Raw genomic sequence first — 72,089 nt, 5'->3', positions numbered from 1 at the left:
TTTCTATCCCCTGTTCAACACTCCTCTCCCCCAAGCCCAAGTGAGTTGTTAAAATTATTATCCTTTCCCTCAATCTGGTTTCTTTGCTTTAGTCTGGAGATGAAATAATTCCTTTATTTCTCAAGGTAAAAAGAAAGAAAGAAGGGAAAAAATAAATGAAAAAGAAGAGAAAAGAAAAGAATGCAGGATATTTTGAGGAGACAGGATGAATTTAAATGATTGGAATAGCTTGAACTGGGTGTAGTCAGGAAAATAACCCCTTGCTGTTATGTCACTGAAATATTTACCATTGTCACTTGCTTTGATAATTACTGTGGGTCTTTGAGGATTTTAAATTAGTTTTGCCAATTGTGCCTGTTCATGTTCTCTGCTCATTTAGATCTAAACATTTATCAGCGAGTTAAATAATAAATTTTGCTTGATTTGAAAAATTGGACTGTTGTTCTTTCCATCAGTCACTTGGTGAATTAAATCAGATTCCAAATGCTACTTAATAGCAACTAAGCCTACTGAGTATTGACTTTAATTAATTTTCTGCCTCTGCCTCTGACAAGCAATCAACAATTAAACCAAATTTAACCTCTTTTGGGGTGTTAGCTGCTTGAAATGCAATCTCCTTCCTTGGTATATCTTCAAATCTCCATTAATATAATAGCTTAAACCCATTCCTTGTTCTTACAGTGAAAACTCTGTGTAGGTGGCGATTTTTTTTTTTTAATTGAGTTCTCCATCTTGAATGCATCAAGTTGCTGAAATTCTTGATCAAAAACGCAGGCATTTTAGAAACATTAGTTAAGTCCTATCTCCTAACAAAACAATACTCTTAATTTTCTGATAGTCTTCAAGGCATGTCTACCAAACCATTTACTCCATTCCTGAGAAGCTTCAGTTTCTGAAATGAGCTTTCACTTCTTCCTGATAAAATAACAGCTTTGTTGGACACGCCACCAGATACTTATACGTTAGCCTTCAACCGGATTGTCTTACATCCCAGAAGAAGTGTGTATGGGAACAAATAAATGGGGGTGACTCCAAGGGTCATGGGAAATTTCCCTGGCATACAAAGCAATGTGAGATATGTCTAAGGAAAATATTTAGTTTCATAATTTGGGAATAGGATTTCATTTAGCACTTTTGGAACATGTGTTTAGATCAGTAGGCAGTAAGCTCAGGAAAATAGTACTGAAGTGCACTGAGCTTTCTGTCATTTCACCGTTAGCTCTGATGACATACAAACAGTGACAGACCACTGAAGCAACATGGCCCTTAGAAACATACCCACCCCATTTCCTAGGTATTGCATGTAAATGTGTCTTGGGGTTGTTTTTGTTGTTTTTGTTGTGTTATGCCCAGAATTCATCACATTGTTACCTTAATTCTCCATTTCCATTTCGGCTGAAAGGGAGCTTTGAGGCTGTTTTTTCCAATCTACCATCTGGTGCCAAGTTTGTGTACCCCCTTTGTGTTTTCCAGTCTCCCCAGCAAGTAGCAGATGTTAAAGGAAACACATTCAATGAGCTATAAAGTTCTCTGTTATTTGCTTACCTTGGACTTGCCAATTATCAGTAAGTCAGGCAAAAGGGGGCCCAGATTGAGGCTAACTAGAAATGTATGGCTTTGGTATTCAGAGAACCCTTTTCCAATCTCTGTAGGTTTCTATCCCCTCCAGTTTTTTGGCCCTCACAGAGGTTCATTTCTGCAGTTCCCACCAAGCCATTTGCCAAAAGCAAACAAAACAAGACAAGGTTTGAACCTCATAGGATCACCCTGACCCAAGGTGCTGGCCAACTGGTGGGCACAGAGCAGACTCTGCCACCCCAGCCCAGCAGAATAATACAAACGCTGGCCACCACTGTCTATTTCACTCGAACAGGTTATAATCTGAAAAGTGATTTACTGTGATTTTGGAAATGATCTGATTCTGTTGGGACACATGTCTCTTTTAGGACCACATTAGCACTATTTAAAATACTAGTCATTGTATTTGTATAGGAGGCAGAATTGTAGAGCAGTGTGAAGTCAGAACTGTGGATGTGAGTTCGAATGCTGCATCCATCACTTGCTGGCTGCATTGCATGACAGTGCTTGCCTAGAGTAAGTGTGAAGTGAATATTAGCTACTATTGTTAATAGTTTTGGATAAACTCTGTGGAGGTCATCTTTAACCAGTGCCAGGCCAGTGGTGATATACTAAGCCCAGGCAGAACTCTTGACATTTTCTGTACTTACTTTAGATGCTGCAGACATTTCAAGGAATTGTCACCCTACATCACCTAAACTTTAGGCAAGTTTACTGTGCTTCACTCGCAAAAGTGGATGACAAAGAATTCTATCTTAAAAAAGAGATCTGAGAAGGGATATTCCACAACTCCCTCTTGTGACAAGTAGATGCCGCCACCAGGAAATTGCCTTGCATCTTACTTAAATCTTTTGTGTTGCTGTTTGGACCTATTTCCTTACTCTTTTCTTGGTTAAGAGGAAACCCCCTGCTCACTAGATTTTGGAAATTGTAAGTAGGTGGGGAAAAAGAGGGAGGAAATGAGAATGCCCAACTCTTGGTAGGAGATCATTATTCTGGACCCAGTTTTGTCCTAACCAGCAAGATGAGCCTGGGAAAGTCACTGGTTTTCTCACCTGTAGATGATTTTTCAGGTTTATTTCACCTTCAGTCAGCTATGACTCTCAAAAATATCTTGAGAGGTGAATCCTGCTTTGAAATCACCTTTTGGTATAACACAAAGAAGTTGTCTACTACTGGGTCTGGTTTATAGTCAGAATGCAATATATTTCGCTCCCGTTTCTTCCTTGTTTCCCCCTTTGTGTACCCCTTAGGATTAAGGGGAATCCCATTATTGAAGAATGTTTCTGCAATGACAGTTTATTGTAATTCTTAGATCACTCACATATTGTGACTTAATTAAGAACCTTTTAACAATAAACATTGGAAAAGAAATAGGGCTTGTTCATTAAAGTTAATGGACTAAAAGGAAATAACGGTATCAACTGCCCTTTGCCTTCTTGGTCAGGGTGCTCTTCATATAGGATTGTTGATGGTGTTAAAGACTCTTTTTATTCCAGGACTGCCCTATGGTTAGTCCCAGACACCCATTTTGAGTTGTTTTGCTTATTCTTATGGCAGAAATTAAGGAGTCTGGTTTTAAAATACATTTAAACCCAAGAGCTACCCTACACCCACTTATAGGGGGACTCTATTTTCACTTTTTGTGCACTTACTTTTTAACTATCGGAGCAAAACTAGTTTCTCCCAAGTCATTTATTTTACTGATTACATTAAGTGTGTGTGTGTGTGTGTGTGTGTGTGTGTGAAGGGAACAGGAAGAATAGAGCTTTCACCTTTAACGAACTCCATTATTTTCTGCAATATGAGATGTCAAAAATATTTCTCCAGCCAGATTTTGCTGACTGGTACTAAATTATATCTGATTCACTCTCGCCATTTAAACCCCGAACATGAGTATATCCAGGAGTGGAAACATAATATTTTGCAAAAAAGAATGCCTCCTGTGGAGAGCATAACACATGCCTTACCTTTCCAAGGCAAATAAGAGCAACCAAGTTTAATTAATTACAAACAGAACTCGAAAAATACTCTGTATGAGTGGTTCTCAAGCTTGGCTGCACCTTGGAAGTACCTGAAGAGTTTGTAAAATACTGAGTTCTGGGGCCTGCTTCCTAAGGTTCGGATGGAAGTTGTCTGAGGTGCAACCTGGGTATTAGATTTTTAAAAGCTCTCCAGGTGACTTTAACATGTAGCCAAGCTTGAGGATCCCTGATTTACATTTGTGCATCTCAAAATCCACTTCTCAAAAAATTTCTGTGAAGGGAGAGGCAGCTTTAAATTTAGATCCCTTAATGACAAGTCAGTTGTTTCTGAATTGTGAACATAAATAATTTCCCTCTTTAGATTTCTGCATTACAGAAAATAATTAAAGGTAAGGTATGGGAATTGTGTCTCCTTTAGTAACCCCAGTGGGGATGAAGGGATGTAAATGAAGTAAAGGGATAGAAATTATGCTGTTCTTATGTAACATGCCCAGAGATGTGTAGACCCATGACCATAGTGTGGCTCCAAGGATCATAGGGATACTCTCTCCCATCTTGTTGCCTTTCTGTTTTTAGTAATGTGCTTCCTCATATTTGTCCAAATTAGCCTCTCAAGCTCTAGCCATCACAGCAGGAAAAAGATCCCTTCAGCTCACTGGTTCTCAGCTGGGGACAGTTTTGGCCCTCAGGGCATATTTGGAAATGTCTCAAGGCATTTTTGGTTGTCCCAACTGGGCTAGAGTGAAGGTTGGGGGTACTGGTATCTGGTAGGTAGGGGCCAGAGATGCTGCTAAACATTGCATACTGCCCAAGACAGCTCCACAACGGTGAATTATTTGACCTAAATTGACAATGGCTGAAATGTTGAGAAACCCTACAAAGTTTAGCTATAAACTGGTCGTATGGCTATACACACATACAAGGAAGATAGAAATTGTAGTCTATATTCTGAGGTTATAAGCCCACTTAAAAATCAGGGATTCTATTACTAACAAGGGTAGAATGGACATAGTGGCAGGGCCAACTATTTCTCTGTACCATATTGTCCTGTAACTTCCAACTCTGGCCAGAGAGGTTTGAAAGTTGAAATTCATTCCCTATCCATGATTCATCATTTAGCCATGGTGCAAACTCATACCCTGCACTGATGGGCCAATTTTTGAAGCAAAACCAGCCATTCACATAAATAGAAATGCAATTTTAATGAGGGCTTTTCTGGCTACTGTTCCTGAGAAGCTGGGGTTATATTTTCATGAGTTAATCTCTCATGAATATTCAATAGAAGCCTGCTGGGCATTGACTACAGCAGTAGTGGGTTACAAAAGGAGTTGCCAGTACATAATGTGCACTTTGCATTTTCATTTTCCTTCCCCCTCCCCTTAGATAGCAAAACGAGGTAGAGCAGGCGTGCCGTAGATATTCACCTTCTGTGGTCTCGTCCAGTGCTGAATGTATACAGAAACAATATAATAGAATAAAGCTAACCTTCAAGAACATCCAAGCCACCTCTTTATTTTATGGATGAGAACAGTAGGTCCTGGAGACTGAGCTTCTAGTCCTAGCCCTTCTTCAAAGTAAATGTGTGATTTCAGGCAAGCTCCTTGTCGACTCTCAGCATCAGTGTTCTTATCTCTTAACTGGAAGGCATCCAGCAGACAATGTTTTGGGTCCCTTGTTGCACCAAGTTATGTGGTGCCATGAAGCTCTGATTCTAGGAGGTGATCTAGGAGTTTCACCTAGACTTACAGCATGAGGAGTGAAAGAGACTAGAACCTGCTTTCTGCATCTGAGCTCCCTTGTGGATTTTGTACTTTTGCTTTTGCTCTCAGGTTTATACTGGCTATCAGTTAGCATAATGGGGATATGAATATCCTGAGACGCCAGCCTTTCCATGAAGACAAAGTTGTTAAAAAATGTTAAAACTGGTACATTCCAAAGACGTTTTGGTTCTATTTCAATTCAATTCAATTTCAACTCTAGGACAGTAACACAGATAATGAATAAAGTTGTCTGAACTTTGGAAGAAACATAATGAGATCATGTCTATAAAGCAGTTCTTCTTGAAGGTCCATGTCTTTTTATAATGACTTTATACATAATTCAAATAAACTTTCTGTTTTTTAGTAATGAGGCAAACTATAATATTTGATCTGGGTTTATATCGGGTTTAAAAATTAAAAGAAAAGACATCAAGATAGTATTAGCAGATTGCCATTAAGTTTTTCTCAGATGGGGAAAGTTTCTCCCCAGTGAACTTTTTTCATCTGATTAATATACTTATATACATACAGCAAGCTCTATCTACTGTACAGAAAGCTTCACAAAAATACTCTTCTTGGGGCACCTGGGTGGCTCCGTCGGTTAACCATCTGACTTTGGCTCGGGTCATGATCTCATAGTTCATGAGTTCGGGCCCCACACTGGTCTCTGTGCTGACAGTATGAAGCCTGCCTGGGATTCTCTCTCCCTCTCTCTGCCCCTCCCCCACTTGGCATTCTCTCTCTCCCTCTCTCTGCCCCTCCCCCACTTGCATTCTCTCTCTCTCTCTCTCATCTCTCTCAAAATAAATAAATAAATTTAAAAATACTCTTCTTCAGAAAATTATGGAGTATGGAGACTACTTCGTTTTCTGGAATATTTTTTCTTGGGCTTGATACCTTGTGAACTTTGGAGGCAAACATAGACATATTGGGGGAATGACATCACACCAAATGCTCCCTCTCCTAACTATTCAAAGGGATGAGAAATTTTTATTGAAAGAGGTGAGAAAGAAGGCTCCCACTGCACAGATAGTGGACTGTGCCATCAGAGGATACTGACCAGCTCCACTGTGGCACATGTGGATCAATAGTTTCCTTATAATTTTTATATTCTGTTGTCTCTTCCCAAAATTTTTCTTTGCTTTCAGAGGAAAAGCCATGGGTCAGAGCTAATCTGTCTTGTAGATGAAACTACCTTAAAAAACTTAATATAAGCCCTACCAGTTAACATGTATGGGACATGTTTCGCAGTATAGAATCCAGAATAATGTTGGCCTTAATTGCATCATAATCTCAATGTTGACGTAATGTTTTCCAACATTTCACATTTTATTTCTCACAACACTGCTATATTTGGGTTTTTTTTTTTTTTTCATCCCATAGAGTGTAACCTCTATAAAACCAGTTGACAAAACATAGCATGAACTGGAATGTTTTTTAACAGCTAGATAAAAACATGCCTAGTGCATATCAGAGAGTTTTGGAAAAGTTAGTAAATTTTTAAAGAGATGTCAGTAAATCCAAATATTTTGAAAAGTGAGTTCCTTGGAAGTTGCCATAGCAGCAGGTATTTGAGGCTAGAAATATCTTTGAGATTATATGTTATGTCAGTGTTGAAATTGTCTTATTATAGAAAATGTCACAGATTTTCGGTTCAACATTACTTGGTAACAGTCACCGCAGGTAAGAAAAATCTGAGAAAGTAGTAGGGAATGCAGCCGTTGCTAATACTTCATTTAACTTAGCCTTCCTAGACAATTCAAAAAGAACGAAATACCTTACCTTGTGTATATTTCTTTCATTCAGAATAACTCCGTTTCTTTGATAATGAAATCCAGCACATATCAATAACCAGGTGTAGTTATCTGCCAAAGATGCAGGTGGCATTTCACATAATATGTCCAATTTTAGTTGTGTAAACAGAAGATGATTACTTATTCAACAGGGATCAGACAAAGTAAAAGAGCAAAAATGTGAGGTGTTGCCTCCATGATGACAGCCGGGGAGTCTCCTTCAGGGTTGATTAACTTTACATGGGAATCTGAAATAATTATGACTACACATGCTGGAGAATGAAATGTCCCCATTAGGCAATGATTGCAACCAGCATCAAGAAAAAATTTCAGGGAGGCAATCAGAAATCACCAATTATGCAGAGTATCTGCAAGAGATGATGTTAGCTCATAAAAGTGCTGAAGGGAGTAACTCGATAAGATTTTAAAGGAAGCAGATGGGCCCATTTTGGCTCCTTACACTTGACTTATCCAAACTATATACACAAGTTCAAACAGATTATGACCCAAGGTAACAGCCAACTTGTATTGTTACATTCATTGTTTCCCACACTCCTTTGCAAAATGCTCTTCAACCACATTGATGGTAAACAAAGCAGAGCAATGATTGTTTAAACTGATTCTCTTGTACTTTGGCTGCCCAAGCCCCATGTTTTGTCTCAAAATATGAATTTCTTTTTTTTAATTTTTTAAATGTTTATTTACTTTTCGAGAGAGAGATGGAGAGAAAGAGAGAGAGAGAGAGCCAGCAGGTGAGGGGCAGAGAGATAGAGACATAGAATCTGAAATAGGCTCCAGGCTCTGGGCTGTCAGCACAGAGCCCGATGTGGGGTTCAAACTTGTGAACCATGAAATCATGACCTGAGCCAAAGTCGGATGCCTAATTGACTGAACCACCTAGGCGGCCTCCAAATATGAATTTCCAATTTACATTTCAATGAGGCACAAAGTAACTATTTTTTTTTTTGTTTGCCTACATGTGAGGCATGTTGTTCTACCACAAGGTTGCCACTTTGTCTATCCATCTTAAAGATTTGTCCTGTTGGTCATTCTTAATGAAACAACTTTATAGCCTTCTGCCAGCTGAGAGATTCAAGTTGCAGATTTGACGAAAGTTCCCACAACACTGGAGCAAGAAGGGCCTTCAGCTTTACATAATTCACATTGCCACATTTTAAATGTGAGGTCGCGAAAGTACATAGAATCAAGTATCTTGCCCAAATGACACAACTAATTAGTGGCAAGGTCAAAACCAGAACAGAGATTTCCATTATCTATTGCTGATTAAAAAAGCACCCCACAACTTAAGGATTGAAAACCACAATGATTCATTTCTCTCGAGTTTTTTGTTTTGTTTTGTTTTCAGTTAACCAGAAGGGTTTTCTGCTTGTATGCATGATTGCATTCATGGAATGTTATGTGGGCTGAAAGGAACAAGATGGGTTTACTCACCTGCCTTGTAGTTGGCACAGGCTGTCAGCTGGGGCACTTGGGATCTATGTGGCTTGTCATCATTAAAGGGAGTTGGACCAGTTTCCTTATATGATGATCTCAATCAATATCCAAGAAAGAGAGCAAAAGCAAAAGTTATAAGCCCTCTTAAGACCCAGGCCCAGAACTCGCAGTATCTCTCCTATTCTATTCTGTTGGTCAGAACTAACCATACAGGGATGTCCAGGTGGCTCAGTTGTCTAAGCGTCTGACTCTTGATTTCAGCTCAGGTCATGATCTCACAGTTTGGTGGGTTTGACCCCGGCCTCAGGCTCTGTGCTGGCAGCGTGGAGCCTGCTTGAGATTCTCCCTCTCTCTCTGCCTCTCCCATTCTTGCACTCTCTCTGGCTCTCTCAAAATAAATAAACTTAAAAAATGACAACAACAACAACAACAACAACAACAAAACTCCATAAAACTAAGCATACAGACAGACCAGGGAAAAGAAGGAGAGATGCGTTCACTTCTTAATGGGAGGAGTAGCCAAGTCCCACTGCAAACAATCATGGGAGGCATTGCCATAGCCATCTTTGAAAATGCCTTCCACATCAGGTTGTCAGTTTCAATAGGTAAGGACATTTCTGGGGAAGTTCAGCCCCTCTGCCACTTGCATCACTGCTGCTTTCACGGTGAATGGGTGCCATCCAGTCTCTCTGTAAACACTTGGCCAACATCTAGTCTGTAGAGAAAGAGCTTCCTAATCGTGATTGTTTGGCTTTATATATTAGTAAAAACTTTAAAACCAGCTAGTAAAAATAACTAGGTTCTCTTTTAAAATTAAATTGATTTGAAACCTAATACGCTTTACGAAGTAATAAAACCTTGAGAAAGCCTTTTTCTGCTCTAAAGTAGAATCCTTAAAGTTTTGATTAGTTTCCAACTGAAAGCTGTCAAGTTGAGCAAAAAGCCTGTGTTCACAGTTTATGAGGGATGCCATTTGGTAACCTGAAGGTGGCAGATGTGAAGGCCAACAGTGGAGGATGGTCATGGGGCTGGGGTCCCACGGCCTCCAGCTGCCTTCCTGATGGGCTTTTTGTCAGAGTCTCTCTTCTGAGGAACGTGACTCCATGCAAGTGGCTGTAAGTCTTAGAATAAATATTTCACTATTCATGATAGTTTTGAAAACTTAAAGCTGTGAAGGACACATTGGAATCTCTGTGATTTATGATAAAGCTGAAGGAAACTTGATCATTCCAGGCCTGCCATATGTAGCTGTGTGGAATGTGCAAATGAATCGAACTAGCAAACCCCACAGATTTTGTTTCTTGATTAAAAAAAAAAAAAGTCTTAAGTCAGATCAGCTAACAGGCAATTTGAAACAGGGATTTAGCAAGGCAGCTGTTTTAAATGAAATTCCTTCCAAATGCTTCTCTCTCCCTTCCCCCTTCCATATTTTTCTTGCAAAGACTCAGAGAAGCTTCTCTTCCAAATTTTCTTGGTTCTGCATGTGAGTGATTAAAAAAACAAAACAACAAAACCTGGAATAGTCCCGTAACTTCCCATGTTACTCCTCTATCGGTTTGCCCTTCGAGGATAGCTCATGTGTCTTGCCCATCCTAGCATGCCCACCAAATCTTGTGCCCTGCACATAGTAATCCTTTGTATGATACATATAAAGCACTTAACCGAGAAACATAGAAGATCAATAAAATGTGCAAATGTGCTTTTTTCCTTCTTTAGAGAGAGAGACAGAGTAATCAGGCTCCATGCTCAGCGCGGAGCTCAACATAATGCTTGATCCCACACCCTTGCGATCATGACCTGAGCTGAAATCAAGAGTCTGACACTCAAACAACTAAGCCACCCAGGCACCTTGCAAATGTGTTTTTGGTGTATTACTAAATTTAATTATTCCAAGTATCGAAAGAGAAAGTCAGTGAGGAAACTTTTTTTTTTTTCTTTTGTAAAACGAGCATTAAATGATACAAAGAAGTGAAAGGACCTGCCAAAGTGTATACAATAGGTACACAGCTACCCCAGTTAGAACCCAGGTCTCCTGACTTGTAGCCCTGCCAAAATGTATACAAAAGGTACAGGGCTACCCCAGTTAGAGCCCCAGTCTCCTGACTTGTAGTTCTGTTCGTTTTCTATGATACCACCATGTTGAAATTCCATTATAGGTGTGCAATGAATATTCATTGAATGAATGAATACATCTTCTTGTTCCTGTCTTTGCTACTAGAGCTTACAGCTTAATGAACACAGCATATTTTAGAATCTAAAATTTAGATTAGCACTCCTGTCCTAGAAAGTGATTCTTTGACTCTTGTCTTTAGTAATCCATGAACAAATCAGACTGACCAAAGAGAAAGGAAATGATTCGGGTCATTTGGATGAAGCCTGGTCCACAATGGTAGGTGCTAGGAAGAGGTCAGACTCAGTGAGCTGAATTTTCTGCTTCCTGTGGCATACATACACATTCCCTTGTCTAAAACTCTTGGGCAAAAATTCTAAGTAGTTTACATTTGGGGGAAAATGTATATTCTGAACATTATACATATATGATCATTAAGTGGCAACACATAATAAATGTATTAATGTTTCTGCAGTGAAATGCATATTCTTACTAGAATAAAGTCTGTTAATAACCTCAGGTATGATTTTGACACTCAGTGAACTTTAGAGCCAAACTTACAAAAACATGTACAGTTTCTGAGTTTTCAGTTTTGGAATTCCGGATAAGAGATTATGAACTTGAATTCCAGTGATAAATCTGGTCATGTGTAAGTAGACTTTCTTTGAAAAAGAGAAGACTTTCTTTGAGTGACAACCATTTGTAAAACAAATGATCAAACAAACAAACACACATCACTCTTCGTCTTGTGCCAACAGAAGAGAAAAAGCAAGGGGCGCCTGGGTGGCGCAGTCGGTTAAGCGTCCGACTTCAGCCAGGTCACGATCTCGCGGTCCATGAGTTCGAGCCCCGCGTCGGGCTCTGGGCTGATGGCTCAGAGCCTGGAGCCTGTTTCCAACTCTGTGTCTCCCTCTCTCTCTGCCCCTCCCCCGTTCATGCTCTGTCTCTCTCTGTCCCAAAAATAAATAAACGCTGAAAAAAAAAAATTTAAAAAAAAAATAAAAAAAAAAAGAAGAGAAAAAGCAAGACTTCTTTTCTAGAAGGAAAGGCACCACTCTGCTAAATCTCTATGGTATGCATTTCTCCACTAAACCTCTATTAAAAAATTTCATCTCTTGGGGGGAGAGCATCATATTGAAGCTTTTTAGTGCCCATTTAAGTGAATTTCGTAAATAATAAGTATCTCCAGAAAAATCTACATTTTTTTTTATTGCATGTCAACCCAGTGTCTTACTTGATATATCTCAAGAAAATGAACACAGTCCTCAGCTATGTTTTTCTCCATCTGTGTGCTCAGTAACCAAGGGTCCAATTAATGGCTACTGCTTTCATGGCCCAAAGCTGTCATATCCCCTTAAGAGAAACCCAGCATAAAAGAGCATCAGTGTAAAAGCACAAATGATGTAGATCATTCAGCATCCATCAATTCAACCCTGCAGAAGGGGGTGGGGATGGGATGCTTTCAAATAACTACTCTTCATAAATTCTACCTCTTGAAATCAGAACCCACATTTCCTCTGTGTCATTTTCCAAGTTGAAAGAGAATTGTTTTCTTAAATTGTATTTTATTTTTCTGGAAACATCTGCCTTGCTGGTTTCATCTTGTGTGTAAATGAGCTACAATAGCAACATCCTTGTCACTGATCTGGAGTCAGAGTTACCAGAGAGCCTCTTGACTCTGTGTGGTAGAAGGAATCCTGCAAAATACATGAGTCCTGAACTACTTTAGGTCACCCAGAGATCCTCGCAAATGGATATCATCTCCAGCAACCAAAATGTCTCTGCCTAAATCATATATATAGGAATGTCCCCATGAAATGTGCAGCTTCAGATAAAAGCAGACATTAAAAAACAGTGGTTTCTAAAGAATTGAGCCCCCAATAGTTGCGAAAACCAAATTGAACTGAGGAATGACATTGATAAGAAGTCAACTGTAGCTAAAGAACAAAAGGGCTACTTATGTTTCAAGATATCTTACAGCTCAGACTATGAAAGTTAACAGAGGTGACTGGGCAGCTCAGTCAGTGAAACTTCTGAGTTTGCCTCAGATCATGCATGATCTCACAGTTTGTGGGTTCGAGCCCCTCATCCTGCTCTGTGCTGACAGCATGGAGCCTGGAGCCTGCTTCTAGTCCTGTGTCTCCCTCTCTTTCTGCCCCTCCCCTACTCTCTCTCTCTCTCTCAAAAATAAATAAACATTAAGAGCGAGAGAGAGAGAGAAAGTTAGCAAAATGAGATTAAGTCATGTGGGAAGGGAAGAAGGAAACTACAAGTTATCTATTGCATCGTTAGTTGGAACCAGACTCTGAATTCGTGAGTGTGTGTGTTCCCATTTTATCATTACAATAATCCTATGGAAATAGCCCCCTAGCTCACCCTCTTCCTTACTTCTCTGTACCTCGCAGCCCTTATGACAGGTTTATGAATGGAAACACAATTCCTCACCTACTTGAAACTCTTCAGTGGTTTCCCATCTCACTTTGGAAATACACAAAATTTTTAACATGCCCACAAGGCTTCTGTATGAACTGGCCTGGGTCTACCTGTGCAGGCTCATCAGGTGACACCCACTCCCCAGCTCCCCATGCTCTCCACATATCGGCCTTCTTCCAGGTCCTTGAGCATTCCACTTTCTTTCTTGCCTCCAGGCCTTTGTACACGCTGTCTAAAATGCCCTTATTACAACTTGCTGGCTGATTTCAATTTAAATGTCAAATCTTCCAGGAGATCTCCCTGGTTGCAGACTTGATTTCTCATACTTTCATGTAAAACCTGTACTTTTCTTTGACATAATCCCTTGCTATTTTTAATTATATGGTTATTGCTGTGATTGTGAATTCATACTTTACCCACAAGGTTCTAAGCTCATTTACACATAGAATTGTGTCTGCTTGTTCCTTTCTCAATTCCCAGTGCCTAGAAAAGCTCCTGGAACACATAAACCATTCAATAAATACTTAAATAAAAGAGGCAGATGTCACTTTTATCGTATGTATCTTCTCTTATTGACGATTTGCTGGCTTGTCAAGTGAGTCACTTGCCCTGTGCTACCCCCAACCAGTTTCTCTCAGATGTTAAGTGAGAGAAACTCATTAACATCATTTAATTTATTAAATGATGTTACACATATGACCTGCATGCATAGGTCATATGGGTGAAGAGTTTTTGCTCTTTACTTAGTTCTCTTCTAGGCTCTCTCCCCAGCGAGTTCAGTGGCTTTTCACAAGTCAATAGTGTTTATTACACTTCTTATTTGTAAAATGTGATAATATCTCTTCCACCTCTTGGTAAAATCATATCAGAAGGTGAGGAATATGAGGTTTACCTGGGACATGCTATATAATTTAATTATGTAGTAAATTTTTACTTAATTAAAGTCATGTTCCCATACATGCTCCTAATCTAAATCAAGCTATATTGAAGGGAAAAAGATCTAGTTTTCCAAATACAACTTCAAAATGATAAGAGAACTATAACAAATAAGCCACAGAAATTCTTGGAACTGCATCTTCGCTTTTAGAACACAAAAGACAATACTGCTCAGAATCTGAAATTCTGAAATCTGAAAAGCTGAAGTTCTTATTAGAAGGGGGAATAGTTACACCTGCAGAACAATGTAGGAGAAATAGTCTGTACCAAATAAATTATCATATGCTTTGGTAAATAACAACTTAGAACAAGACAGTTCTAAGTGACAAAAGACAGAGGTCGACACTGAAAAATAATACTGGGCAGTTAATTTGGAAGCAGTCTGGACGCCCTCCCAGATTCAACAAAATACTAGACTAAAATAAAGGTATCCTTCATTTTAAGGTGATAGGAAGGAAGGAGATGGAAACAATTATTAACTCTTTGCCCTTTAAAGACTTGATGTATTTATCTTGGAGTCAGGGGTAGGTTGGGATGCAGATCATTTCTGATTAGATATTTTTCTTCACTGCCTACTCCGTCATGGTTTAGTGCTAATTTGTGTGTGTGTGTGTGTGTGTGTGTGTGTGTGTGTGTGGAGGGAAACAGAGAGACAGAGAGAGAGAATGTCTTAAGAGGAGTGGTCTGATACTTCAAACAAATAATAATGTAGCCGACAGCAGCTGTTCCTGATTTCTTTTAATATTCCATGACAAAAATATTGAGTGTACAGTAATGCAAACAGCCAAACAATGAAACGAAAGCAGGCAGATGCAATCTTTTGCTGTAACTCCTTCCATTTCACTTGAATACACTGAGTGTGTTGAGATGTTGAAATAACTTACTGTTTATGAGAGCATCAGCACAGTTGTGGCACCGATGTGTGTGTGTGTGTGTGTGTGTGTGTGTGTGTGTGTGTGTGTGTGTGTTAAATCCATTTTGGGGGCTGAAGAATGGAAAATCAATATAGTTACTTTTGTTCTATACCTAAAAGATCTTTCTGTCTAGCTAATCTGTCCTTTCTTCTTTCTCTTTTGTGTAACCTTTTGATTCTTTTATGATCTAACTCAGCCAGCCCTTGGGGAACCACTTCAAATGAAGGGTGTGAAGATGAGTTAAAAGATATGTTATCTTAATAGCTGGTACTGGAAGTCCTCTTAGATTAGAAGCTCTTTTGTCAGGAAAAAGCCTCATTGTCCCATCTCGTCCACTATGCTTTTGACATACTGGCTTTCCTCCAGTTTCTTGGATAGGCCACTTTCTTTCCTGCCTCAGGGCCTTGGCATGTGCTCTTAGGGCTAGAAGATGAGATCGTGAGGGCAGTAGGTGGCACAAGAGAGGGAATGGAAGAGATGGATACAATACATCAAAAATGAATTGAGAACTGTGCACTTAAGATTCATACATTGCATTCTATGTGTATGAATTTTCTGGGGCTGCTGTAACAAATTGCCACAAACTCGGAGGCTGAAGACAGCATAAATTTTACTCTGTCACAGTTCTGGAGGCCAGAGGTCTGGAATCATGGTGCCATCAGGGCAGTGCTCCCTCTGAAGGTTCCAGGAGAAGACCTGCACTTCGCCTCTGGCAGCTTCTGTTGGTTCGAGGCATTTCCTGGCTTGCGGTCACATCCCTGCAATCTGTGCTTCGGTGGCCACATTCCTTCTCTGCTCTGTCTCTCCCTCTTCTGTCCCTCCTTCATAAGCACACTCGTCACTGGATTTAGAGCCTGAATAGTCCAAGGTAATTTCCTCCCTCAAAATCTTTAACTCAATCATATCTGCAAAGACCCTTGGTCCAAATAAGGTCACTTTTATAAATTCTAGGGGTTGGAACTTGATAGCTCTGGACAGTCATTATTCCATTAACTTCTTCAAACTGACTCACAAACTGTTTAAGTTGTGTCTAAGGTTTCTTTTAATGAACTTTTTGGTTATTCCTACACTGTAATTTTTATTCATGTGTTTTTACATTCTCCATTTTTTATAATTAAGTTAGCTAATGTATTGAGATTTTCAAACTATCCTAAGAAACAACTCATGAATTTGGTTGCTTTATAATTATTATTATTTTTAATATAAATGCCTTTGTCTTACTTTTATAATTACTATATTCTCTATTCTGTACTTTTTATCCCTGTAATTTATTTATTCTATACCAGAAGTTGGTACCTCTTAATCCCCTTCACATTGGTCTTTCCTGTGCATTTGTCTTATTAATTATTTCTGCTTTCATGTGGTTTATTTGGGTTTTTTTCCCCACTTTTTTTATTTGTATATTTAATTTATGTATTCTTTCTTGTTGGTTGACCTAAGATTTCATTGCCAGGTGATTTCTTCCTTTTTAACCAAATTCATAGTTATAATATGTACTCAAATCTTTGCTCCGAGAGTTTTTTTTAAGAAGAGATCTCTGGGGCGCCTGGGTGGCTCAGTCGGTTAAGCGTCCGACTTCGGCTACGGTCACGATCTCGCGGTCCGTGAGTTTCAGCCCCGCGTGGGGCTCTGTGCTGACAGCTCAGAGCCTGGAGCCTGTTTCAGATTCTGTGTCTCCCTCTCTCTGCCCCTCCCCCGTTCATGCTCTGTCTCTCTCTGTCTCAAAAATAAATAAACGTTAAAAAATTAAAAAAAAAAAATAGGGGCGCCTGGGTGGCTCGGTCGGTTGAGCGTCGGACTTCGGCTCAGGTCACGATCTCGCGGTCCGCGAGTTCGAGCCCCGCGTCGGGCTCTGGGCTGATGGCTCAGAGCCTGGAGCCTGCTTCCGATTCTGTGTTTCCCTCTCTCTCTGCCCCTCCCCCATTCATGCTCTGTCTCTCTGTCCCAAAAATAAATAAACGTTGAAAAAAAAAATTAAAAAAAATTTTTTTTTAAATTAAAAAAAAAAGAAGAGATCTCTAATATAGAAGTAGTATGGTATTTTTGTTTGTTTCCTACTTTGTACATTAGTTTAAGTACTGTTACATAGTTATCAGAGGATATTGCCTCTGTCATTGTTTACTTTTACGAATTTATCCAGTTGTCTTCATGGCCAAATTTTGTGACCATTCCATGAGCATCTGAAAAATACGTTCTGTGTTCGGAGTTGAAAATTAGGTAGAGTTATCTTATTAATTATGTTATTTAGGTCTCTTATATCCTTAATTGTTTTTTAAACTTGATCAAGCATAGAATGATAATAAATCAGATTCTGTTTCTCCTACTGTGATTCTTGTTGTATTTATTTGCAGTTCCTGTACTATTTGCTTTGTAATTATTAATGCTAGGTTATTTGGTATATGGTTATTCATAACTGCTAAATATCATTTTTAATTTAAGTTGCCTATAATTTTATCATTTAATGCACTTCCTCTCAATTCTTTCTAATACTAAGATTGTGACCCCTGCTTTCCTATTTGTTTGTGTTTTCCTCACGTGCATGTTCCTATATCTTAATTGTCAACCTTCCTGAATCATTTGAAGTATCTGTTATATGAAGCATATAATTGAGGTTAGCTTTGTAATTCTAAGAGGAGTCTATTTATCTTTTAATAGGCAAATCTATCCATTAATAAATGTATTAATATGAAATTAATGTTTGATCTTAGGTGTGTGTGTAACATTTTATGTCATCGTCTCTGTTTTCTTTCATACTTTCTATGGTTTTCTCTAAGATCTGTATTTCCCTTACTGTGTAGCTTTATTCTTGACATTTGAAAGGTTTTCATGTTTGTTCTGTATGATTGCCATTATACAGCTTTACACAATGTCCTTAATCCTCCATTCCTTTGGAAAGTCTCTCTTAATTCCTTCCTATGAGCAATGACAGAATAGGTATTGTTCTGTTGCCTATCCCCTTTTCCTGGCACCATCCAATGCATGATCGTATGTCTTTAAATATGCTCCATTCTCTGCTACTTACCTGTGCAGACTTAAATAAACTTGCACATCCACTCTTCATGGATCAAGTGTTGCCCCTGGGAGCTTTCCCATCCCTGGCTCCTTTTTAGGTTGAGTAGGCTTCCTTGACTTTGACGGAAGCCCTGAGGCAAAAAAGCAAAGAGCATGTACTGAGCTGCCCACACGACTGTACTGGAGTCAGAGGTGGGTCCAGGGATATGACTTAAGCACCAAAAGCACCTGCTGCAGCGTCTCCGGAAGGGTGGGTGTTAACTCACGCAGCATCAATTGGGCATTGATATTACGCTTGAGCCTCTATGACACCAGTAAGTGTGGGAAAGGCTGGAAAAGGCCGAGAGGTTCACACTGTCTATCTTTCAGGCTGGGCTTATCTTCCCTTTTGTGTTCTGAGCTACAGCGACTGTTGTTGCTATCCTTGTTCCCATGAGAACACACACAGGCCTGAGACTTGAAATGGAGCGTGCTAGTGCCTGGTGAGCAGTCTGACTTTGGAGACAGACGCTAAAACTAGATGCATACTCAGAAACACAGGTCAAAAAATACTGTATTTGTGATTGTCAAAGTATTGTTAATTACAACCTCATAAATCAGGCTTTAAGAAAAGTTACTTAAAAATGGATTTGTGCCTTTTCCCAGCCTAAAGCAAGACGAAACAGATCAATTTTGTAGACTGCTGAGATATATCTGTTTTTTTTAATTTGCAGTTATTAAACTCAAAGGCCCTTAGGCGTTACATCCTGGATTAAAATCCTGCCTTTACCGCACATTGACCATGTGACTTTCGGCAAATTACTGAAACTTTCTGTGACTCAGTTTCTTACTCTGTTAAATGGAGGTAATAACAGTATCTACTTCAAAGCGTTGACAAGTAGATTAAATAAAATGACATATGTAAAGTGTTTTTAGAACAATCTCTGGTCCATAGTATACCCTGTTACAAGAGTTATCTCTCCTTTTTATTATTATTGCTTTTATACCCACAAGATTGATAGTGCCTCTTTATGTATGTCTATTATGATTTTCTAAAAGTTTCCTTACCATTACTTTTACAATGCCTATCTTACCTACTAAAATGTACACTCCATGAGAACAAAGACACTGTTTATCTAATCCACACCTTACCCAGCTTCCAGTAAATGGAGTAGAGCATAGTATGGCTCAATACTTTTTTGCATGAATGGATGAATGAATCAAAGAATCATCTAATCAATAGTGCTCATTTAGGTCGCTTTGTGTGTCAGTTTTCTGAAGTAAATCACATGTTTTGTTTTTGTTTTTTTTAACGTGTATTTCTTTTTGAAAGACAGAGACAGAACATGAGTGGGGGAGGGACAAAGAGAGGGAAACACAATTTGAAGCAGGCTCCAGGCTCTGAACTGTCAGCACAGAGCTGGATGGGGACTCGAACCCACCAATGGTGAGATCATGACCTGAGTTGAAGCCAAAGCTTAACTGACTGAGCCTCCCAGGCGCTCCTAGTAAATCACATATTTGGGGCTCATTCACTCATTACAGAGAAAAACTAATTTCTGCTCTGAGCTTTGATATTTAAAAAAATTTTTTTAATGTTGATTTATTTTTGAAGGAGAGAGAGACAGAGTGTGAGTGGGGGAGGGGCAGAGAGAGAGGGAGACACAGAATGTGAAGCAGGCTCCAGGCTCTGAGCTGTCAGCACAGAGCCCGATGCAGGGCTCAAACCCACAAACCACGAGATCATGACCTGAGCCGAAGTCGGACGCTCAACCAACTGAGCTATCCAGGCACCCCCGAGCTTTGATATTTTTTAAAACTATACTTATATTTAACCTTCAGTGGAGAGATAACAATCAGACTGATAGATCAATCCATCCCATAACTCTCTTCTCTTCCCTAACTGCCAAGCATGCATCAACTTAGATTATACAGACGCTCCATATTTTTCCTCATTGAATTATCTATACTGCATGACCATTCAGGCAAAATGTTAAAAAGATACTCAGTTCTGTCCACACCCCCATTTTGTTCCTATTCTCTTGGAAAATATTCACTAATAGCTTTGCTGCCATAAGGATACATAGACAGATTGATTTCAAATTTCTCTGATATGAATAATTACTTAATTGGGGTATCTCCCATTCTTTTTTTAAAATTTTTTGCCCTGAAAACCAGAATTGACAAGATTCAAACTGGTTACAGAGACACTGATTCAAACAGTTTTGACTTCAGGGAATTGAGGTGATTTAAAGGTATAAGCACTGTGATGAGGCAGCTTTGGATGAGATGAAATTGTCCTTTTCCAGGGGCTTGAGATCTGGTCCAAGTACATTGAGATGCGGCATTTAACTGACACATTAAAGGTAACAGTCATGGGCTGGGCATGCCTGACAGCAAACTGTGAGGACGGGCAAGAGGGGAGGGATGCTACCATTGATCAAACCCGCCATGCCAGGTGCATCATCTCATTTAATATAACTATCCTCTGAGTTTTGTAATTATACCTCCTCAGATGGAAGGAAACTGAGATTCAGAGAGCTGAAGCGACTTGTTCAGAGTCTACCTAGAAGGAAACAGCTGTTCTTTGATCATCACTCACTGCTGGCATCATTGGCTCATCCCAAGTGTCAGTGGTACAGTGTTGGCTCCACTCCTTACTCTCCCCCTCAATGTGTAGTAACGTGTACCACAGGGAGTGCTTCCTTTGTTGTGTCCACTGCACCTGCAACTTTGCCCACCTGCCCACTCCCAGACATTGGTGTCTCTGCCAAACAGGTCATGTTTACAGGGAGTATCTACATCTTTGTCCTACTCTGGGGCCTACCCATGTGGACAATAATTAATGGCTTATTTTGGTATTTGCATGTTATTGAGTGTATAGACTCGAATATATGAGAGCTATCCTTTCTTAGGTTGGTCTTTTTCTTCCTGAGTTCTCCAAAACTCTGGTTTTACTTTTCAGTCTCCCTTGTTGACTCATACCGCAAATATGAGTCTTTATCCTGCCTTATCCTCCTTTGTGAGCTACACAGTGTTTTCTTAATCAAGCTCATGCTTTTATGACTTTCACTACCATTTCTATTCGGATGAATCGTGTCTCTATTTCTGACCTCCCAATTGAGCTCAAGACTTGCATTTCCAGTACCCAGTGGGGCATCCAATAAATGCCTGCTTAGGTTTGGACACGTTGACTTTGAGAAGCTGGCTTCATATCCATTTGAAGACTTCAAACTCATCTCTGTATTAGTTGGCTCATCTTTAAGTGGATGCCAGGCTAATAATTCAAAATCAACAGCCGCAGTCTGGTCTGTCTTTTGATGAGTATTATCACTCAGCCACTCAGATGTAAATCCTCACCATTACCTTTGTCTCTCCCTAAGCAACCATATCTATGAGGTGACCAAATTTTGTGCATTCTATTCAATCATATTCAGCCCTTTTGTTGTTAGAATCTTAGTTCATCTTCACCCTTTATTTGGCCCCTTCTTACCTTCTAACGAGCCTTCATCCCTTCACATCTTTCTGCAGGTTCATTAGCGCTGATGCCATAGTTATTTTTCTAAATCACAGGTCTGATCTGTTTTTCCTTTACCCCAAAGCCTCTAGTTTCACTCTGTTGCCTGTAGAATAATATCATAAATCCTGAGTAAGCATTTTAGGCCCCTCAGAGAATCAACTCAATCTTCCTTTCGTACCAGGTACACAACGTTTGTGTACCTAATCACAACAGACTATAGTGCAGCCATGCCAGGCTAACCCAGAAGTCCTGGAGGCCCCACCTTTTCTCAACCTTTATGCCTTGCCCATGGGGTGGTGCTCTGCTGGTGTGCTGGCCCTTCCTTGCCCGTCACAGTGAGCCCAAATCCACCATGCCCCAATCCTTTCCCAGTCACAGTCAATTGCGCCTTCATTTATTTTCCCATTACATTTAGTTGAAATTATATAAAAGTCTATCTTTCTATCATCTTTCAGACTTTTTGAGCAGGGAAACTTTTTCGTAATCATTTCTACAGTCATGTTACCTAGCTAAAGTAGTTCTATAAAAATACCAAATTAATGTCCAAATCTCTTACATCTTGGACTAGAAGTTTATCAATAAAGCTTCTATATTTAAGGAGTTAGTATCAAATCATATTGCCACTGACATCTTTACTTTGGGATTATAAATTGTTAGCACCATTTTAAAGGTAGAAGAATAGGGATACCAAGGAAATATTTGATGAATATCAACTAATAAAATTGTGAAAGACTTTGGAGTAGAGTTCAGTATTCCTCATGTTAATGCAATTTTTGAGACCTGGGGTATCTAACACGGAAACCACTAGCCAAATGTAACTATTTAAATTTAATATATAAAATGGATGAGAGCTATAAAAATGGATGAGAGCTCGTCATTTGTGACAACATGGAATGACCTAGAGGGTAGTGTGCTAAGTGAAATAAGCCTGACTGAGAAAGGTGAATACCGTATGATTTAACTCCTATGTGGACTCAAAAAACAAAAACAAAAACAAAACAAAACAAGTGAATGAATAAACAAATAAAAAGCAGAATCACACCTATAACTACAGAGAACAAACTGATGGTTGCCTGAAGGGAGGGGGTGGGGAGTTGGGCAAAATGGATGAAAGGGAATGAGAGGTATAGGCTCCCAGCTGTGGAATGAATACATCATCAGAATAAAAGGCACATCACAGGGAGTATAGTCAATGATATTGTAATAGCAATGTATGGTGACAGATAGTAGCTACATTTGTGAGCATAGTGTAACATGCAGAGAAGCTGAATCACTATGTGGTACACCTGAAACTAATACATTGTGGATCAAATAAAAAAAATTTTAAAGAACAAATTTAAGTTAACTAAAATTAAAGAAATACTAAAAAATTTGTTTCTTCAGTCATACTAGCAGTATTCCAACTTCTTTTTTTTAACATTTTTATTTATTTTTAAAAAAAAAAATTTTTTTTCAACGTTTATTTATTTTTGGGACAGAGAGAGACACAGCATGAACGGGGGAGGGGCAGAGAGAGAGGGAGACACAGAATCGGAAACAGGCTCCAGACTCTGAGCCATCAGCCCAGAGCCTGACGCAGGGCTGGAACTCACGGACCGCGAGATCGTGACCTGGCTGAAGTCGGACGCTTAACCGACTGCGCCACCCAGGCGCCCCATATTTATTTTTGAGACAGAGAGAGACAGAGCATGAACGGGGGAGGGGCAGAGAGAGAGAGAGAGAGAGAGACAGAATCGGAAGCAGGCTCCAGGCTCTGAGCGAGCAGCCCAGAGCCCGACGCGGGGCTCGAACTCACGGACCACGAGATCATGACCTGAGCTGAAGTGGGACGCTCAACCTACTCAGCCACCCAGGCGCCCCAGTATTCCAACTTCTTAATAGCCACATGTGGCTCACGGCTCCTGTATCAGATGGCCCTGATACGAAACTTTATATCATAAAAATTTCAACAGCACTGTTTTATTCCTGTTGTAGGATACACTAGACAAACCATTTCTCATTAAGGAAATCATCTGTTTTATTTATTTATTTATTCGTTTATTTATTTATTTATTTATTTATTTATTTATTTATTTATTTTCATTTACTCTTGCAAATGTCAGTTCTGGTGCTTGTGCTGTGTTAGAACAAGTAGCAGATGATTTTTCAGTTAGCTTTTATAAACTGGCTTGATTTCTTCTATGTCCTCAGAATTTTTTTCAATCCAATTTCTTCTCAGCTGAGGTCGTGAAAAAAATGACTCCTAGCATATGATATTTTCCTTAAGGAATTAGACAAAAACTTCTACGATTTTGTGCAAATCCGTTACATATCTTACGAATGGATCTATATAGCTCCCACTTCACTTATCCTAGCTTAGTTATCAGCATAAGCTTGTAAAAGTCCAATCTTGCCCACAAATGGAAATAATGGCAAAGAGATCTAAGGATAATTTGGTCCACTTAGGAAGAACGGGAAGCAGAGGAAGAAAAACACTTGCTCTAAAAACATTTTCACTTAGCATGCACACGCACACACACACACACACACACACACACACACACACACCTCAGTATTATGACTTCTTGAAAATGAGGGCATCGGAGTCCAGATAAAAGCTACAATGCACTCTGCTGTTAAGATCTTTTGTCAGTGGTACATTCTGAATAAAGATTCTCTCTTGCCTTAATGTATGGGAAACCTGAACTTATTTTCAAGACAATGAGGTGATCACTCATATCTTTGCATTACTTCTATTGTTTATTTTTTTAAGTTTATTTATTTTTGAAAGACAGTGAGAGAGAGAGAGAACGAGTCAGGAAGGGGCAGAAAGAGAGGAGACAGGGAATCCCAAGCAGGTTCCGCCTTGTCAGTGCAGACCCCAATGCAGGGCTCATACTTACAAACCATGAGTTCATGACCTGAGCCAAAGTCAAGAGTCCCAGACTTAACCAACTGAGCCACCCAACTGCCCCAACTATAGTTTAAATATTATTGCACACATTGTATATGTTTGCAGAGTCATTTATTTGCATGAAAGTCCCTCTGACTATACCGTAATTATTTAAGGCAGGAAAAGCCCACTCATCTTTTTATCCCGTGTATGATACAATGCTTGGCAAATATTAGAAGGGCTAGTATGTCTATCTATTCCTTGGTTACATTCCTCAAATCTTGAGGTCCTACCTTCCATATCCCCAGCCACATTCTCCATCCATCATCACCAGCGTTCCTTCATCACAGTGTTTTAGGATAAAAAGATATCTAGCAGCAGTATTAACCATCTCTCTTTCCAGCGATAGACAACTCTCTCCTATGCCAAATGCAGTCATGTACACCACCTGTCCCAACTTTACACCTCCTTGTCCAACAAACCAGTAACGGGCAGTGAAAAAATCCAGAATGCTGAGGAACTTGATGTGCATCTTCTTGCCGGACATTGGCTGAAATACAATTGGAATAGACTCTCAACATTGCTTTGCCTCCAATCAGGGCATGGAGAGATCAAAGGCAGTCTACCACCTGTCTGTCTCTGAGATAAAAACACAGTTAACAATTTCCTAAACCCCAAGAGGATAGCTGAGCAGGATAGTGCCTCAGATCTTGCCCAAGGCAAAATTAGGATTATTCCAAAAAATTTTCCCTTTTTTAGCACCTTTTTCCTTTGCACAAAGCTTTGATCAAACTAGTTTTTAACTGATGATTTCAGCTTTTGAAGATTCAAAAAATTTCAAGACCCACTACACTGTTAATAACAGTGTGTTAGGCCAGTGGGCTTTTACTCAGAGGAGAGGGGTGTGCTCAGGATCCTGAAGATTATACTGTTTGCAGTTGTCTACCCCACTTGTCACAAGTCCACCCTGATATGGCTGGGCTCACATTAAGAAAAATCCTGAAGACAAACATAATTCATTTTGCTTTGAGATCAGAGTCTGAAAGCTGTGGAAAGAATTTCACATTTTCCTCCAGGAAGGAAAAAATTATAGTCTGCTCAGTCTCCAATCAAGCTTTTTTATGACATATGGAACAACTAAGTTCTTTTTCCACAGAGGCCAGCTTTCATTAATCAAGTTTCTCAACTCCTATAGAAGAAAGTCTACACATAACTTAAACAAGTGGTTAAACCAAAAATATGATGTGGTTTTTATTTGGTTAATCAATGATTTAATAGTTTCTGCTGGATTTTTTAGAACCATATTTATTTTCAATCTTCTTCATCAACAGAATTAGATCTATTACATGGCCAAACTGACTGCACAAAATTGCTCATTAGAAAGACCCCCAAAAAAGAAAAACAAAGGATGGAGGAAAATCAATGAAATGCCAGCATAAAGGCAGAGCCATTGATGTTAGGAAGCTCGAGGAAGTTTATATATCATACAGAAGTTTTTTCAAAAGCATCCTTTTAAAAGGAGGATATTGATTTTTTTTTTTTTTGGACAAAAGCAGATAGATATATTTTCCCTAGGCCCACCCTATGTATTCTAAAATTATCTGATTTATGGTTTTTTAATATTCTTTTCTTGGTCTGTTAATATAGCCTCATAAATAATACAAAAAACTCTGTGGCAAATGCCTATGGAGGCCAGGCAAATGTTTCTCTGTATTAGCTTTGTTCTCTTTCTTCCTCATTTGTTTGTGATTGCCCCCCCCTTTCATGTTTAGAACTTAAAATAAAAAGGCAAAATAACAACAACAACAACAACAACAGTAGCAGCAGAGCTACAGCAGAGGATTGAGGATAGGGAAGAAGATCTAAATCTCAGCAGAAGACACATGGGCCATGCATTTTTATTATGCCTGTATCAGGTGTGCATTGAATGCCCCAGCTTAGGGTGTAATTTTACCACACACAATTTTACCAAGCAAGACACTGCGTCTCTGCCGAGGTTGGACACAGGTAAGCTGATCATCTGTGGTGTCAAGGAAAAGTAAGCATCACATGACTTCGGTCTTGATTCATATATTTAATATCCAAATTTACATCCTCAAAACTCTTGCTATATTCTGTACACAATATACTGGAAGCTAACTGCCTATTGGGAAGTGCCTTGACAGGCAACTAAAGAACTGACATCAGGAGCATACACTTTGGAGCATTAAGGGATTTTGAACAGCAGATAAGCATTCAGACTTGAGAGTCCATTTTCCTTTTAAACAGCATAGACGCCAATAGTGGTCGGTCAAGGTTACATTTTTACACATTTGGCATCTGTCTTCAACTACAGCATATAAATGCCCCAGACAATGCACGCTTAAAATTGACAGTAACAGAATTTGGAGAGAGAGTAGTGATTGTACCACTAGATTATAGAGGCCGGCTGCGTTCCAAAGAATTTACATTTGCTCAGCATCTGGGATAGTTTAAAGCTTATAGAAAGTGGGAATGGATGTTGACAAAGATAGAATAATACAAATCAAGTTCAAAGGTAATATAAACAAACCCATATAACCAGTGACATTTTATGTGAAGAGAAGCCTTTAACGGGAATAGTCAGAGGCAAGTGTGCACACCCTTTTGAATGTCTAGACATTTGGAAGGAAGGAAACTAACCAAGTGTTCCAAAGCCCTCTTTTGCACTGATTGAATCCGGCCACAATGGCTCAGGCTCTGCCTTAAACAGAACATCCCACGCTTCCTCCTCTTCCTCCGTGGCTACATAACTTTCAGAGTTAATAGTTTGGGTCAGGGGAGTTATAGACAACACTTGACGCATGTGTGACAACCAGAAGAGAGTCCAATGATCTTGAGCCTTAGCTAGGTGTTTCCTTCATTCAGAAGCACCCTGTCTTTCCTGAGCTATCAGCCTTCAGGTGCTCCTACAGACATCTCTACTGGAGATGGCTGACCCATGCCAGTGAAACCTCACAGCCCTTAATACTGAGCACATTTGAAGGTAGTGATTTCACTTGAGTCTCTATCATCTTTGTTGACTTCTCCATAGAGATCTAAAACTAATTTCTAGTGAAAAGAATATGGAGGACATCTTTGGATTTTTCTCTCCTTACCAGATACTTGGATAGTGGTGATGACTGGCGAATGATGTCCGTTCTTGGGCCAGTTTGAAGCCATGTCTCCAGGGTCACCTTTATCTAAGGGTCAAGAATTAAATTTGGGTCTTGAAAAGAAGATGACTTATTGGCATAAATGCACACATTACAAAGAAACTGTAAGGACCTACTATTAGTTGATTAAATTTAAATAAAATGGGATATAATTTTATAGTGACAGTTTTAAATTCACCTGCCACCAAGTGTTCCAAGAATCTTCCAGGACAGTGTCTACTGAGCAGAGAACAATGTTAACAACTAAGAAGAAAAAAAAAAAAAAAAAAAAAGACTGCCACGGTGGGTCAGACTCTTTCTTGCCAAATTTTTTTGTTTTTCTGTCAATAAGGGACTTTTTACAAGATGGCAGTTACTTCCTAAAATCAACTCTCAAAGATGAGGGATGTGCCCCAAACATAATTTTCTGTAGTCAAACGTGTATGTTGTTAGGTTCTCCAGTGTCACTACTTAGAGCTTCATGTTTCATGAGTTTATTGTGCCCAGTTATATCATCAGTGTAGACATACAGAGAAAACCATTAAGAATAAATTCTATTTCTGAGTCTATGTTCACAGATAACTCTGACTTCATAGAGGGAATGCTTGTCCAGCCTCTGGCATTCTAGAATCTCTTATCCTCCACCTGGGGAACCAGGCTGCCTGGGGCTGAAACCTGGCTTTACCACTAGTAGTAGTAGCAGCAGCATAGTGTGTGACTGTATTTGTTAAAGTTCTCCAGAGAAACAGAGCCAACAGGATGGATGTGCATGCAATATAAAGAGGTTTATTTTAAAGCATTAGGTTACACAAATTGGACACTTACAGCGTCCAAAATCTGATAAGGGAGGCTGGCAGGTTAGAGACTTAGGAAGGCATTGCAGTTCAAGTCCAAAGGCAGTCTACTCACATGCCAGGAAGAGCCAGTACTGTAGACAAAGTCTGAAGGCAGTCTTCTGGCAGCCTGGCCTTCTGGAAGATCAGCTTTTGTTCCATTTAGGCCTTCAACTGGTGGGACGATGCCCACCCTTACGGAGGGTAACCTGTTCTACTCAAAGTCCACCAATTTAAGTGTAAATTTCATCCAAAAACACCTTCACAGAAACAACAGTCATGTTGGGCCAAATGTGTAGGTACAGTGGCCCAGCCAAGGTGACACATAGAATAAACCCAACACAGTGACCTTAGGCCCATTATGCAACCGCTTTGTGCCTCAGTATGTTTGTCCATAAAATAGGATTAATTAAAGTATGGGCATATACTTGATAGGACGGCCGTGAGGATTAAGTAGGTTGACTTTTAAGTGAGTATGTAGAACAGCTCCTGGCACACAGTAGGCACTTCATTACAGATCATTGGAAAAAGAAAGGAATTTTTGAGATATCACATCCACTCTGAGATCCAGAGAAGTGAAATGACTTGGCCAAAATTGCAGAGTGAGCTGACATCAGAGGCGAGATTAGGATTCTAACGTCCTAAATAGCAGTCCAGTGACTAGTGCGGACAGCTTTGCTGCTGCTTTCTTTGGCTGGGTAGGTGTTACAACAGTACATCAGGTGAAGGGTAATATTACTAAAATTTAAAACCCCTTCATTTTTGAGATGTTTTAAAAATAAGTAGTTGGTAATCACTATTGCAGAAGTATATGTTCGGTTATTTATATCTTCAGGTTATTGAAAAATACCTCTCTTGTCTACTGGATGATTCATTGAACTTGAAATTCCTTTATGCTTCTGCTGTTCCACATGAGTCATTCGATTCCTTTGAGACAAACTGAGCTAACGCTAACACCTGGTATTTCCACAGAACCCGCCCTCTAAGGTTCAGTGAGAGTCAGGGTACAGCTAATTGAAAATACTTGCATGGTTTGAGTTGTTTTGTTTTTTCTTTCTTTCTTTCTTTCTTTCTTTCTTTCTTTCTTTCTTTCTTTCTTTCTTTCTTTCTTTCTAAGCATCTGATCTGCCTCCATTCTGAGACGCCTGAGAAGAGCTCTCTCTGCAGAACTTTGTTTCCTTCCTGTCGCACAAATTACTTGATCTGAGATTTTTTATCAGTGCTTCTCAGAGCGAGATATGCCAAGATCACCTGGACCGTAATTACCCAGAGAGCTTCATTAAAAACTATAGATAACTGCTCAGCATTACAGAACCACTGACTTTGAACCAGTCCAGCAGTTGTTGAATCCAGAAACAATGCATTTTTTTATAAGTTCTTCATGCCAATTCTTCTGCCACAGAAGCTCGAAAATTGCTGCTCCAGATTATCATGATCTTGCTAATAAACACTGCATTATGGAATTTTAAAGCTGCAATAATGTCTTGTAAAGTTTCTAGGCTGATCCATCTCTACTTGTTTAATTATGTTGCATTCTACATTCCTTCTAGCTGAAAACAGTTTGACTCTTCTGCATTAATGAAGTGTGGCTGTGCTTACATACTATCTCCTGATTTGAGCTGCTTGCTTAGTAATTCTTGTTCGCTCTGCCTCATAGGAGCTCCAGGAAACATAGTGCTTGCTTTTAATGCTGACTGTTAGCTTCCATGGTTTATTACGTTTACTGCTACATTTTTAATCACCCTCCTGTATAAAAGTTTCCATTTTCAAAGCACATTAAATCTCAACTGTATTCTGGACGGAAGCCATTCCCATCCTTAAGAAAAGATTTAGTAAATATCTACTTTTGAAGAAATGATTTGTATCACGTGGAAATATACTTGTGCAGATGTTGTTACTAATCATATAAGCGTACATTATTAAGTCAAGGAAATTATGTAAACTTACATCATTGACAAGGAAAGAGATCATTGCATCCTAAGGTAAAATTACACAGAACCAACTGGACTTGGTTCCTGACTCCTACCCAACCAGTTATTGACAATACTAAGAACAATCAACACTGAGGGAATGTTTACTACATGGCAGCAGGCAGGGGGGTGGGGTCATGCTAAGTGTATTCATGCATTTACTTAATCCTCCAGTGACTCTGTAAATTAGATAATTTTCTTTGTCTCCATTGTTCAGAGGAGATACTAGAGCTTAGAGAGGCCATATTTCTTTTCCATAACCACGTAGCTTGTCAGGATGAGAGCCAGGGTTTGAACATGAACCAATCCCACTGAAAAGCTCATGTTTTAACCCTGCCTCTGCTTCCCGCTTCTGCTCTGTTCTGTCTGACCTTATTCAGAAAAAGAGACACCAGACAAAGAAAAACTGAGATTTGGCCTTTGAGAATATATCACCCTCAGTGGATTTTTAATGTTCTGCCTCTCCAAAATTGGAAGCACACCATTAACATACTGCAGAGGAGTAGGGCACTGCCTGGGACCCAGCTGAACTAAGCGTTAGAATAGACCTATTACTTGTTAAATATGTGACTCCGTGAAAATAATTTCATTTCTTTGGGCAACATTGAATTCATTGATCATATATTAACCAAGGGGGCTGGAATCTCATCTCCTCAAGCTACAGTCTACTGTGATTTTGTATATTTTCACAGAACTTTAAAACGGGCAAAGATCATCTCATCAGGAATTGTTGGGTTGTAAGGGATAGGTACTCGTTCAAGCTTGTTTAGGTAGAGGAAATTTATCATAAAGAAAATGGTTCGTCTTACAGAAACAAAGCTTGAGGGATACAGACAAACTTCAGAAGCACTGAAAAGCCATCATTGTCTCCTGTCTCCTTTTTTCTGCAGTGGGTTCAGCCATCTTCCATTTCTATGTTTTGCCCCTTCGCTATTCTCCACCTCTGCAGAGTGGCTTCCTTCCCTTGTTTTCTCACGGCCAATGAAAGCTGCCCAGCCTGGTAGTTCCCGTCATCACCCCACTTCAGCCTCTGGGTTTAAATTCCAAATTTCAAGATGAGAGCATATCTAACTGGCTGGGTGTGGGTCACATGTCCGGGACTGATTGAATTTTCTGGGCCAAATGGATAGGATGCGATTGTTTGATACTTGACACTGTCCACTCAAGCAAATGATTTCAGTGATTTATGCAGAAATTATACAGCCTTTGTGAGAAATTTAGAATGAATCTTCAATGGATTTTATAGACATGGTTCAACCTAGGAAAATCAACCGCATTTTTTAGTTACTTCCTCTCATTCTCATTTTGTGTCTCTTGATCCTATTTTGTTCTTATTCTTTGTCAGTGCCCTTGTGTCACCCTCCACCCCAGTCTTTTCCAGTCTCCCTGGTTTCTTTGTTTCCTCTGTTTATAAAATTTCTCATCTCTTTGAGGTACTGCAGGCAGATTTTCAAGGTAGAAGCAAAACAAATCTAATCAAGTAATTCCTACCTAGAGTCAAAGTAAATACATTGCCATTATTTACTGAGTGATTATTATGTGCCAAACACAGTGCTAAGCCCTTCACATATACATTTCATTCACTGCTCACTATAGAGTCACCAAATAAACATTATTAACTTATTTTTCCATCTGAGAAAATTGAGGTTCTGTGTAGTTAAGTAGCTTATGCAAGCTCACACAGCTAGTAAATATACCAGCTGGGATTCAGATCTAGCCTCCGGAGCCTGAACTACTGTGGCCACGGCTGCTGTGGTCATGATATGGCATTCAAGGGTGTGCTGCAGCTGGCTCATACTGACTCACAAGAGCCAAGTGGTAGGCTTCCCAGAATTTTGAGAGCCGGCTATTAAACACAGCCATTACGAAAATTTAAATTACAAAAACTTACAGTCAAATTAAACAAAGGTAATAAATACTGAACACTCATCACTTTCTAATTATTTTACTATGCTTTACCATTACATACGCACTTTAGTATCTTTACATCTGTTGTATGTGTCTGATGGAAATGCTGTATAATGCTGTGCTCCCGCACACCTCCTGCCAACTCTGCGTCCCGGAATGCCATGTTGGTGGCTTGAAATCAGACATTGTAAGAGTATTTATGCTACAGACTTGACAAATGCCTCATCTGAATGCACTGACATTTTTTTAAATGAATAAATAGACAGCTGTGTGGCCTACACAAAATCCATCTGAAGGCTGAATGGGCCACCAGTTTTTGACCTTTTCTTTAAAGAAATGCATCTCTAATGGGTGAATCATAAACGTCCCTGCCAGAGCACTCTCTTGAGAGTGGGTATCTGACACGACCACACATCTGCTCTTTCACGATCGCCTTCAGGAACCACCAAAAGTTTGTCGTCCAGACAAAAAAGAAGGAATTAAATTATCCCTAGCCAATAACTCCCTGTTACCTAAACTGAGGAATTTCTTTTTAAGTTTATTCATTTTGAGAGAGAGAGAGAGAGAGAGAGAGAGAGAGAGGGAGGGAGAGAGAGAGAGAGAGAGAGAAAGAAGACAAGTGAGGAAGGAGCAGAGAGAGAAGGAGAGAGAGAGCATCCCAAGCAAGCTCTACATTGTCAGCACAGAGCCCAATGCGCGGCTCGATCTCATGAACTGTGAGATCATGGCCTGAGCTGAAATCAAGAGTTGGACACTTAACCGATCGAGCCACCCAGGGGTCCCTAAACTGAGGACTTCTTAAGGCCTGGCTGAAGTGTCCTGTCCTGCACAGCCAGGTATTTGGATTGGCACATGTGGAGCCACCACAGTCTCCGTGAATAGCTGGCTGGCTTGGCTAGCTTCCTGGACTGACGCACTCGTGCGTGAGCAGAGGACGGCTAACCCAGAGATTAAATTAAAGCACAGTGGCACTTTTTTTTTTTTTCATTCCGCCTTTGCATCTGTTTTAGACTTTGTGTATTCATTTGTTCTTCTTTCTAGGTCAATGGGAAGCCAGGGAGAAGAGGGTCTTGCAGCTGGAGGAGATAAACATGTGATGGAGTATATGGGTGGTCATTTAATGCTGCTTTCTGGGATGAAATGATGCTGGTTTCTTGTGTTGTCTGTATAAGTAGCAATTATCCTTCTCTCTTTGACTGAAGCAGTTATTTTTGGTAAAAAAGCTTTTAAGTCTTTTGACTAAGAACATTTTGGGTACCCTGTGGTTGGTTAGCTATGTTTAGATCACTTGCTCTGTGACCTTGGACAAATCTCCCATCCTTTCCACTCTTTTTTGTTAAGCTGAGAATGTTAGAGTGATGTGTCTATAACTAGATGATGGACATAAAAAGGTTTTTAAAATCTTTGAACTTCTAGAAAACTATCTAAATTCTTCAATGTAGATTCCTATTTGTTTAAACAATTACCCCCCATTTATCACTATTTTATGCTTTGGATACTGCATTATATCCATAATGTACCTAAAATTTTAGTGCAGGAACCACATCCTTAGTTTCCTAAATGTTTTTATGTTCTGATTATCCGTCCCTGTCCAAGTTACAGAATAGTGTTTGAAGTACGAACCTCTGGAGCGTGTTTCCCTTTTGTGGATTTCTAGAAAGAGATTTTTGCTTCAGCTTGCCAGATGAGTTTAATCAGCAAGAGGAGTTTATGGAATACTTTATTTATTTTCATTATAATGTCAGTATGATTCGCTGTGAGGAAGAATCAAGGGAATCTTAATTTTCCCGCCCTGTCGAGCCAACCACGACAGTCTACATGAAATGACAATTGCCATCCTCACATCTCCAGAAGCTGTGTATAGTCAGAGGCAAGTAATGAGAGAGACTATAAATACAAATGAAAATAATCTCTTTTTTTGCCATTCACTTAACCAGCTCTCTGGAATAACTTCAGCTCTCCATTCACCCAGCAAAATACAATGCCATAGCATGCCGCCTGCTCACAGCTAGCTTGCCACCCTCTAGGACACCTGCAGCCAAGTACTGTGCTGTCTAACCATGTTTGTTCCACATATGTCAGTAGTACTTGTTATTAAAATCACATAAATTTTTAAGTCAATAAAATATGGGGGCATAAAGAGAGATGTGGGGTTTTTTTGGTATGAAAATGAAATTGATTGCTTTAATATTTGTTTATTTTGAGAGAGAGAGAGAGAGCATGAGATGGGGAGGAGCAGAGAGAGGGAGAGAATCCTATGCAGGCTCTGTGCTGTCAACGCAGAGCCAGATGTGGGGCTCAAACTCACAAGCTGTGAGTTGATGACTTGAGCCGAAATCAAGAGTCAGACACTTAACCGACTGAGCCACCCACATGGCCCTTATAAAGACTTTTAAATATAAATAATTATTAACAAATTAAGTATTGCAAAAAAAACCTTAAAAAATTAAAGGGGACAATCACAGAAATTTAGGAGGATTTTGCACTCATGATATTTGGAAGATTTTTGCTTCACTTTAAATCAAAACTTGGGAGGGAAACATCTAGGTGGCTCAGTTGGTTAAACATCCAACTCTTGATTTCAGCTCAGGTCATGATCTTGTGGTTTGTGAGATCAAAACCCATGTTGGGCTCTGCACTGACAGCACAGGGCCTGCTTGGGATTCTCTTTCTCCATCTCTCTCTCTCTCTGCCCCTCCCTCTCTCTCTTTCTCAAAATAAATAAAGTATATATTTAAATAAATCAAAACTGGGAACCATGGAGGATGCATTACAGATGTGTTATATGAAAGAAAGATGCTGTAAAATTCTGTTAGCATACTCTCAATTTAAAAAATGGCCCTATATCAAAAGTTTGATGAATTAATGTATAGTTTTTAAGTTTGATATTGGAATATTTATGAAATATATCTATCATTACTATGAGTTTTCCTCTAAGCATCTTTTTTTTTTCTTTTGTAGTTGATTGACCATTCAACTACTGGTCTTGATCTCATCAGATTAAAGAACTATTATCAAAAATTTGGAGGAAACTGAAATCAGTTAGTTTTCAAATAGTTTGGGTGTTGGCCTAAAATTATTTGTATGATTTTTATCACTACAGAGGAGCAAAGCAACATTCTGGATAGAGAAAAAACACAAAAATAGTAGAAGAATGCAAAATTCAGGACATAAGAGGTAAAATCCATGTAGAAGTATAAAGAGAGGAGAAGAAAAGACTGAGAAGAACATTTAGAAAAATCTTGGAGGAGCTTGGGGATCTGATTTTAGGTAGTAGACAATATTGAGCCATTGACTAATTTTGATCAAGACAGTGAAATTATAAAAATAGTATCTTAAAGAGATTTTTGTGGTAACAGTGCACAGAATGAGATGAAGCCTTCATGACAAATATATTTTTTTCCTGGGTGCGAACTCAGATAACTGGTATTGTTTCCTGGAACGCTATGATGAAGAATACAAGGATGAGGCTGGCTTCAATGGGAAGAGTTTTGTTTTCTGTTGGTGATGCTTGACGGGCAAAGGGAAAGAGGCTTCAGTTACTAGGCCCTTTATTTGTTGGCTCTGGGTCAGATTGAGGGCAAAGATAGTGGATGTAGTTATGCCACTGCAATAGCATGAGAGATAACAAGGAGGGTGTGAGAGATATTTTGAAAATATTGATTTGGTTATATGGGTAAAATTGTCTTGTAAGTGGAATTAAAAGAATATTTTTCAGTCAAGCAAGATGGTTTGCCTTATTATTGACTGAAGGAAATAAGGAAATCATTAAAATATAGCCATAAAGAGTACATAATTTACATTAAGACAGAATTCTGTTCAAAATCTAGACCTGTCATTTGCTAGCCAAATAATTTGAGATATCCAAAGTATTGAAATTATAGGAAGCATTTAAAGCAGTAGCATACTGTCTGTCCCAAAATAAGTGCCCAGGAAATAATATTTATTATGTTTAGAGCATTGCCAATGAAAATCTGGCTTCAAAAATATTTTACTAATTTTTATCTCATTACATACTGCCTTGAAAATAAAAATCCGTAAAGTTCTAATAGTTAGGATTTTCTAGCCTCTTATCCCCAAAATGAAACTGAACTGACTCTAGATAAAAAGTAAATTATAATCCATATTTCCAGGTCTTTGGAAAAGCGACACTATTTGTTCTTTTTTTTATAAGAAACTAGAAATTACAAAATCCCCCTCTGTCTGGACCAATATTTGCCTACCATTTATGGAAATGATCAAAAGCTTTGTAAATGAGGGATTATCATAGCTATGAAGCTCTGATCTGAACTGCAAAATGTTGCTGCACTGATATACAGCCATTGCAATAAATTTTTCCTCCTATCTCTGCCCAGTGGGCAGTGATTTCTTGGCAATGCACATGAAAACACTGGGCATCCATTCACAGGATTTCTTGATTTGTTTGTGAGAAGTTGTGATGTTCATTTGCAATCAGGTTTTGGCAAACTCTTGGCAGAGGATTTCTTTATAAAAAAGTACAGAGCTCTTCATTTGGCAGAACTCTTTAATATGTAGGTTTGTATTTCCTGTCTTCTAGTTTCCTTAAAAAAATGTTGTAGAAACACATACATACCCATTCATTAAGCACTTTGAAGCAGCAATCTGTGTATTTCCAAACAAAACATTGCTTTACCAGCATGGTTGATTGTCTCAAATAAAGTCTCCTTTCTGCGGAATTCTATCAAGTGAAATTTGAGACTGAAAGCCAAAAAAGTAGGTTTTGTCTAGCTATATAGTTTGGTACTTATGGCAGAGAAAGACATGAACCAATTTTAACCCAAGGGAAATATCATGAGTCTTCATATTATTATATCCAGCTTTCCTATGTTGCATGGAGAAACCGGTTCAGGGTCTGAATATCCTAGAAATGATTTCTTTTCAAAGCCTATTCCTTACCTACAAGCTTTTCCTCTGAATCCACTTGGAAATGGTAAACTTTTGGTTGCAATGTAAAAGTAATAAAGCTGTGATACATGAAACATAAGTTATTTACAGCAATGCTGAATCATTGTGATTATCTCTATTACTGTTGATTATTCAAATACAGCCAATTCTAAGTCTGCATGTGTTAAAAGACAAAAAAGTCTGACATATGAAATGCTATCACATGGAATGAAATATCAGTAAACTGGCTTAAAAATGATGTCCATTCATGGCATGAAAATTTGAGAAACTTTCTGCCTTTACAATGTGAGCAGAAGGAAATCCCAACATGGGATGTTTCATTCTAAGTCTTCTGTTCCCAGCTTTTCAAAGGACCCAGAAATTGCACCCAGCAAAGATACCCTGTCAAAATGATTTAAAAGGAGGAAAGAAAGTTGCTAGAGGGGAATTCATACAGCAGATCAAAAAAACAATTTTAAGTAGTCTTCTCCGGTGGCCTATGTTGAGACATATAACAGCCCAGACGACTGTTTTTCCAAGAGGTTAAATTTCAAAAGGAGGAAACAACAGCAAACAGACTGCCAATTCACTGAACAATGTCACAACTGGCTGGAGATGTGTTCAAAGTAAAACCACTGATTTACAAATTCCTGGATCTAACATGCTCTTAAATATTAACACTTTTCGGGAAACTTTAGAGCTTGTGTGTCACATTTATGACTCTGGACAGACAAGGATCTGTCCAAACACACTCGTGACAATTCTTTGCCCTGTAATTAAGCCCCACTGGGGGAAGCCACGGTGAACTCAACCTTTGATGCCGGGAGCAGCTCCTGGTGCCAAAGGACACAGACTAGAGTTAATACTTCATGCATTTCTGTATGGTGTAGGTTGAAGGGGGATGTTTACAGCACAACTCCAAAACAGTAATCGTAGCAGAAAGAATATTACATTTTCTTTTTATCAGACACAAAGAACTGGTTTGGGAAGGCGAGCTGACTAGATTATAATTTAATTTCCCTTGGATCCTTTGCACAAGTGGGAAGCTGAGAGCTGGTGGTGGAAACAGTAGAGAAACCACTTTAGGATGTTAGAGAAGAGGGTGGGGGAGGTGCTGCCAACCGGGACTCCTGGAAGGAAGATGTGTTTGAAGAGGAAGGAGGAACACAGAAATAGAAGTGAGTGTTGAACAGCCAGTAATTCTAACATTTTCGAGAGGTGTAACAGGCTTTAGGCATCCATTATACCTCAGGCAATGCTTCCTTCCTGAAAGTAGAAATTTCTCCAACTTACTCAGCTGTAAGCAGGGTCCAAGAATCCAATCACAAAAAAAAAATTGTAAGTAGGCCCAGTGAAGATTTCAGGATGGGATATATGAAACCATTAAATGTATTTTTTAAGACGAGAAACAGTAATCCTGAAATGTATACTCCTTTAACTGGAAAAGTACTTAAGTTGTTATATAAAACTATGTACACAAACACCTAGAAAACCGTAAGACATTGCATGAAAAGCTGCATGACAATTAATTGTACTATATACATTCGTTTTATGTCCTTATGTTTTAATTCATGTATACCTATCTTATCTATCTGTCCATCTATCCATCCATCCATCATCTCTACCTAGTTATCCTTGGAAAAGGAAACGCTGTGAGAACAATATATTAGGGGAAAAGAGAATGTTAATCGTAATTATAGTCTGAAGTTTCTATAACACCAAAGAATGTTTTTTAATAAGTCTTTATTATTCATCCAGAGATAAAAACATATATAGTGATAGAGCACAAGTCAACACATTATTACTATGTTATGTCCACTTTCTATAAGTAGTAAAGTAATAATAAAATTTACTGTGTGTTTCTCGCCTGCCAGTATCTATGCTGAGCACTTTGCACATATCATTCAATCCTTATAAGAAACCTAAGGAGACAGCCCATTATTTTCCCCATTTTCAGCTTACAAGACTGAGGCTTAGAAGAACAAGTTGGCCAAAGCCCACTAAGCAGAGTCATGTGTAATGTTTCAGGGAATGAATAATGTGGCTCTAGATTAATCCAAATTGGTTTAATAATTAGTGATGCCGTAAATGGTTTCTTTTATATTGTCTAAGGAAGAGGTTTTATGGAAGTTAGATAAGGTTTAAAAAAACAAAATGCTTTAGGAAGCAGCCAAGCAGGACAGAGAGCTCATGAGCTTTGGGAAACAGATGACCTGGGTTTCTCTTCTAGCTCTATCACTTACTAGCTGCATGAACTTTAGCAATTTATTGATATATTAGAAAGTGATTACTTCAAATCTTACCAAATGAATGTATAACTTTAACATTTGCTTGACTGAGTTCCTTTGGTTCTTTTTGTAGGTACTGGCCAATGGTAATTCTAGAACTAGTTTTGTTTTCCAGAAATACACAGAGCTATAAATCTATTTTTTTTCATTTTTTAATAGCAAGCAGGTATTTTTTTAGCTATAAAGCAATATTTTCCAGCTGTCATATCATCATGACACCAAAAAGTATGCACCAGAAGTACTTAGGTTATTGTCCATAGCTAGATATAATTCCTTATAATATAAGGAATATAATATAAGGGTTATGATAAGGGAAACTTGAACTTTCAAGATAGTGTCTCATGAAGGATGGTTTACATTTTAAACATCAATATTCACCAGCAAAATCAAATCACAGCAGTCCTGAAACTAAGTTTTGGGTTACTTCTCATATACTGTGTATTCAATTTTAATAAAATGTCACCTCATGTATCATTTTTTTATTTAAAGAATTGTCACTCCCATTTCATTGGTCCCATAAAGGACTTAGAAAGTGTTATTTTCAAAGTGCCTGTTTATACTGAAAAGACAAATATGTTTGTTCTTCACCACAGCTTAGCGATGTGGACCTTACCAACAAGTGACAATGTGCTGTGTTAGTTATTTCAACATAAACAGTTATGTTCAAAAGGTGAGGCACGGGAACCTACATTTTTAACAAATGCCCCAGGTAATTCTCAGACGTACCCCAAATTGAAATCTGCTGGACTAGGAGGTAGAATTTCTGTTTGGAGGATACTTCTGTAAGTTACTTTTCTAGTATTCCTTCCCCTTCTCAGGGTACCTACCCGCTTTCACCCTGTGCCTAAAGGGTCTGAATCCCACAGGCCCAACTACCGGTCATGGTGAATTAGAACAGAGATGTTCCCTGGAACCAAAATGGGCCCTGGAGCCGCTCTCTCTGGTGAATTGTCATTCAGACCCAGAGACTAGTTAACCTCTGCTGGGTCCTGAGAAGTAATAGAAAGCATTCACTTGGTTAAAGACTAAGTTTCTAGCTGCGAAGTTGGAACTAAAATATTCAAGTAGACAGATAGCTGAGGATATCTTTACAGAAAAAAACAAAACAAAACCAAAAAACAACACAAAAAACCTTCACATAGTATGAATAAAATTAAAGGAAATCTAATTTCATTTCCCATGCCCCAGAAACAAAGGGTGAAAAAAGGGGAGAATTCTTAGCTAAATAGAAATAAAAACTCTAGTTTCTTACCTTCCCAGGCCAAGGATAGCATATGTTAAAAATGGATGCAGTATTTAGACTCAATTCAGATCATTCTGTTTAGAATTAAGGCTGACAGGCTTGGAGTTCGTTAGCAGATAGTTGGTGACCTAAGGCAGAGCAGAATGCTTGTTCTAATGGGGTGAGTGGAAGGGGAGGGGCGTGAGCCCCCCAGAGCGAGTTTTGCAGAGTCCCTTATAGCACTCCAGGACAGGGATGGTCACGTTTGGCCAAGAAAAAGCGAGAATGAGCCTGCATAAAGAAAAACTTAAGCTGGGGTGCCTGGGTGGCTTAGTTGGTTAAGTGTCTGAGTCTTGATGTCAGCTCGGGTCTTGATCTCAGCGTCATGAGTTTGGGTCCCTGGTCAGTCGTGAAGCACACTTTAAAAAAAAGAATTAAACACATGTGTAGGGAAAAACGTGTCCTGCACTTGGGCTGTGTGAGATACTATTGATCCCTCCTAACGAATCCCTCCCCTTGAATTTCTGGGTTTTTTTTCCCTTTTGTTTTGTTTTCCTTAGTATAATGTGTGTAGTTTCTTGTTCTTTACAATGAAATAATTCCTGACCAAAAATTAGGACTAGTAGGGCATGAATTGACAAGGCATCTTGGCTATTTGGTTCACTGATGCCTGAAATTCTATACGAGATTTTTACTATTTTCATGTCAGCTTTAATTTCATGTTATTTGTTTTATTTTTACTGATTCAAATGTAATATTTCTGAGAATAATAGTAACTCGTGAGGGTCCATAAATCATCTATGCCCTCAGGATTATATCAGAATTTTCCCTGTGAGCAAGATTTGGTACAGAAAAAGAGTCTGATATGGAATAGGGGGATATGCCAATACCATTGTAATCACTGCCAACTTCCTCCAGTGTTCAGTTCCTGCCACTCCCAGCCTCAGAGTGAGGGGAGGACCATCTGAGAGCCTCCTTTCTGGTTTGTTCTACCTGGCAGGGGCTAGCAGAGGCATTTCTCTCTTTCTTTCTTTCTTTTTCTTTCTTTTTAGTGTTTATTTTTTGGGGGAGAGAGAGAGAGAGAGAGACAAAGCATAAGCAGGGGAGGGGCAGAGAGAGAAGGAGACACAGAATCCAAAGCAGGCTCCAGCTTCCGAGCTGTCAGCACAGAGCCCGATGCGGGGTTCGAACTCATGAACCCCGAGATCATGACCTGAGCTGAAGACAGATGCTTAACCGACCGAGCCACCCAGGTGCCCCATAGCAGAGGCATTTCATACACACTGAGGCCGGAATTTCTCACAGTACCCTGATGATGTTATCGACATTGTGCTCATGAAGACTTGGAGGATCAGAGAGTTCAAAACAGTCACTCAGCAAGCACTGAAATTAGAACAGTTTTGTCTGTCTGACTCAGTCTGTGTTTTTAACCTTGGATATGACAAAAGAGGAGGGGTGACTAGAGTAAGAGATAGAATTAAAACAATGGAGGTTGTGAACGCACTGTGAACGCAATTTAACTTTTGGCCTGGGCTCTCTCTGATAGGAAATTAATTACTTTTTAACATTTATAAGCTAAAATAATACATACGACATTAACTGAGAAAAAAGCCCATCTTCTTATTATATGTAGGTAGAGGCAACATCACATTTACCTAAACCTGTCATTCTCTAGCTCAGGTTTTCAAATAACTCTCTGTTAATGGTTATGAGAAGACACAGTTTAGAATTTTTGCTCATAAGAATGTTTATACTAATTGTGTGCAGATGAGAACTAAAATGAATGAGAGGAATTTAATCAAAAAATGTTTAAGAAGGATTAAGTTTATTTAAAATGTTATGTTTATGTGATACGTGATTTTTATTTTTATTTATTTATTTTAATTTTTTTTTAACATTTATTTATTTTTGAGACAGAGAGAGAGCATGAACAGGGGAGGGTCAGAGAAAGAGGGAGACACAGAATCTGAAACAGGCTCCAGGGTCTGAGCTGTCAGCACAGAGCCCGACGCGGGGCTCGAAACCACGGACCGCGGGATCATGACGTGAGCCAAAGTCGGACGCTTAACCGACTGAGCCACCCAGGCGCCCCATGATAGGTGATTTTAAAAAAATCAGCATAAACTGCCTATCTCATAACTTTAACTGGGAGATGCTATCTCTTTAACCAAGTTGCACGGGAGTGCCTACCGCCGGTGAAAACTCCAGGGGAAGACATTTAGCCCTTGAGAGTGGGACATTTGTCTAATGTCACAATTTGAACATTCATCCTGCCTCTTATGTTAGGTTTCTATGCTCTTTTAACCTAGCTCTCCGAACACATTGATTAAAAACTAAGCTGGACCATGTTTGATAAATACACTGTGAAGTGGCAATCTCATGCATGAAGTCCTTTTAAGAATGAAAATAAAATGACTTTTCTCACAAAAATGCCTAGTAGAAAGAAAAACTTTATCGAGTCAAGTTCTGTATTTTAAGAAATCTGATTATTAACTTAGTGTTCATTAACACAGGCTAATCCTCTACATTATAAAATGTGAGCATTTAGAGAATTTTTTCCAGACTCTAATTAAGAAATGAATGGATGAGTGAATAAAAATTTTGTAATGCTTTTTGACAGCTCAACACCTATGCGTGTTATTACATGCTATTTGGTGGGAGGATAGTCTATACTGCAATACTATGAAACGATCGGATGGTCTGTGCTGGACTGCCATCTCTTTTCTATTTTATTTGTTGCTTTTGAGAGTCCAGTTTTTAAATAGGAAAGAGTTGCTGTACTACAGTGTTCTTTATTTGGCTCTGTACCCACTTAATAGAATGAAGTGGCAAATTTTCAACTGTTCAGTTTATGTACAACATATAGGTTTTCTGACTGGATAATTCACAGATTGCCCGGCGTGAATAGACTGGTTAAATTTCCATATTAACCCAGTTGACTAGATAACCCACTATATTTGGAAGTTCTGGCTGACAAGTTCTGGCAAATTACCTAGAAAACCTGGAGTCAACACCACCAGTATAGTTGTATTGTGAAAATGATCACATACAAATATTCATTTGTATGATTTTTTTACCTCACAAATAATGGTTATTCTTCCTTGATTTCTTAGGTAGTGCTGCTGAGTAGTATATGACAAATTTGTTATATTCATAAAAATCTCCTTATTCACAAGTTTCAGGGAATACACCTATTAAAATTTATTTATGTTATTTCATATAAAAAGTGTTTAAATTAACCGCATTATCCAAACAAGATAGAGATATAATCGTCTTCAAGTAATATAGAGACATTAAGAAGATTTGACTTGACCTCACTTTTATGCTCCGAGCAACCTGAGGTAGAGAAAGTAAACAATATTTATTATAATCTCTAAGGCAACACAAGAAAATAAACTAGGTAATGCATCTTAGACATTTACACAGTCTTCTGACAATTCAAAAAATAGGGATGGCTCTAAGATAGCTCCTTCACAGCTCCTGGATCAGTTTGCCATAGAAGATGGTATGTTAGCACTTTCCACTATTTACCCTGCTTGAACTCCAAGCCCAAGAGAGCAAAAAGTGAGAGAGCAACTCAGACTTCCCCATCCCATAGTAATCTCTACTTCTATACTTCCATTTTCCTGACTTAAAACAATCCTTTTCCAGTCCCTGTAGGCAGTGGCCCCTTAGGCTTTAGCAGAATAACTATGGCCTCCAATGGCACCACCCCAATACTTACGTACAAGATATGAAACCACACAGCCTGTATGTCTTAATCCTGGTTCTGCTCCCGGTGACCCACAGGGATGCAACAGAAGCATCTAAACTTTACATGCTTTGCTGACTCCTGGGGTGTGTGTGTGTGTGTGTGTTTGTGTGTGTGTGTGTGTGTTTACAAAAAGTTTACTACACCATATTAGAATATATACAAAATGCAATACTACAAAGAATGCCCATTTGAAAAATAAAATTTTATCAAGTTCACTGAAGGTCCTGTACACTCTTTCCCAATTGCATCCACTTAATTTCCTGCCAAGAATGACTGCTATTTTGAATTTGATATTTATCATTGCTATGCATTTATTATTTTCTGGTTCAGCCTTTCACACTGGCTAAAAATTCTAACATGTCTATCTTAGCATGATTAATTATTAATTTCATAATAAACTAAATGAAAGGAGTGAATTTTAGTTAAATATGAAGAAGATATTTCTACAGAGAATAACATATTATGGTAGCTTTGCTAACAGTGGTTAAAAGAATCAAAATGGTCTTATTTTGGAGACTTTATCTTCTGCTAAATATACTTACCCTTAGACCACACCACTTATTCTCTTGATCAAATTTGCAATCTTAGTAATCGTTGAATGCTGAAAATCACACAAAGAGTTTTAAAAAGGAAGGAAACTAGCATAAAAAATCATTTCTGAAATGGATTGACCCATATAAAAGAGAAAAATGAAATCATCTAGAATTAGAGAAACTCAGACATATTTAGGGAAAAAAAATTTAAAAATCTAAGTAAAAATAAAAAAATAAAATCTAATTGATGTAAGGGGCAATTAAGGTGAGTATGAACATATCTCCACTGTGACATAGATGATTAAAGCTCAGTGTATTTTAGCAGCACTCTTCTAGAAGATTTTATAAAAATAGAAAATGAAACAAAAGAAAATTCAAAATAAGTGTTTGGCAATACTCTTTGGAACTTATCAGGGCAATTTCTTTCCAACCTTCATTTACCTTTTCTCATGAAACATTCCAAGGACAGACTAAGAGTTATTGAATTCATTTATCATTTTCCCCCTTTGGAAAAGCGATGCCACTTTAGAAGTGTGGTGAATTTCCACTCATTAGAGCTGGCAAATCATAATTTCCAAGCTATGCTCTGCCTTTTAATAAAATACTCCATATATGTTTAAACTATTTATATGCATATACACCATTTTCAATAATTTATCCTGTAAAATTTCAAAACAAGTGAGACAAAAAGCAAGTATTTGTACTCCAAAAAATTCACTTGAAATGGGGAAGTTTCTTCAAATATGAAAAATATGTCTATGTCTTGATTTCAACATAATAAAAATATTGTTCGTGTGTTTCTGAAACTGAATTTTGGGAATCACCTCTTTTATCTTTCTTTTTAATAAATCTATCTGTATATATTTAAAAATGCATGCAGGATTCAAGGTACTGTCCAAGGCCTGTAAACCTTCCAAAGTTTTTTGTTATTTTTTGTGTCTGCTGTTTTTCCAGGCACATTTATAACAGATTCAGAATCCTCTGAGATTATTGCTCTAGGAGTCCAAGAAAATTGACTTTTTTAGTGCTCAAGTACGAAGTAATACTGGCAGACACTATGCCTCCAGAGAGGAAAAACATAAGAACTTGCTCTGGTATTAGTATGAGAAAACAATGGATTTCGACAATGATGTAGGTCTTGTCAGCCATTTGCTTTTTCACAAAAACAAATTATTTCTATTTAATTCAAATGAACCGTTGCCCTTATAGAAATGAAAAGGTCACCAGCATGCATGCTTCCTTTCACAATGTTTTCTCTTGGAGAACTTGTTCAGATAACCTCTGAAGGCATGAACTCCTGACCTTTAAGCAAACAGCTGTTTTATCGGGGAGGAGGGTGGTGGGCATCTGCAATAATATTTAAAAAGAATTAAACTTTATTTAGCAAATCTTGGAGAAACTAACCCACGCCACTGGCCAGAACTTTTCTCTCCAACTTTCAGGTTTTCATAGAAGTTTGGAATATATATTCAAATAGAGAATAAGGGTATCATTAGCTTTTTTGAGACAGGGAAAAACTGAGTGCAAATACAAGAAAAGCAATCTATTCTAGACTATTTTCCTGGGGGATCCAAAGTTCTAAAGTTGAGTTTGAGCAGATACAGCTGTAGGTAAGAATCTAAAACCAGGTTCAGTGGGCAGAAGACAGCCCTGGAGATCCCTCTACCCTTGTCTACACATCCTGCAGTCCTGTCTTACCTCCTTCTGTTGTGTATGAAAAGAACTGTAAACATGTTAGAATGTTGCTCCTATGAGTCTGTTTTTTCTTAATAATCGTTTTTAAGTTTATTTATTGTTGAGAGAGACAGAGAGAGAGAGTGTGTGTGTGTGTGTGTGTGAGTGTCAGAGAGAGGGAGACACAGAATCTGAAGCAGGCTCCAGACTCTGAGTTGTCAGCACAGAGCTCAATACACAGGGCTCAAACCCACAAACTGTGAGATCGTGACTTGAGCCAAAGTCGGCTGCTTAACCAACTGAGCCACCCGAGCATCCCTACTCCTATGAGAATGTTACTTGATGTGGCAAGGTGAAGAGATCATGGCAACTAACGCACCGAAACTGTTGATTTTGATTTAAACAAAGGGGGGATTATCCTGAGAGTATCTGTCTTCAGAGGTGAGTCCCTTCCAAAAGAGTCTGGAGGTCAGCAATGTTCTCTCCTGCTGGCTTTGAAGATGCAAGCTGAGATCTACAGCTGCAAGAGAGTGGATTCCAAGGGCAACCACAGGAAGTCGAAGGATGGACCTTGAGCTTCTGATGAAATCGCAGCCGTGGCAACACCATCTCCCATTCTCCTATGCCAGTGGCTTCTAAAATCTTCTATTCCTAGCATGCTGGCCTTTTACATCCAAGTGCCTTTGAGTATGTTAAATTGTGTGTGTGTGTGTGTGTGTGTGTGTGTGTGTGTGTGTGTGCGCGCGTGTGTGAGTCCATGACTCTATTAATCTGAAAGTTCATTTTCATTCTAGGGAATATTTATGTATTCTTTATTGGACAATTTTCCCACTCTATTTTGTTCCATTCTTCCTTTTGAGAACTTATTCAGAAATTAGACTTCAGCCTGTATCTTTTATAATTTTTCTCTCTTATTTTCCTTCTTTCATCTGGTACTGCTTTCTTTCTTTCTTTTTTTAATTTTAAATGTTTATTTATTATTGAGAGACAAAGCACGAGCAGGGGAGGGGTAGAGAGAGGGGGACACAGAACCTGAAGCAGGCTCCAGGCTCTCAGCTGTCAGCACAGACCCTCATGTGGGACTTGAACCCGCGAACCTTGAGATCATGACCTGAGCCAAAGTTGGACGCTTAACCAACTGAGCCACCCAGGTGCCCCTGGTACTGCTTTCGGAGATTTGTCTTCAGCTGGATCTTCTAAATTGCCTGGTAACTTTTTAAGTCATGTTAACATATCTTTAGTTATAATATTTTTAATGTTTATTTATTTTTGAGAGAGAGAGAAAGAGTGTGAGCAAGGGAGGGGCAGAGAGAGAAGGAGACACAGAATCCAAAGCAGGCTCCAGGCTCTGAGCTGTCAGCACTGAGCCCGAGGTGGGGCTCAAACTCACAAACCACGAGATAATGACCCGAACTGAAGTCAGATGCTTAACCGACGGAGCCACCCAGATGTCCCAACAAACCTTTAATTATAAAGACCTTGTCTTTTTCCTGCATAAGGTCCTTTTCACAACCTGCTGCTCTTGTTCATGGAAATAATACCTTTTTCTGCAGTTCTAAGAAAATTAATTTTGAAATATTTTCCTACTCTCTGCATTGTCTCTGTTTCCTCCAGGTTCTTTTCCCAAGTATTTATTTGGGTCAACTCCCTTTACATAAATTTTTCCTGTGGTATCTGTTGACTCTTGGTTGTCAGCTGACATTTTAAGAGTAAAGTTTTTAAGAGTAGATGCCAATTAGAAACCCCAGCTTTCACATGGGTGAAGGTGACTGTGTGCTTCTTCACAGACTAATCTGGTAGGCACCGGCCGTTACTGGGAGATCCCCAGCTGGTAGCATCACTAACCCCACCCCTTAGGGCAATTTCCTCAGCCTTTAGTCCTTCAATATCATACCTGGTTGCCAGCATCCTGTAAGCTGAGCAAGAGAAGAGGGCTTGGGTCTCTCCATTCAGTATATTAATTGTCACTTAATTCCCCTGGTTTCAGTACAACACATCACTCACCACAGTTCATAGCCTGTCTTATTTAAGCTCTCCTATCTTCTTCAGGTTATGGGAGGAATGACTACCTGGCTAGGTGTAGTAGTTGATTTAATAACTTTTCTTCCTATTTTCAGCCCTACTTTACCCTTCTGCTTTCGTAGGCAAATTTCAAGGCCCCAAATATACATCAATCTTTCCAAAGTCTTCTGAAGTGAATAACTTTTGGGGGATGTTGGGTGAGAGAGAAGGTAGACCTCCCCCCACTGAAGGCTTTTCTTGTTTTCTTCAGTCTACGAAGTCAGTTTTCACTTAAATATCTGCTTCCTAGCTTCTGAATTCATACCAGTAACTCCCATCTGATGTCTTCTCCTTTCTGATGGTCTTTTTCATTATGGGTTTGTTTAGTGATATGCTGATAAATGGCTGTTTGGAAAAAAAGAAAGAAAGAGGGGAAAAAACTCACCTCTGATTTGTAGCCTTTGCTAATTTCAGTGGCGTATACTCCCACTATGACTATTTTCAAGGGACCAGTAGTTTAACAATGGCTTGCAAGAGGCCTGAATATTTAAAAATTGTGTCTTGACACAAGGTAACAATTGGCTCCAACCCAGCACTGCCTTTTTAAATTTTTAAAATTTAAACCCAGCACTGCCTTTTTAAAATTTGTGTTGTCTTTTTAGTAGGGCTTTGGGAGAGGGTTGACATAAATTTAGAAATTCACCCCGCCATATTTAATGGGAAGTGTTAATTTCTTACTTAGCTGGTTTGTGTAAACATAAACAAGGTGATTAGAAAACATTATTCTCATGAGTGGAATAAATATAAAAAACAAAAAATTACCTGGAAAATACATGATGAATTTGGTTGTCCTTCATTCATCTTCACTGCCCTCACCTTTCTTTAACAGGCTTTTTCTTTCTCACTCTTCCCCTTGCATACATAAACACATCTATTAAAATGACTACAAGACTTAAGAGAAACAAAGTGTACTTCCTTTGAGTATAGGCTTAAACGGAAAACTCTACTTGAAAGGATGTATTTTTTTTTTAATTTTTTTTTTCAACGTTTACTTATTTTTTTTGGGACAGAGAGAGACAGAGCATGAACGGGGGAGGGGCAGAGAGAGAGGGAGACACAGAATCTGAAACGGGCTCCAGGCTCTGAGCTGTCAGCACAGAGCCCGACGCGGGGCTGGAACACCCGGACCGCGAGATCGTGACCTGGCTGAAGTCGGACGCTTAACTGACTGCGCCACCCAGGCGCCCCATGAAAGGATGTATTTTAAAACGCCGAGGGGATATTTAGGGCTGTACTGTCCTAACATCAACTCATAAACATTATCATTCATCTGTATCTTGGAGGTGTGGTACAAATAAACTTAGGTATTGAAATAATATTTGCTTTCACATTAGTCACTGCTAGTTACTCAGAGATGTAAATTAGAAAGAATATCCAACTTGTAATAATTATCTTACCCTTTCTAACTAACTGTGAAATATCTATCGCCAGCCCCGTTTCTATGAAATGTTAACGCAAAACCTGAAGGTCACATAAAACTGTGGCTGCTGGTCAGTGACTCTGCCTCACGTAGGATTGAGGTATTTCGCTGGATGGCGTCACTGTACTAATTTGCAGCTCGGAAATGTTAAGAATCCTGGCACAAAAGTTAATGCACGTAGGCAAACGATAACGTGAGCCAATTAAAATTGCACTTCTGTTAGTGAGATGAAGTTTGTCACCCCCAAAGAATTCACGAGGAAGCTCTGAAAGAATCATAACCCTCCCCAAATTTAGAATGAAAGCATTCCTAGATGTTGTCTTTTTCACAGCATTCAAATGTAGATAGGGAAACAGGTCTAAAGTGATGAAGCCAGTAGTCCAACGGGGACTAAGAATGACTCAGTATTTGTCTCACACCTGGAAATCTCATGTCTAAATAGATTTCTGTCACCACAAAATTCTCACCCAGATCAGGGGAAAATGAAACTGGGAAATTTTCATTTCACACATTTCTTATATGGAAAGAGTGCTTTGAGTTCTCAATGCTGTTGTCCCACTAAGACATCAGCATACATTTTTGCAATGTTCTACTTGTGTGAGATAATTAAACTCTACGGTTTTGAGGGTCAGGGACTGGTTTTTGTTTATACCATGGCTTCTGTTATTGCCCATCACGAGATCGCACGTGAGTAATGTGAGTAAGGAATGTTGCCTTTGGCTGTCTGATATCCTGTGTCTACAATACGGGCGAATGTGACCCCCAAAATGTTCTGAAAACCCATTAATGCTAAGAGCCAAACAAAAGAAGTTGTGATTTTGGTAACAGCTCACTGTTTTAGGTAAAAATAATCCCAGCTTATTTCTTATTATAATTTCTTTTCTCCTCCAGCCAAATGTTTGAAGCAGAACCCATGCTGGACACAAACCATATCTTGGCATTTGTCATGTGTAGCATGTTCAGAAAATCTGCTTTGGTTTATTTTGCATGATGTCATATTACATGAAACAGTCTTAAAATGTAGCTTTTCATGAGAAATTTCCTGAGAGAAGTTACAAAATGTACACATGACTGGAGTTGACTATTGAGATTAAAAAAAAATTAGGTAATGAAGACAAAACTTTTCCATTAAGCTAAAAAATAGCCCTGAGGTGTGTAGAGCCTAGGCCAGCTTTGATGATAATTACTCAGCTCTCTGATCTTTCAGTGGGGCCTGACTGTTCCAGCATCACTGGCAAGAAAAGATCCAAGTTTTACTTTCAGTGAATGGTCTTTTGAGTGAGTAAATGTAAGTAAGATTTTATAATCAAAACTGGAGTCCATCCTGTATAAGTAGTAAGTCTTAACAGTCATTGTCTACATGCTTTTGGTAGCATTTCTAGGCTACTTTTGATAGCTGCTGTTAAGGGAGGTGAGGGCCACTGTTCGTCTTATGTCATCACAAGCTGCCGATTGTAGGTGGCCTTACGGAGGCTTAATATTCTCTTAAAATTTTGTCAAGCTTCCTTTCAGCAATTTATATACCTGATGACTTGTGATTTTCTTGGTGTCCTGTCACTGTCACTGAATGAGTGGCATAAGTTTTGCCCTTATAAGGTCCTGATAAAGAAGGATATTCCCATAGGTCAAGGAAGAAAGGACAAGGTGATTGACACTTGTCTTAGTAACCCATCAGTGCATTATGATTTACCAGGCAAGAAGATGACATATATTTTTTTTGTAATCAAGGAAGCTTATGTAATAAACAAATGAAAAAATATTCTAGGGTTCACTCTTCTATTAAAAATAGTACAAGGGAAGGGCCCCTGGGTGGCTCAGTCAGTTAAGCATCCAAGTCTTGATTTCGGCTCAGGTCATGATCTCATATTTCATCAGATCGAGCCCCGCATTGGGTTCTACATTGACAGCACAGAGCCTTCTTGAGATTCTCTCCCTCTCTCTCTCTCTCTCTCAAAATAAATAAATAAACTTAAAACAAATAGTACAAGGGAAACTCAAAGAAGGTAAAATTCAAGATATGTCCAGGACCCTTCAACTTTTTGACTGTCATCATTCTCAGCAGTTCTTCAGGGGCAACTACAGCATTCAAGAGATGAACAAGCACGTGTGTGCTCCTCCATACCACCACACTGTCACTGCTGCAGGAATTCTGGATAAATAACAGTTAGATTTTTAGAAAGAGATTGCTGATGATGTGTTGGAAGACTACTTACTCCTTTTAATTGTTCTTCCACGGGTAGATGTTTTCATTGAGATCATTGTGTCCAAGTATTTACCCGCATCCATGCTGGTCTCATCTTCCTAAGTAGCACCTTGACCACTCTCTTCTGGAGAGTGTTTCATTTCAGTGTGGCAGAACTTCAGTGTGGCTTTCTTCTTTCCTGTTGCTCTTTTTTTACATTAGAACCCTTGGCCCATGACAGATCGTATCCCTCAGATGTTTAGGTCTGCATTGGCCTTAAGGGTTTGCTATTCCTGGAAAGTCACATGAAGCGTTGAAAGTTCTTTAAAAGCGTCTGTGTGTTACTTCTTTCCGATTTAATCATGACTGGTTTCCTACTTTTCTCCCTCCCCCACCAAGAAAGGGAAAGAAGAGCAATCAAAAGATTCCTGCTTGTTTCCACATTGAGGTTTTGGGTCTGCAGCTTATGTTAAGGTCAGACAACTTCTGATATACTTAGTGTCTTATGATTGTCATTGGACATAAAGAGTTCAGGTGTCATTGAGAAGCTCTAACCAGGAGGAAGGGAAGCTTCATGAACCAGGAGGAGGGGGATAAGGTAGCTGGCATTTGGCTGGAGATCCACACCAGATTGTGCTTTGCTGGCTATTGGTCAAGAAGGCTCATTCCAGGGCACAGAGAACAATCCAGAGAGATCGCTTGCTTTTTTATGTCACCCACAAAATATAACAATCCTAAGTATGGATAGATGGCAAGCATCAAGGCTGGGGAAAGCCGCACATTTGATAACATCTACTCTAGCACAGAATACAAATGCCAGGAGCCAGCAACACAACCAGGGACATTAGTGAAGGGAGTGGCTTTCCTCTGTGATCCCACAACACAGCCAGAGAGACAAAATATTTGTAAACATCACTGTGATTCACTCTTCAGCATCAGCGGTGTTGAGGAGATTAAAAACAAAACAGGACAAAAGCAAAAGCAGTAAATATTTCTGTCTTTGAATCATTTCCTGTCGAAGAGGGTCAGCCTAACCACATGCTTAGAGACCAGTTGACCCAACAACATGAACTCTGGGGTGCATTTTTCTGCTTTTAATTAGTTTTTTAGCAGCATGTTGAGACAAGTTTAGGTAGCACACTCACTTCTCTACATAAGGTATAGGAAATAGTTTATAAAAGTTTAAAAGAGACAAAAGCAAATATGTCAAATGTTCTCTTCAGGAAGAGAAAAATTTTAGTCTACAAAAATGTTACCGGTTGATACATGACAGGCTTTCCTTTTATAGCTGCACTACCTCAGGCCTTAAAATTGTTTCATGAATTATTACATGAAGTTCACTGGGTCATTTTTCTCCAGAGACCCTCTCCTGCCCAGGCAATCTACCTTCTTCTGATTCCCTCTGTCTTATAGGCTATATTTACATATATATCTATATGTATATATCTATATCTATATCTATCTATATATCTATGTACACACACACATAAATATACCTCTCACCCAGTCTTTGTGAATAAAAATATTTCAAAAAGCTGAACTATGCTATGAAGTCTAAACATTCTAAGTAAAATATTTTAAGTTATTTGAAGTTGAAATCTTTTTTGTGAAATGTGCATAACATCTAACTTACAAAATTATTGTAAGGATTAGAGTGATGGATGGGAGGCACTTAGCCCATTGCCTGACTAATGGTAATGGTAAATAAACCACAGCCATCATTATTACATTATTAAAATTTTTTCCAATGGGCAAGTAAGCCCTGTAGTGTAGAGTACTTCATTTAAAACTGTGGGTTGTGACCATTGGCAGCTCGTGAAATCAAATTGGTGGGTCATGACAAGAATTAAAAGAAAAGTACGTAAGTAAGTATGACAGAAGAAAAAAATCTCAGAATATATTAGCATGCAGAATTAAATGATGTTTTGTGAAACTGTTATATCTGTTATTCATAGTCTGTATGTCATTGTACATGTGTATTTATGCTGGGCTTAGTCTTCTGTGGATCATGGTCAAAAAACTTCAAGAACCATTGACAGACAATCGTGTGGAGAAGTGACAGACTTTCTTCTAAGATGTATCTAGAACCTCATAGCAGGGGATCGTGTGCTTTTTGCAACTTTGCCCTTTGTATGAGGCTGGAAGACAAGGCTTTCCAAGGCTGAGAGTCTATCCTTCTGCAGGTGTTTCTGTGGCTGACTCCAAGGGAGAACAGGGAGAAAATCACCCTAGGATGCAATAGCCTAGGTGGTGTCCAAGCTCAGGGCTGAGCAATAACCAGGCCATACACGTGCCCACATGCCCTAGAATGTTTGGGAAGGGCAGGCCCACTGCCAGGTGCTCTTGGTGATCCTGCTGCTGATATGGTTGCCATGAAGCTTTAGGATTTGCCTACCAGGCTCCTATGCCAGAATTTGCACATGCTGTCAGTGACACTGGGGTGGAAGCTGTGATGAAGAAAGATCTAGATCTGTGGGTGAGGAGCAAAATTATGTTTTCCTCTCATCTGTGTGTCAAAGGCTGTGGTATTAGCTCCTTCATAGAGCCAAAGCAAGAATCAGCCTTCTTTGCAGTTTCTGGCTGAGAAAAGAATGAGACAGATGTTTTGTAAATTCCAAAACCGTGTTATAAGATCAGAAATCCTACAGTGTTCTGGGGAAAGAATGTTTAATCAGGACATGAGCAACAGAGGTGATGAATGTCTGGCATTGTCGAAAAATGTAATAGTTATTATTGTTACCCACCAAGAAGGTCGAATAGTACTTACTGACAAAAAAAACATTCACACAAATGAAGAAACTGCACGTAGAATCTTCCATTGGAGTGTGGGGAAAAGTTCACCCTATTCCTCATGGTCAGTAAGCCCCTCTTATGCACATCTTTGGCTGTTGGGAAACTGTGGCTCTCAGAGGAGCCAGTGCAGGGAGGGAGGCAGCTGGTTCACTGCGATCACACACACGATGCCTTGGGAGATTCCAAGCACCATTCTGCTTCAGCCTCAGGTTCAATTTTAAGACCACAAGAGCAATTCTTTGAAGTTTCGGAGTTAGCTCTGGGTACAATACTGAAGTGTGAGACATTTGGAAGTTATGGGGAACTTAAGCAAGGAGGCCCCATGTGTTGAGCCACCCCCGATTACCTGGTTCCCCCAGACTGTAATTACGGACCAGTCAGGCTTGAGGACCAACCACCACTGTGCTGCCACCTTACTTTTGCTTTGCTATGTGAACAGTTCTCTCCTCCAGTCCTCCCTGGAACTTCTCAGTGTCCTTCTCCTGCTTAGGAGGAAGTGGAAGAGAGAAGGGGAATGCCCACTGGTTGCATGAAGATTCACAGAGCGTCTGTAATCATCCTGCTGTGAGGAGCTTTCCAGCAGTAGGCTGGTGAAAAGCTGACTTGGTGCTCTTTCAGAAACCCTGGAATCACTCTTTTCTGGAGTGAGATGGACGGGAGTAGAGCTGAGATGAGAGGAAACCCACAGACAATGCCACTGTCCCTACATGGGAGAAAGAGGGTACCCTATGTTTCTCCCTCATCTTCACCCAAAGGTGCAGGTATGCACCCTAACCTCTCAGAAAGGTTATTATACATGTTGACTAGGTTTTAAAAAAGTGAATAATCTTGCACGTATAAACAAAATTCATGCCGATGCATCATGAAAAGTAAGACAATGCATTATTTGTATATAAATGCTCCATTTCCCAAAGCATGTTGCTAGAAGATATTTTAAACACATGTGCTCACAAGCACTGTATAGACTCCCCTACCCACTAGAAAAAGATTTTCTAAGCTGCATACTGGAAATATTGTATTATACAGGGTGATATTTGTACAGTTGTGCAAACTGGCTGCCTCTTGGGCCACTCCATGATTTTCACTCACAACTGAATTTTTAACACACAGCAGTCACTCCAGGACTTGGCTATGTATTTTTAGAATCATCTTAGACATTTTTGAATAAGAAAGCAATTCAACTTCTTGCAGACTTTGTATATTAAATTTTCCTGTTACCCACCTTTTTGTCTTTTTCAGATATATTTCATACTCCAAATCAAGGGACATTTTTTGCCAGGAATTTCCCTTATAACTTCTTTAAAGTTTATGCATTTGGAGGCAAATGTAATCCATATGTTCCTGAGTTACTCTCACTTTTTTTTTTATCAAAAGTTATTCTCTGCAAAGTACTTGATCACCAATAAGTTATATGAGATTTTTAAAAACCTTTTTTTCTTTGTAAAGGGAAACCACATTTGATCAATAACACAGTTAGTTATAGAGTCAAAGTTACACAAAGACTTATGAAGATATATTGTTTTACTATTTAACTTTAATAAGTTAGGCTAGAGATATTTGGAAACTCACCAGTCACTGTCAGAAAAATGCACACTATTGTTTTTTTTTCTCTTCACAGCCTAAAAACTCTATTTTTTGTTTATAGGATACACTTTATCTTCTCATTACAGTGACTTTGTAAAAAAAAAAAAATTGGTCCTATTTCTGCAGTTAGAATTCATTGCAAACAACTATGTAATGTAACTATTTTATATTTGAATACATCTGCATGTAAAGACCCTTTACAGAAAACCCCTAAATCTGTAAACCTGAACACATAGTTATAATACAAAGTTCTATACACATAATACAGTACAAGGCAATAACTGTTTCCAGATGATGAGTTCCCTAAAGGCAAGAAGAGTGTCTTCCTCATAGTGGGTCTTTGATAAATATTTGTTGACCAAAGAAACCATGATTTATTTAAACAATTTTTTTTAACATTTATTTATTTTTGAGACAGAGCATGAGCAGGGGAGGGTCAGAGAGAGAGAGAGAGACAGAATCCAAAACAGGCTCCAGGCTCCGAGATGTCAGCCCAGAGCCCGATGCGGGGCTCGAACTCACGGACCGCGAGATCATGACCTGAGCCCAAGTCGGACGCCGAACCGACTGAGCCACTCAGGCGCCCCAAAGAAACCATGAATTAAAAAAAAAAAAATTTAATGTTCATTTGTTACTGAGAGAGAGAGAAACAGAGTGCGAGTATGGGAGGGGCAGATAGAGAGGGAGACACAGAATCCCAAGCAGGCTCCAGGCTCTGAGCTGTCAGCACAGAGCCCGACATGGGGCTCCAACTCAGGAACAGGGAGATCATGACCTGAGGCGAAGTCAGATGCTTAACCGATTGAGCCACCCAGGTGCCCCCCTCTTTTTTTAATTTTTTAATGTTTACTTATTATTGAAAGAGAGATACAGCACGAACAGGGAAGGGGCAGAGATAGAGGGAGACACAGAATCCAAAGCACCAAAGAAAACATGATTAAAAAGAACGTAAGAAACATGGTTACAGCAGAGCCTGGTTTTAGACTACAGAAGGGTGCCAGCTGAACAAGGAGGAATACGTGAATGGGATATAAGAATACACCAACCCCTACTTTATTATTTTTTTTTTAAATTTTTTTTTCAACGTTTATTTATTTTTGGGACAGAGAGAGACAGAGCATGAATGGGGGAGGGGCAGAGAGAGAGGGAGACACAGAATCGGAAACAGGCTCCAGGCTCTGAGCCATCAGCCCAGAGCCTGACGCGGGGCTCGAACTCACGGACCGCGAGATCGTGACCTGGCTGAAGTCGGACGCTTAACCGACTGCGCCACCCAGGCGCCCCACCAACCCCTACTTTAATGCAACTTCAAAATGGATTAAAGGTACATGGTTGGTTGAAGGCAAGAAAGAGCTGGGAATGTGTTCAATGACACAGCTGCTCCGGCCATGCTCTTCCCAGCACATGTCCTTGTTGAGAAGAGAAGTGGGCTGGGCTTGATTACAGGCTACACATTAATTTATATTACTTTATATTCAAACGTATAGTGTTAGCATAATCACTGTGCTTCAGAAATACCCGCATTTCAGTTTGTCTGAATGGAATTATATATATCCTATATAAATACATACAACACATACGTATTGGTTACATATATATTTGTTCAGCTATCTATTTTTACATTCTCTATGTAAGTTTGCGTATGTATAACATATGTTATAAATATATGTTATAGAATTTCTCCATACATAAAGATTTCCATTATTTATGTAGGAGGCCAATATCATTAGCGTTCATAAATTCTTTTGTATCACAGATTATTGATCCAAAGAACATTCTTTTCGTATAGACTCTTCAAGGAAGCGGGTGATGTTCTCTGATGTCTGAGGCTTATCTGCACTCAAAACTTTATGTAAATTACGAAAGAATATAACATGAAACTCCCTAAAGACATTTAGGAAATGTGAACTCTCCCTAATTGATATAATCAAATTTCTCGAATTGCAGAAGAATGAAGAAAACTTGTTTGAAGGCTATACTCCCCACCAAAGATTTTCCATGGATTATTTTTTTAAGCTGCAAAGACTATGAAATGGAAACCAAAAGGGGATCTGAGCCCCAATAACACTTTCCCACATACTACACATTCCTGACTTCTAAACACAAAGTCATAGATCAGAGTTTCAGGCTCACGGAATTCTAAGCTTACTGTCTCCAAAAAATCCACATCCACCTTTATACAAAAGTGTTGATTTATAACATAGACACTGTAAAGGGTATTTAAATGTGTAAGCAATTTTTCTTTTAAACACTTGTTTTACTAATGACCCATACTTAGAACCATTATGATCTTTCTTCTTCAGTGTTGTTTTTTCTCTCATGCTAAAGGCCCTGGTGGTTCTGGCAAAGCAAACGCACAGACCCCTCCTCCCGCCCCCCCCCCAACTTCCTACACACATACACACACACGTCACAGCAATAAACAAACAGACAGAGCTTTGAAAAAGTTGTGTAGTATGCATGTGGAGAAAGGAACCTAGGAAAAGCAGGAACTGATATGCTTCGCTATGGGGCAAGACATCAAAACCCAAATAACAGAAAGATTAAGAATTCTATTAGTCGTTCAGACCTGAATGGATATTAGTTTAGTCAGAGATGGCATCATTCCCATTAAAATTGGCTTCTTCTTTTAGTCTTTCTCTTTACCCACTCCTGCAGAGAGTTTGCAGTGATGGGGTAGACCAGCAAAAAGTCACTGCGGGTGGGAAGTTGAGGTAAGAACGGCACCACATGGTTGAGGACGCAGTTGCAAATAATAAAAAATTAAATGGGGAAGAATATCTCAAATGACCTTCATCCATTTTAGTATTTTGACAAAGCCACACCAGGTACCAAAAAACTATCTTCTTTTCCTGTCTTCTTCTTCTTCCTTCACTGTTCTGTGGCCAGAGTCAATTCAACACAGTCCCTTTACCACATTCATGGCACCCAATCCACCACAGCATTTTGGTGACTATTAACTACAGAGAACATCAATGGGTTTCTGGTTTATACAACCTAAGAAGTTCCTGGAATAGAACCAGTTTATAAGTTAAAGACTTCCTATACTAAGCACACACTGTTTCAAAGTGATAACAAAAGCAGGCTTTTTTATTGAGCTAGGCAGAGGAGAGGAAACCCTCTGCATTTGTCTATTATTGGACATATGTAATATGCTATAAACTGAGCAAAGTACTAGGCAGCACATAATTATGGACAAGTTGTTGTCTCTGTCCTCAAGGAAATCAGTCTTGTTGGGAAGACGAACGTGGAAAGACATTAAAACAATTGAGTGTTTAAATATATTGTGAACATTGTTACAGTCTGGTGTGAGCAAAACAAAGAAACAGGGCCAATGTAAAATGTATTTGGGTGGTGGGACCTATTTCGGATATTCAGTGTTGATAGGCCGAGTGGACTCATAGAGTCTAGTGGTATGGTAATGAGTGGCTAATGACAGGAAGATAATACAGATGAATCAATACCGAGAAGTGTCTGCCTTCCCCTCCTGGTTACATGTGGGGTCCTAGAATCTGGGTACCAAATTCAAGCAGCTTCAACCTATAAATAAAAATTTGTTCAACATTCATGGGCTAAGTGGGCAAAAGAGAATCCAAGTCAATATTATATATATATATATATATATATATATATATATATATATATATTTTATAAATATATATATAATCTTATTTTCAGTATACATATGTATGAAATTGTATATAGTTTTTAAAATTTTTTTTTCAACATTTTTATTTATTTTTGGGACAGAGAGAGACAGAGCATAAACGGGGGAGGGGCAGAGAGAGAGGGAGACACAGAATCGGAAACAGGCTCCAGGCTCCGAGCCATCAGCCCAGAGCCTGACGCGGGGCTCGAACTCACGGAACGCGAGATCGTGACCTGGCTGAAGTCGGACGCTTAACCGACTGCGCCACCCAAGCGCCCCTATAGTTTTTAAATATATATAAAATATATAGTTTTAATATATGTATGAAAAGTGGTAGGTTTTTTAATTTACATATTTTTAAATATACATATGTATAAAGTTTTTATTATATACTTTAAATATATATATAAATATATAAACTATATGATTTTTAAAATATATACATATGTATGAAAACTAGTAGGTTTCCTGTGACTCTAAGGGATAACACAAGACCACCATATGTGGAACCTTTGGCTGGGGGTGGGAAAGTGGAGTTAAAAGTGTCCTATGAGTTTAGACATTGAACACAGTGTCCTAATGAATATGTATTTGAGTTGCAGCAAAGAAAATTGGCCAAGGTATGGTGGAAAGTAAAGAGTCAGTGATGGAAAAAACTAGAATAATCTTTTGATACATGAAAGGGAGACTTTATGGGGTGCTTGGGTGGCTCAGTTAGTTGAGTGTCCAACTCTTGATTTCAGCTTAGGTCATGATCCCAGGATTGTGGGACCAAGCCCCATGTCAGGCTCTGTGCTGAGCATGGAACCTGATTAAGATTCTCTCTCTCTCTTTCTCTTTCTCTTGCTCCCTCTCCCTCTGCCCCTCTTCCCAGCTCACATTCTCTCAGAAGAAAGAAAGAGAGAGAGAGAAAGAAAGAAGAAAGAAAGAAAGAAGACTTTTAAAAAGTATTTATTTATTTATGTATTTACTTATTTTTGAAGCATAGCTGATATGCGATGTTATATTAGTTTCAGGTGTACAACATAGTCTTTGAACAATTCTTTGCATTGCTCGGTGCTCACTGTGATAAATATAGTCACCAGCTGTCATCATATATCGTTATCACAATATTATTGACTATATTCCCTATGCTATACTTTTTATCTCCATGACTTATTTATAACTGGAAGTTTGAAATGAAGAGAGTTTGGAAAGAAGACTTTTTAAAGTTAATTTTGTTGGTGTTTTCATGGGGGTGGGGAGGAAACAATTTATAATGAAGTTGTGTTAATAAATGTACAGCAATCCCCCCCTTATCTGTGAGGGATACATTCCAAGATCCCCAATAGAACGCCTGAAACATCAGATAATACCAAACTCTATATACTACGCTTTTTCCTATACATACACAGCTATGAGAAGGTTTAATTTATAAGCTAGTACCATAAGAGATTAACAACCATAATTAATAATAAAATAGAGCAATTACAGCAATGTACTATAATAAAAGTTATGTGAATGTGGTCTTTCTCTCAAAATAGCTTATCATACTATATTCACCCTTCTTTTTGTGATAATGTGAGATAATAAAATGTCTACATCATGAGATGAAATGCGGTGAATGATGTAGATGTTGTGGCATAGCATTAGGCCACTACTGATCTTCTGACAATACCTAAGAGGAAGGATTATCTGTTACCCTACTGCAGGTAACTAAAACCATGGGAAAAAAAATTGCAGAAAAGACGGGACTGCTGTAAAGTGAAAAATAGAAGCAATTATTCAAGGAGCTATAGCCAGCAAAGAAAACACAGAGTTATTTAAAAAAAAAATTTTTTAATGTTTATTTATTTTTGAGAGATAGAGACATAGTGTGAGTGGATGAGGGACAGAGAGAGAGAGAGAGAGAGAGAGGGAGACACAGAATCTGAAACAGGCTCCAGGCTCCAAGCTGTCAGCACAGAGCCCGATGCAGGGCTCGAACTCAGGAATGGAGAGATTATGACCTAGGCCGAAGTCAGATGCTTAATCACCTGAGCCACCCAGGCGCCCCAACACAGAATTATTTTTGATAAAATGTTCAGATAAGTAAATAAAAAATTAGTGACCTACCCATGTGGTTTTCTCCGATATTCCTCTTTTTAACGGATAAAAACTAATAAAAAGACCTGATTTAATAATTTCTAGAATGTTTTTAGTATATCTTCACATGTATTCTTGTTTTTGAAGAAAAAGTGTGATCTAAAACAACAATTTCTACAAAAGAAAAAATACGAATCATTTGAATTAATATAGATACAATATATAACTATATATCTATGCTTATATCGACATATACTCACTTTAAGGTATTACTACTGAAGATAATACTGAATTGAAATGAACAAAGGAAGCATATCCTTTTCATCATACACATCACCTTTTCAGAGACATTTTCAGATGCTAAAAGATTTCTTGGAGTATTTTCTCCTCCAAGTTAAGAATAAATTGAGTTGTTCCAAATGTCATTTTATAGACTGCAGAATATCAGTGATACGTCCAAAAGATATCTATGATGAAAATATCATTTGAGTGTTCCTGGGCATGTGCGACTATTTAAAAATGATTTCAGAAAAACTCCCCTGTCATAGTGCCATTTTCCCAGCAGGCGTGGCGGTACCAGTAACCAGACGACAGATACTGGCTTTTCTGGTTCTGAAGAGAGAGCAAAGAATGTTGACAGAAAGCACCACCCCATGATTCATGTGTCAGAACAAGGCTTAAATCATTCTTCAGTAGAAGAATTTCCAAGGTTATTCCTTCCCAGAAGCTTCATATTTAAGATACTCTGCTATCCCTATGGTTACCAAAAGGGGAAAAAAGAAAAAAAAAAACAGACTTCAAATTTCAACTGCTGTGCTGTTGAATCCCAAGCAACAAAGTGACCTTCACCTGAACAATGTCTTCCGGATGGTTTCAGGTCTTTTCATTTGACTCTGGATCTGACTTATCTTTAAAAACAATGAAAAAAAATATATACTCCAAACAAATAACAATGAACATATATCTTCTACACGCATAATAATAAAAGCTAGATTTGTGTAACTAGCTATATTGTTTAATAACCTGAGGGAATTGGGCAGTAGGAATATCAACCAGAAAAAAAGTGATTTGATAAAAATTTTTAAATAATGATAAAAGCAAATAAAATGAATTATGACTTGAATTGCGTTGCTGAGGTCGATAAGCCATGTGAATGATCCCTGCCAGCTCCGGTTAAAGGGACTATTTTTAGCTTTGTAGTTAGCAGGAAATATTAATACACAAGAGGAAAAACTATCTAGGTTATATGGCTCATTGGCCTTCTCAAAATTCTTTTTTCCTCAAAGAAAATGTAAGGAAGTGAGGGAAACAAATCAAAACAAAAAGACTGAGAAGAACAATAAAACACACACCTTGTCTCTGTTTATCTAAATGAATCTACATTTCTAGTTTTAGAGTTGGCTCAAGCCTCATTATCCATTATGGGAATGTTATGAGATGGGTGTTTCCAGTAAAGTTCTGTCCTACTCTGGCCCCGAAGCAACAACACAACCTGATCAGCACAAGAAATTCAATACTGTTATTGTGTCCTCAGTATGAGCAGTAGACACTGTAGAAGATCCAAAGATGGATGTAATCGAATCCCCGTTGTCCGTGGATGCACAGGTTAGCCGAGGAGCTAAATACCTTACTCTGCCTTTTATGGTAATTTGATTTCTTCCTTGGTGATTGCACAAGGGAATGAAGTGAAAATGTGAAGGAAAAAGAATATCTATTTGGAAAAATCAGAAATTACTTCCTAGAGGCTGACTTTGAAAGTGCAAAGGCATGTAAGCTGGCATTTGGGTCCTAATGAGTTTAGAGCTGGTGTCATAGAGGAGGTGGACTGCAGGTCAAAGAAGACTAGCAGATAAATAAATAGGGCCATTCTCTGGAGAATCTAAAATGCTGGTTTAATAAGAATGCATTGCGATCTATAGGTAATTGAAACTCATTAAATGTGTTTTTAAAGTGTACTGACTGAGCTTCTTTACATGCAGTTCTAACCATATGTTACCTTGACTACAAGACCTCGTATACAGCAAGTCCTTCTCTCCAGAAGGACCTGTGCTGGGACTATATTACCTCCTTACTCGTCATGTTGCCCTGCATTTCTTTCTTCACCCCGACTTGCCCCCAGCAGGCTTTCATGTGCAGGGTGGCCAGACAAGCCCCCTCCAGCATCAATCCTATCCCCTTGGGAATGTTTCATAAACAGTATGTGCTAGGCAACACATCTGTATCCCTAGGTACTTAGATAAAGAACGGGGCAGCAATCAGCCTGATATCAGGAGAATGCTTTCGGGCTAGTACAGTGGTTAACAGCAGAGAAATGTCCACAATTTATTTTTGAACCACCCCCATCTCCCCCACAGGCCTACCTCTGGCCCAAACAGCCCTATGGGGATTCCTAGTGCTTCCTTATGTTGAGAGGGTACAAAATGGAATGAGAATGCAGTGAGGTGATGTGCACAGGAGAACGGCACAAGTAGAATGTCTAAAGCCTCGAGACCCTGGTTATGTCACACTCAATGTCAGTCCTACCTCAGAGATACAAATCCACAGAGCACACATTTAATGGGGATGATATCGCCTCCAAAGGGAGAAGATTGGTTCTCGGGGAGTAAAAACATCAAGCTTGTGTGATGTGTAAAAGACAGACACACATACAGTATATGAACAGTATTGAATTGTCATGAGGGAAATTTTATTAACTTACTAATTAAGAAAAAACCCATGTCTTAAAAGGCTCCTTAGGAGAGCAATGATGAAAAAAACATTGTGAAACATTGTCATAGGGGCATAGGAGCCTCAACCTTGCCCCACTGTGGGTTCAGTGGAAATGGACAGAGGGAGAGAGAGGGAAATCTGTGAGCCCACCTTGACTCCATCCCCAGAGCCAAGGCAGAGCCGTTTGAATATGTAGCATCCACTCTGGAGAAGGATTCGGTAGGTATTCAGAGAGCTGATGGCAGAATATGAAATTCCTGGGTCTTGCCAGGCTACAGAACGAGCTCACTGAGTGGCAGCTGGGGAAAAAGCAGGCTCTGCCAGCTTCAGAGTGTACGCTCAACTTGAGGGTGGGAATTTCCCAGAGCCCACATTAGAGTTCAGGCTTATACAGAGCTGGGGTTCCCTGATTTGCTCTGTGCCTGGGGACAAACATGCCATGTTGAGCTTAGCCATGAATGCTGTCTTTCCAAAGCCTGCAAGTCTCCTACTCATGGGATATGGAGATATTCCAAAAGGAAGTGTTTGGCTACCTTAGGCTTCCCATAAGCCAGTGGACTGGAATGGAAGACCATTTTGGTAACCAAATTCTGCATGGGGTGATGACATATTCTCTTCTTTGTAACTGAGGGACAAACAGATGGAGGGAACCAAGAGAGGTCGGAGGCCATCCGTGACATCAGAGAGGGAGTCTTCTTTTTTTCTATTGGAGTTTCTGTGTAATTGTTTTGTCCACCTACAAACTACTGGAGTCTTGCCCAGTATCTGAGACTTGGGAAGAGGGTGGGAAAATGAACAGAACAGAGAGGGAGGAAGGCAGTGGCCCTGCAAGGAAGGCATAAAATATTAAGCATGGTGGAGGAGAGCTAGCAGTGAGGGGCAGCTGAGAGTCAGACCGCTGAAAATGGAGGTGACGGTGGGCTCTAAGTCCATTTTAGCTGAAGAGAAAGAAAATATGAAGAAAATGGCTCTGAAGACTAATTGGCGAGATATGTAATTTTCTCTAATTATGTTGTAGGAGAAAATTATGCATATTTATATATGCCGAGACTGTATATCCCATACAAGCATGCAAACACATGTATATCTCATCTTATTATAACGTGTGGAATATTTGGGTATGCAATTTTCTAATTTGATAATTATTTAATGAAGTTCTTCTTTCAAGGTACCTTCCTTTGAATTTCTTTTTGTGTTCCTGTATGCTAAGCAGAAAGTGAGAGGATACTTCCAAAAATGGAAATGCATCAAGGTAGGCAGCGAAAACTTGATGAGGCTGTCACCCTTTAGATCTTTAAGGGATTTCTCGTGAAGGGTGAATAATACTCAATATAATTACTTGCTGAAGGATTAGGATATATTTTTTTAATTATAAGTTTACCCAGGTAAATGTTTATGGGCTTGCACTGACAAGCTCAAGAGAGGTAAAGGAGTTTTAAGGCTTGTGGGAGGAGAAGCAGGTCCACAAAAGGAAGCAATACTGTTATCCCACGTCACTTAACGTGGAATCATCTTGGGAATTTATGTTCACGCCTTTTATGGTTAAAAAAATGGAGACTTCATTTGCATTTGTAATATGTGCTCAGGTTCATATCCTGTTAAATCCAACCGACTTCACACGCCCCGTGTCGTTCTGACAAGACTGAGGTGCAGAGGAAACTAAGGTTTTTCTAAGTTGTTCAGGCCAGCATTAGAGCTATGCCCGCAAAATGTAGTAGAATGGCCAAGATTTTTACCATGTGAAATTCAGGAAGAAAAAGGTCCGGGGTTGCCACGTTTCTGATGTGTTTTAAACCTAGGTTGTCCACACCATATTCACTACTCTGGTAAGACAGAATCCAGCCTAATCTAAGTTTCAGAAGGGAAATTAATTATACAAGGGTGCTAATATGGCGTGGAGAAAAAGAATCCTTAGTCATAAATCAGATATGCACCATTGAAACCACATGTTTTAAAAAATAATAGCTTCCATCTTCATAAGAAAAAAAATCACAGTACTTGAATACTGCAAGCTTTTGTGCCCAACTTTGCCTCTCCATCCTCCTGAGAGGGGAAGAGTCAGCTTGTCATCAGTGCATTTCTCTCCAAAAATCTCGGTACTTTTTAGAAACGCGTTGCCAGAAGCCAAGGTCATTCCTAACAGTGCAGGGGCTCTAGCTTTAGGGTGCTCTTAAGTTTCAACTTACCTGGGATGAAATGTCTTTGCATGGGTTGTGTCTCACAGCTTGTGTTTCTCAGTATGCTTTTGCTTCGTTGGTAGCTTGGTGTCATGTTCACCACTATTCTGTATGTAACATACGTGAGAGAATCCCACAATGTTGTCAATTCTTAATGAATATTTAGGTATATCATAGCTGAAGAATATGAGGCAAGTGGTTTTGGTCCAGGCTTAATAAACATACTCTGTTATTTCCTTTTTTTTTTTAAGTTTCTTTATTTATTTTGAGAGAGAGAAAGAGAGAGTGGGGGAGGTGTAGAGAGAGAGGGAAGGGCAGAGAAAGGGAGAAAGAGAATCCCAGGCAGGCTCCGCACAGTCAGGGCAGAGCCCGACACAGAGCCAAACTCACCAGCCAAACGTGAGATCGCAACCTGAGCCAAAATCAAGAGTCGGATGCCCAACTGACTGAGCCACCCAGGTGTTCCTCTGTCATTTCCTGTCAAACATTACTAAAGAAGTTTTTCCAATTAAGACCTTTGGTTCACAACAATTTTTCCAACATGTTTTTATTTATGATCAGGAGCAAATGTTAAAAGAGTGAGCAAATGCCAAGACTTTTTTTTTCCTATATTTTCTCTTTTACTGCTTCAAGAATTTTGGGTGATTTTGTTGTTGCTTTCTCTTTTCAAAATCCAGTTGATACAAACCCTTTTCTAATTGCAGAATTTGGCTTTGATGTCTTGTTATGAACCATTCCTAAGGAAGTACAAAGTAGAAATAACATGAATAGTTATGCTTCAATTATTAATTCACCTTTCCACCATGATAAAGCCCAATATATGGTGAAATAAAAGTCATCAGTTGCCTATGCAGTACGAGAAATTAAAGTATTTAAAAAAACAAAAACAAAAACCTTCCACATGTAAAACTGTGATATTTGTGGCTCTAGTTACGGGATCATTCATTTCTCAAAAGAAATATTTTGATGAAAAAAACAATTTTCCAGATAGAAATATCTACATGAGAAAAAAAAAAACTTCTAGAAAATGTCAGGGGCGCCTGCGTGGCTTAGTTGGTTAAGCGTCCGGCTTTGGCTCAGGTCATGATCTCAAGGTTTGTGGATTCGAGCCCTGTGTTGGGCTCTGTGCTGACAGCTCAGAGCCTGAAGCCTGCTTCAGATTCTGTGTCTCCCTCTCTCTCTGCCCCTCCCCTGCTCGTACTCTGTCTCTCAAAAATAAATAAACATTAAAAAAAAAAAAAGAAAGAAAATGTTAGGTTTGAACCTATGACACCAATACTGATGGGCTTTCTTTTAATTAGTCACACATTTGAGCCTCCCTGAGGCAAAACAAACTGCATGAACTATTGGTTTTCACAATTTTCCACCTTCATTGGAATAGAAGCTAAAGAGACAAGGATAAAAGTCAGATTTTGTATTTGAAATAGCATGTCTTTTTTTAAGACCTGGGTCACTATGGCCCCCACAAAAACAAAGTCAGAAGATCATGAATCATACATGAATGAATGCCAAATGTTTTTTCTCCACCTAAGGAGAGGTTTGAAAGGGCAACAAGAGCTTTTAAAGTACTCCATATGTCCTGTGTAATCCTAGTAATGTGTTAAAATATTCAATTGTAAAAAGTCACCAAAAGAGAAGACCCTATTTCTTCCATATCAAAAACCAAAGTAAACAAAACAAAACAAAACAAAAAAACCCAGAATATCGTGAAAGAAAAACAGGCACATCTTTTACTCTAAATAAATGGACTGAACCTATAATGTGGAAGAATTTCCATGTCTGCAAGGAGGATTGCAATGTTACTGACAGTTACGGGTGCGGCTGCTTACGCTATCATGTGACTTTTTCATCTCCCATTCAAAAGCTATTCAGAACTGTTCTAAGTTCATTAAAAATGTAAGAAGGATTTATAGTGACCTAGACAATAGGAACCCACTCAACCAAAGCTTATTAAAATCTGATTTTTATGATGTTGCTGCAATGTGCAACTTTTTATTCAGGTAGCCACAGCAAAATACACTCTGGAGATCATCCTACCATGTTAGCCCATATTCGTAACAACAACCCTTTATTGGCTGATCTGGTGACCCTTACCATGTTCTCCCTAATGTAGTCTTTTACGTGGACAACTTCCAAATATTGACACAGCCATTAGTAATAATGGTAGTAGGATAAAAGAAAACCCTTGCAACACTCAATGCAGATAATCTAGGTTATTCCTCAAGCTTTCTCACTTCTTATCTTTTATGTAGATGGTACCTAAAAACAGCTTCCTAAATTCCAATCCAGTCTTTAAAGTCAGCAGATCAAATTGCCCAAACTCACACAGCCGTTTAATAATCAGTAACAACCTCTAGCAATCTATTCCTTCATCTGTAATATTAGAAGACTGACTGAATTGATTGATCTCAAAAATTCTTTCCAGATTTACAGTTCTTGTTCTAACAGCAAAAGAAATACAGAAAAGCTTCAAACAAAGTTGGATGGGAAGCTAATATTTGTAATGTCACATGGAGAGATTAGCTCAGCAATTTCCATTAATAGGAGTCATATGGTGAAATCTCCCAGAGCTATTTAGAAACAAATCTCTGATTGCTTAGAACTATAGGTAGAGCCAATTTACTTTGACTTTTTTTTATTATTAAAAAATTCAAGGTATTTGAGGGCTATGCCCTGTCTTTCTTGGGGTGGAGTAATAGACATTTAGAGAAGAAATTTTGCCTAGGTCAGCACTTTACCTTCTACATGAAGCAGAGGTTTCCTGGAAAATCTTTTTCAGATGAATATTGAAAAAGTACTGAACCAAGCAGCGGATGGGGTAGAGAAGAAAGAAAAATGTTGTAAAGGTCATAGGAGCAGAAGAGGGCTGTGGATTGGCATGTGATAAGTGTTTCAATGCCTTATGGTTTCTTGTTGGTGGTAGGCTAGCCTTCCAATTGTATGTAGCACCTTAAATAATGAGAGGTTTTGAGATATTACGAGCAGTTGCATTCGTCACCGTATTTTGAGTTCGTTGTGGAATGACTCATGGAAGACAAGGGAAATGCCAGAGTCAAAGAGGGAGGACCAAAAAAAGAAAGTTTTCAAAGACTTAAAGAAACACTTTATCATATTTTCCTCCTGTACAGTGGGTGTGTTTGGATGGAGGGGTTGTGTAGGGTGTTGGGAGTGTTATTTTTCATATAACATGCATTTATGTATATTACATATAATATATAATATTATAGCTAATATTGCTATAGTCCTATAAATATGAATAATTTTGGATTATTAAAAATAGGAATTGAAATATTAGAATGAATACTTAAAAATGAAATTGTTTTTGTGTTTCACATTCATATGACTCACTTTTCAGGTGTTCTTTAAAAATACCTACATGATTTAATGGCATAAGATCAATTTGAAGAATTCACTTATTAAAATGTTGAGAATAAAAAAAAATTTTAAGGTGAAAGGTACTAAGAGCTTGCAAATCCGTATTTGATTGTATACTATTAGCATATAATAGGAATTCCACAGTCAAGGGAAATTGACGTGTACAAAAAGTTAAGAACTCAGAGGAATAACAACACAGTAGCTCTTTCCCCTCTATGAGATCTTCTCTGATAATCCATGGGTAGTTTTTGGCATTCTTTCTCCTCTGCTCCCAGTATATATTGTGTTATAAATTTATTGTAGTGGACTCGTGTATTTACAGGTCTATCTGCTCCTTGTACCAAGTGATCTTTATAATCAGGGATCATCCTTCTTTTTTTTTTTTTAAGTTTATGTATTTATTTTGAGAGAGAAAGAGAGAGGGAGGGAGGGTTAGGGATAGAGGGAGAGAGAAATTCCAAGCAGGCCCCATGCTGACAGTGCAGAGCTCAACAACACAAACTGTGAGATCATGACCTGTGCCGAAACCAAGAGTCGAACACTTAACCAACTAAGCCACCCAACGTCCCAGGGATCATCCTTCTACCTTAGTGCCCTCTGCAACTACTCTCCATAGTGGGCATTCAATAAGAATTTGCTCAGTAGCTTGGTACTGCTTTATTTTTAGTGCAAAGAGAAAGGTCATGCTTTTTTCTTTCTTAATTTTTTTAATGTTTATTTTTTAGAGAGAGAGAGAGAGCAAGCAGAGAAAGGGAAGACACAGAGGGAGACACAGAATCCGAAGCCGTCTCCAGGCTCTGAGCTGTCAGCACAGACAGCCCCCGATGCGGGGCTCGAACTCATGGACCACGAGATCATGATCTGAGCCGAAGTCGAACACTTAACTGACTGAGCCACCAAGGTGCCCCAGAAAGGTCATGTTTTAATCAAGTTCTTTAAGACCTCAATGGTAGACCTCAATGGTAATTTTGGGACACTTATAAATTAAAAACTTAAAAGAAAAACAACAGCCTGGAAGAAAATATTTGCGTAATATATAATAAAAGGAGTACTCCTAAGAAAAAAAGAACTACAAAATAACAAGAAAATCACAAACAGCCAAATGGGAAAATAATAATAATTGGAAGATATGAATAAAAATATCAAATGGCTAATAAGCATATGAAAGGAAGATACACCCCACTAATAATAATAAAAATCAAATTAAAACAATAGTGAGCTGTCACGTTTGCTGGTTTCGTGAAACAAAACCTTAAAAGGTTAATAATGTCAGTGATTGGTAAAAATGTAGGGAAATGACTACTCATATATTTTTAGTGTGAGTGTAAAATAGTACAGCCCATTTGGGGGGAAGGGGTTTTCACTTTCTAATCTATTAAAATGTAAAACACATGTGTCCTTTGAACCAGCAATTTCACATCTTGAAATTTATCTTAAAAAAATACTTGTACAAAGAAGCATGTGTCTGACTGTTTCTGGAAGCATTTGT

Source organism: Puma concolor, chromosome C1, assembly GCF_028749965.1.
Source record: "Puma concolor isolate L17-30 chromosome C1, mPumCon1.1.hap2, whole genome shotgun sequence".
Lineage (NCBI taxonomy): Eukaryota > Metazoa > Chordata > Mammalia > Carnivora > Felidae > Puma > Puma concolor.
This window is presented reverse-complemented; position numbering follows the sequence as displayed.